Raw genomic sequence first — 72089 nt, forward strand, 5'->3', positions numbered from 1 at the left:
TCTACCAATTGGTCTGCCACTGCCTTTTCTAGAGCGTTCAGCAGGGCAGGAAGAATACTGATCGATCGGTAGTTGGTCATTTCTTGTTAATCTCCACTTTATGTATGCGAGTTACAATAACAAATTTAACGCGAATGGCAGATTGTTTCCCTCTGCTCATACTGTCTGAGAGATGTGACGTTTGGCTGGCATCGTGGTGAAAAGTTGTTCTCTCGTGGGTGCAGCGGTAGATGGAACACAGCGTGAGGATAAGGATAATGATTTAATAATATTACAAAACAAGCTACAAACAAAGAACACTTGCACAAGGCACTAAAGACAAAACAAACAGAACTAGCATGGAAGCTAGAATGAACAGAAAGCGCTATTATGTAAACTAGGGACAAGTAAACAAACAAAATAGCATGGAAGCTAATAGGGTGAAAAAAGATAGCTACCACAATGCGGGAAGAGCGATGTCACCTGTTGCGTGTAGCAAACTACAGTCCGAGAACGAATGTCAAACAAGGGCGGTCTTAAATAAGGAGATAATTAATCAAATCAGGTGCGTGACGACAAACAAGAAACAGGTGACACTAAATGAGTAACCATGACAACAGAAACCAAACAGGAAATGCCACCGGGAACCAAAGACAACACAGGATGATAACAAAACAGAAACAAAACCAGAATATGACACGGTCCAAGATGTGGACCATGACAAGAGATTTCTGGCTACTTTTAAAAATTGTTTAATGTCCTCACCACGAGTGGTAGCATGAGGCGCTGCAGCTCACATAAGAATCAGGTCCTCCAGAATGGCACACCCAAACATTTCTGGCACAGTGTCAAGAGCATGAAAGAGATACCGTACCAGGAGATAGAGCAGCAACACAAATGTTGAGGTAAATAAGGATGTGGGGGGGACACAAACCATAACGCTTTTTACTCCTTTTGTACAAAACTGATGTCTGCAGATCTACGGCCCAGCATCCCGCAGCACGATTGGCATTTCCTTAAAAACAGAAATACTTTACTGGTTCCCTGTTTTCTTCACGGATGAGAGCAGGTTTACACTGAACACAAGTGACAGACATGAGGGAGTCTGGAGGCGTTGTAGAGAATGTTCACATCAACCAGCATGATCAGTCTGGTATCGGGTCAGTCACGGTTTGGGCAGGTAATGCTCCCTGACTGTTGAGCAGATCCTCATACCCTGTAGGCTCTAGGTTGCTTCTGGTGCACGACGATGCCCACACTCATGGCAAAGTCAAGTATAACGAGAGTGTGGTCAACTAAACGAGAAGTGCCATGACTGCTTCCAAGGATGTGTGCAGCTGTGCATGCATTTGCTGTCGTTTTGACGAAATAAACTAGAATAATATTTTTGTATATTAGTGTTGTCCCGATACCAATATTTTGGTACGGTACCAAAATGATTTCGATATTTTTCTAAATAAAGGGGACCACAAAAATTTGCTTTATTGGCTGTATTTAAAAAAAAAAATCTTACACTACATCAAACATATGTTTCTTATTGCAATTTTGTCCTTAAATAAAATAGTGAACATACAAGACAACTCATTTTTTAGTAGTAAGGAAGCAAACAAAGGCTCCTAATTAAGTCTGCTGATGTATGCTGTAACATATTGTGTCATTTATCATTCTATTATTTTTTCAACATTATTACGGACAAAAGGTAGAAAATTAATTATTAATCTGCTTGTTCATTTACTGTTAATATCCGCTTACTTTCTCTTTTAACATGTTAAAAAGTAATAATCACTTATTTTTCTGTTGTTAGATACCATACATTAGTTTTGGATGATACCACAAATTTGGGTATGAATCCGATACCAAGTAGTTACAGGATCATACATTGGTCATATTCAAAGTCCTCATATTTCCTCAGTTTGTAAACATAACATAAATTTAAAAAAAGCAAAATAAGATGTCTTGATGACAAAAAAATAGATGTAATCATAGTAGTATTGACTGTATATATGTGCTTGTACTTGGTATCATTACACTTGATGTTAGGTGTGGATCCACCAATGGCGGTTGTTTACATTTTGATAAGCTGGTAAACTACGGTGTGTAGTGAAACATGTTTAGCTAATCTTCGTCCTGCAGGGATGATACTTGTAAGAAACGTAGTTTATTTGTCGCCATGGAGGCGAGGATTAGTGATTTAGAAGTAGCTAAAACACTGCCGACGGCAGATGGACATTGGCTGCTAACTCGCTAAAGGCATTGAAACTTAGGGATGGCTATGCAAAACGAAACTAAAAGTGAACTGGCTGGAAAGTAAAAAAAAACAAAATGCTGGACTACAGCAAGGCCTTACAGCGTGTGGTACAGTAGACAGAGTCCACAAAGTACATCCGTACAAGACATGACAATCAACAACAAAATAGGAAACACTGCACACAGGAAAACACCAACAAACTCAAAATAAGTCACAGCAACAAAGGTCTTAACTCATTCTCCTTCTATGCCACATCAATATGAAATGCACTCCCAACAGGTGTAAAAGAAAGTGCATCTCTATCCTCCTTCAAAACATCACTAAAATAACATCTCCAAGGCAGCTACACCCTAGCCCAGGGGTCGGCAAACTTTACCACTCAAAGAGCCAATTTGACCCATTTCACGAAATAAAGAAGATAATGGGAGCCGCAACCATTCTCGCTGATATCTGCTGATGGTCACGCAGATAACAATAATACGGGCGGACTATGAAGCTATTGCCTCTGACGCCATCTACTACATGTACTTGAATATTAAATACTGAATACGAAAATACTACATGTTACATGAGCTTGTCGGCTCAGTAACATGCTGTACGTGGTTTCCGCTGATGCACGTACACGACTGCAAGGCATATAGTCAACAGCCATACAGGTTACACTGACGGTTGTGATATAAACAACTTTAACACTCTTACTAATATGCGCCACACTGTGAACCCACACCAAACAAGAATGACAAACATTTCGGGAGAACATCCTCACGGTATCAGAACATAAACGCAACATAACAATTACCCAGAATCCCAAGCATTCATGATGATTCCAGGCTATATTTTACACCCCGCTAGCACCAACACCCCCCGCCCCCCCTCTGTGCGTCGGTTGAGGTGGGCGGGGTTGGGGGCCCGGGGGTGTATAATATAGCCTGGAATCATCATGGATGCTTGGGATTCTGAGTAATTGATATGTTGCGTTTATGTTCGCATATTAGTAAGAGTTTATGTGGCGCATATTAGTAAGAGTGTTAAAGTTGTTTATTTCACAACCGTCAGTGTAAGCTGTATGGCTGTTGACTATATGCCTTGCAATCTCGTACGTGTGAGAATAGAAGCAGCGAGATGCATGCGCCTGGCCGGCACGCAGATAGCATAGCGTAAAGGCGGGCGACGATATGTTGTAGAGCAGTTGTCCCCAACCACCGGGCCGCGGCCGTGGCCCGATTGGTACCGGGCCGCAGAAGAATTTTTTATTTAAAAAAAAAATATATATATATATATATATGCATATATATATATATATATATATATATTATTTTATTAAATCAACATAAAAAACACAATATACACTTACAATCAGTGCACCAACCACAAACAACTCCCTTTCTCATGATAAAGAAGAAAAAAAAAGAAAAAAAAGGACATAACTTCCATAACTTGAGTTGATTCATTTTGGAAAACCTTGTTACATTGTTTAATGCATCCAGCGGGGCATGACAACAAAATTAGGCATAATAATGTGTTAATTCCACGACTGTGTATGTTGATATCGGTATCAGTAATTAAGAGTTGGACAATATCGAATATCGGCAAAAAAGCCATTATCGGACATCTCTAAGTTACATGTATCCATCCATCCATTTTCTAACGCTTATTCCCTTTTGGGGTCGCGGGGGGCGCTGGTGCCTATCTCAGCTACAATCGGGCGGAAGGCGGGGTACACCCTGGACAAGTATGTTTTGGACAATTATAATACAGTTTTCACATTTTTAAATATTTCAATCATTTTACAAATTGAATGCAACTCTTATCAATTGCTAATTGTGAATGGAACTCAGCCATTAAATGTTTGCCTATTTTCTCTTTCTGCACATTAAGTACTTTAACACTTTTCAAACACATTATTTTTCAATAAAATCAATCCACCACACTAGCAGGTTTAGTTGTGCAGGCCAAGAGAGTCTGGTGCGAGAACAACCTGGAGGAAAGTACCGGCGTCTCTCAGCGACACACCTGCAGCTGATAAAGGGTGGCCCGCAATCAGCCTCAGTTGCGTCCACAAGCTTCGCCTCCAGTCAAAGCGATGGCGACCAAGGAGGACAAAAAAAAACACAAACGAGAAGAAAGGAGAAGGAAGACTGAAAAGCAGTGAGGCAAGAAGAAGGAATGTTACACACTCATTGCATAAGTAAACAAATATTATTAATTTACTCCCCGAACAGAAATATACCCTTGAGAAAGTCACTTCATTACTTTGTACTATGCTTGGAATGAAGGTTAATTATGGGCCCGCTGCAATGCCAGCGCCCATTCACATGCTGCAAGCGGCAGTTATTCACAGAGTTTTAATAACTGCTCCGGTTTTGATTTTACGTGCTTTTAAATAACCCCTCCGCAAAATGTCATTTTTGTCTCTTTGAGCTGTAATTTGACCCCCTTAAAATGCTTCAAAGTGCAAGTTAAACCTCTACTATCCAAAACGAAAGCCTTTTATCAACAACATCCAAAAACGCCAATCTGTAATTTGACCCCCTTAACATGCTTCAAAACTCACCAAATTTTACACACACATCATGACTGGCGAAAATTGCCATCTAATAAAAAACAAACCCCCAAAAAATCTAAATTGCGCTCTAGCGCCCCCTAGGAAAAAAACCCAGAGAAAACTGCTTGTAACTTCTGTTAGGAATGTTGTATAGACATGAAACAAAAACCTCTATGTAGGTCTGACTAAGGCCAGGGCATGGGTCGCGGGGGCAGCAGCCAAAGGCGGGCCCGACCAACGCTGCTTGCAGCTTTAATTATTCTTGTTCCGCACGTTTTGTCTTACACTTAATACGAGATGGACCGGCCAAGGAGCCCCCCACATATGTTATAACGTCGGAAAGAGCGACGGAGGTACTTTAAATTGGGACCATTTTGTGTTACCATCGAAACGCTATTCACGAATAAACGAAAAAAAATGGGCCACTAGAATGTGTACGCACCTTTTTAATTTAAAGTAAAAGTACCAATGATTGTCACACACACACTGGGTGAGGCGAAATTATTCTGTGCATGTGACCCATCACCCTTGATCACCTCCTGGGAGTGAGGGGAGCAGTGGGCAGCAGCAGTGGCTGCACCCGGGAATTATTTTTGGTGATTTAATCCCCATTTCCAACCCTTGATGCTAAGTTCCAATGGCAGACATTTCCAGCAGAACGCTCCAAAAAGGCAAGATTACCTCCTTTTGTAGCTCAGCCATATTTTCCCGTAGTACTCTATGTGACACTTGTTAACTGTCCGCATGTTAATGTTAGCATGCTAGCATGTTGTTAGCTTGCTAAAGTTTTGAGCTACTTTTGCTACTGCTTAGCACAGTCTCATATAACTTGGTATGTGACAGTTGTTAACTGTTAGCATGCAAACAATAGCATGCTAGCAAGTTAACTTAGGCTTGCTAAGTTTTTCATCTATTTTTACACGTTTTTTTGTGTTTCCGCAGCCATACATCTTTGAGTCGTATAAATTGGTATATGAAACCTGCTGACTGTTATTATGTGTTAACATTTTTATTTAAACATGCTACTGTTTTAGGCTAGCTCTGTGGCTCTTTTTGTACAGTTACACCTAAAAAACTCATGGATTGAGACACTGAGCACCATCTAATAAGCATGGCGGCTTCCGGCAACCCCCGGCCAGAGGTCCAGGGCACAGGTAGCAGGCCCATCAAAATTTCCGCGGGAATTTTCTAGTTTCTATTAGTCTCTGCAGTTCAGCGATTGACTGAGACGTGGCTTCATTTAAAAAAAATAGATACAAAAAGTGTTACGCATAAGCATACAGTGGGGCAAAAAGTATTTAATCACTTAAATTGATGTCAGAGGTCTGTAATTTTCATCATAGGTACACTTCAACTGTGAGAGACAGGATGTGAAAAAAAAAATCCAGGAATTCACATTGTAGAAATTTTAAAGAACTTATTTGTAAATTATGGTAGAAAATAAGTATTTGGTCAACCATTCAAAGTTCTCACTGATGGAAGGAGGTTTTGGCTCAAAATCTCACGATACATGGCCCCATTCATTCTTTCCTTAAGACGGATCAATCGTCCTGTCCCCTTAGCAGAAAAACAGCCCCAAAGCGTCGTGATGTTTCCATCTCCATGCTTCAAAGTAGGTGTGGTGTTCTTGGGATGCAACTCAGTATTCTTCAACCTCCAAACACGACGAGTTGAATTTATACCAAAAAGTTCTATTTTGGTTTCATCTGACCACATGACATTCTCCCAATCCTCTGCTGTATCATCCATGTATCCATTTTAGTACAAACTCAACTCGTCGTGTTTGGAGGAAGAAGAATACTGAGTTGCATCCCAAGAACACCATACCTACTGTGAAGCATGGAGGTGGAAAAATCATGCTTTGGGGCTGTTTTTCTGCTAAGGGGACAGGACGATTGATCCGTGTTAAGGAAAGAATGAATGGGGCCATGTATTGTGAGATTTTGAGCCAAAACCTCCTTCCATCAGTGAAAGCTTTGAATGGTTGACCAAATACTTATTTTCCACCATAATTTACAAATAAATTCTTTAAAAATCCTACAATGTGAATTCCTGGATTTTTTTTTCACATTCTGTCTCTCACAGTTGAAGTGTACCTATGATGAAAATTACAGACCTCTGTCATCATTTTACGTGGGAGAACTTGCACAATCGGTGGCTGACTAAATACTTTTTTGCCCCACTGTATAATAAGAAGGCCCTGCGATGAGGTGGCGACTTGTCCAGGATGTACCCCGCCTTCCGCCCGATTGTAGCTGAGATAGGCGCCAGCGCCCCCCGCGACCCCAAAAAGGTAATAAGCGGTAGAAAATGGATGGATGGATGGATGTATAATAAGAAAACCACTTATAAGGTGAGCATTTTAGCTGAGCTGTGGAATTATAAGGGTCGCTTCAATGACTTAAACATGTTTGATTCATGGTTGTAAAATTCCAATGACTGATCAGCTGATGAGCTGTCAGGCAACAGACTGAGCAGCTGGTGATGCATATGCCTTCAGAGTTCCACCTGATGTTATCTGTCAGACTTATTGGATGGTGTCACAAACCAGTGTGGAGTTTCTGTACGTCATTACTTCACTGTCACATAAACAGCCTTGGAGGCCGCACGGCAACTGGTAACAGGCCGTGTTGTGTGTAAATAAAAGTCCAATATACATTTCTTGGCTGTCATCTTTTCACTTTGCATCGATTGTCACGACAGACTGCCTGTCAGTGCTGACACCTCTACATGGAGATGCAAACAGTTACACTTTGATTTATTTACCAGCAAACTTTCCGAGAATATATTCTAGGAAATTATTAACATGTTTGTGAATCAAATCCAATGATCTTAATCAAGTCGCGTTATCTACCAATTAAACCGTCCAGCCTTTTTTGAGGACTGAAACTTTTGCCTTTTAATTGTGGGTTCAAACATGACATTCATCCATTCAGGCAAAAACACAGTGGTTGGGAAGTTCAAGCAAAGGGTCAGAACACAAGGACGATACACAAGGGAAAAAGTGCTGGAATGAATCAGTCTAATCAATGACCTGGCAAGGAACCGAGGAGAACTTGCTGTAAAGGGAAGAGGAGCGTGAGAACAACTGGACACAGATGAAATATTTATTCGTCTTCTGTTTTTTTTTATTGATTGTTAGGAAGTAACTTTTGGCATGTATTACCTTGGACCATCTCCTGAACTGGAGGGTGGATTGAAATGATTGTACTATAACCCATAAATTGTGTTTAAAGGCCTACTGAAACCCACTACTACCCACCACGCAGTCTGACAGTTTATATATCAATGATGAAATATTAACATTGCAACACATGCCTATACGGCCGGTTTAGTTTACTAAATTATAATTTTAAATTTCCCGCGGAGTTTCTTGTTGACGCGTGGCATCCCGGGTTGCAGGGGACATTCTAGCGCAGCACCATTTGCGGCTAAAAGTCGTCTCTTTTCATCGCGCAATTAAACAGTATTCTGGATATCTGTGTTGCTGAATCTTTTGCAATTTGTTCAATTAATAATGGAGAAGTCAAAGTAGAAAGATGGAGGTAGGAAGCTTTACCCTTTAGCCACACAAACACACGGTGTTTCATTGTCTAAAATTCCCGGAAGTGAAGCTTTACTATGGATCAGAGCAGTCAAGCGAACATGGTTCCCGACCACTTGTCAACCGGCAGGTTTCGGTGAGAAAATTGTGTTAAAACGTCGCCTCTTACCGGAGATCAGCTGAGCTTGCGCCGTCCATGCAGCTGCCGTCGACTTCCCTCAGAGACTGGCGTCAAGACACCCGTGGACACACCCCTCCGACTATCAGGTACTATTTAATCTCACTAAAACACTAGCAACACAATAGAAAGATAAGGGATTTCCCAGAATTATCCTAGTAAATATGTATAAAAACATCTGAATCCGTCCCAATGCGATCGCCTTTTTAAAAAAAAACTTTTTTTCAATTTTATTTTTCTAGTCCTTTGCTATCAATATCATCATCCACAAATCTTTCATCTTCGCTCAAATTAATGGGGACATTGTCGAGTAGCTCTTGCTGCTGGTGGCTCCCATTATAAACAACGTGAGGACGTGAGGAGCCCTCACCCTTGTGAGGTCCTCATCTCCGACTTCCGGTAAAGGCAAGGCTTTTTCATTAGCGACCAAAAGTTGCAAACTTTTTTGTGGATGTTCTCTACTAAATCCTTTCAGCAAAAATATGGCAATATCGCAAAATTATCAAGTATGACACATAGAATGGACCTGCTATCCCCGTTTAAATAACAAAATCTCATTTCAGTAGGCCTTTAATAGTTTTACCTCTTCAAGGTAAGGTAGTGGACTTAAAGGGGATCTGCACTTTTTGTGGAATGTTGCCTATCGTTCACAATGATTATAAGAGACATGCTAATAGATTTTTTGGTTTTGCATTCTAACTTTTGAATAAATGCGATCAAAAGCTCACTTTCAATGGAGCTTATTGGAGCTGCACAATTCCCCCTTCAAAGCACTTAAAAACAAACGTCTCCATTAAGATTTTATATACATGATGTATGTATGTGATCTAGTAACGGCCACATTTAAAATAACATTTAAAATAACATTTAATATTTACTTAATTTGATTGTTTCAAGCATACGCATAAACAACTTATCATGTTAGTTTTTTTTTTCATCACTAATTATTACTCACTGCAGACTTTATGAAAGCCAACACATAACAAAACATCACTTACTGTACAACATCTGCTGTCATTCAAATGCCAAAGCTCGGTTGGTAGAGCGGCCGTGCCAGCAACTTGAGGGTTCTGGGTTCAATTCCCCGCTTTTTCCATCCTAGTCACTGCTTTTGTGTCCTTGGGCAAGGCACTTAACCCACCTACTCCCAGTGCCACCCACACTGGTTTAAATCCTTCCATTTTCTAAATGTAACTTAGATATAGATTCACTATGTAAAGCGCTTTGAGTCACTAGAGAAAAGCGCTATATGAATATAATTCACTTCACAGACTGCTAGGATGTTGATATATTCCTATTTAGGTGAAGAATGGCTCATAATCCTCACATGTCGTTCCGGCCATTTCCGTGTCTTAAATGGCTGTCAAAGTGTACCAACTTGTCCGAATACCTATTTAAACTTCTTCTGTCCAGGTGAGATGTATGATTTATGATCTACAATAAACTTACAGGGAGCAAGAAAGCAGCAAACCGCTCGATGATGTAAAAACAGGGACACACGGTAGTGATCACGTCGCCGCTATAAATATTTTGTTTGCGTTAGCGCTTTTAATAACAGTATCACTAATACCTGGTTAATATTCAAGTCAGGAAATGTAAATTGAGTTTTGTTGGTGGTTTTCGAATGGTTGTTTATTGAATTATATGTGCTAAATAGAAGTGCTCCTATTGGGTCCACTGTATGCAGACTTTTATTTACCTTTATTTAAAATTTAGAATGCAATTTAAACAAATCCGTCCGTCGTCATGTCTTTCATAATGATTTGTCAAATATACATAATATACATATATATATATATATATATATATATATATATATATATATATATATATATATATATATATATATATATATAAACTCTTATTTTTTTTTGTCATAGAGTGATTGGAGCACATGGTTACAAAAAAACCTCATAAAGTTTGGTTCTTGTATGAATTTATTATGGGTCTACTAAAAATGTGACCAAATCTGCTGGGTCAAAAGTATACATACAGTAACATACATGATCAATTTTGGTGATATAGAAAAGTAAAAATCAAATCAAATTAGCTTCATGGCATGGCCTCTTAACTTCATGTGAGTGATTATGATTGACGACACCTGTTGACTCCTCTGAGCCCATTTAAATAGGGCTCATGTGATGCAGTCATTAGACTCGGTTACAAACACGACAATGGGAAAGTCAAAAGAACCCAGCACAGATCTGAAAAAACGAATCATTGACTTGAACAAATCAGGAAAGTCCCTCGGAGCCATTTCAAAGCAACTTAAGGTCCCAAGAACAACGGTGCAGACGATTGTTTCTAAGTATAAAGTAGATTGCACAGTTTTGTCACTGCTACAATCAGGAAGAAAACGCAAGCTATCACCTGCTGCTGAGAGAAAATTGGTCAGGATGATCAAGAGTCAACTGCGAACCACCAAAAAGCAGGTCTGCAATGAATTGGAAGTTGCTGGAACACAGGTTTCAGTGTCCACAGTCAAGCGTGTTATGCATCGCCATTGACTGAGAGGCTACCATGCAACAAGGAAGCCCTTGCTTGAGAAGCAACACCTTAAGACTTTTCTAAAGTTTGCTGCTGATCACATGGGCAAAGATAAGACCTTCTGGGGTGGGGGGTTTGGGGCGTGGTCGGGGGTAAGGAGGAGGCGTGGTTGGGTGCGTGGTTTGGGCGGGGCCGTGGTTAAGAGGGGACGAGTATAATTCACCAACTCGAGTATTTCATATATATATATATATATATATATATATAAAACATATATGAAATACTTGACTTTCAGTGAATTCTAGCTATATATATTTATTTTAATATATATATAAATAAAATAAATAGTTGAATTTCAGACGGCACCTATCAAATACACAGTAATAAAAACACAGTTGTTCTACGAACTGTACTGCGCTTGCTGGTTACCCAAAAAAACAACAACAACACTTACCTTTCAGTATTTGAGTAACCTCTGTTCTGCCATTTGCGTACTGGCGAGAGTCACGTGCCGTCAGTTGCACAACACCATGTAAACCGTTGGCCAATCAAAAAGCAACCCCATAACGCTATAGCCAACATTCACCAGGAGATGGCAACAGACATCATAGAATCACTCTATTACAGACGGCGTCGACATGGCTGTAACTTCCTCGTTCTTCTGCTTCGTCTCCTTGTGTGTGCAGTTTTTTATTAAAATCCGTAGATATTGTAACGTGATTGGGCAGGCAAGCTGTTTATATAATAGGAAAGCGGACGTGAAAACAGGCTGTCCCCACTCATGTCCGCATGGAGCTGGAGGGGGCATGGCCTCCAGCTCCGGCTGGATTTCGGGAGACTTTCGGGAGAAAATTTCTTCCGGGAGGTTTTCGGGAGAGGCGCTGAATTTCGGGAGTCTCCAGGAAAATCCGGGAGGGTTGGCAAGTATGTGTTAAGCACAACACTTTCGTCTTTTTCCCACGCTGTAAAGCTGATTGCTGACAGAATGGGCGGCCCGCCACCGGCACTAAGTCCCGTCAAACAGCGACCAAAGCAGGGGTGCCCTAAATACAGACGGCCGTAAAATCAACCGTGCATCAAGGGACCTCTTAACCATCTACCTCTAAAAGGCTTGCAAAAAACGTTTTATTTGGCCTGAGACATATATCCTATACTGTGAGCAGTACAATTAATGTGTTCCTCTGTATGTGCCTTTTGTGTATAATCACATTATTTCACTTTCTTGCACTTTATGATCGCATTTTGCATCAAAATATGTAATTCAGTTTGCCCCTTTTCTTATGTACCTTTTATTTGATCATATAAAGACATGCACCTGGGGATAGGTTGATTGGCAACACTAAATTGGCCCTAGTGTGTGAATGTGAGTGTGAATGTTGTCTGTCTATATGTGTTGGCCCTGCGATGAGGTGGCGACTTGTCCAGGGTGTACCCCGCCTTCCGCCCGATTGTAGCTGAGATAGGCGCCAGCCCCCCCCCCGTGACCCCGAAAGGGAATAAGCGGTAGAAAATGGATGGATGGATGGATTAATAAATTATTTTTTTAGTCTTATTTTGAAATGAAAGCCAAGTCCACATACTGTTAGTTTAAAATAGAACGTGCAATAAACTATATTTTAGTTAACAGTAAATCATTGTGATTAATCATGGTGATTTCAATATTGATGAAAATAATCCTGATCATTATTTCGGCCATAATCGTGCAGCCCAAATGGGAATGCACCACAAATGAAAAAACCAAGGCCGAAAACTGCAACCTATATACATTTGTGTTCACCTGACTAAAATCAAGGCATTTCCATCGCACACATTAATATTCAAACTAAAGAATGAAAAAAAAAAAACTTATGAAAATACTTGGACCAGCAACTTTATAAAACTAAATACCAATATTGAGTCAACACATTCTGTTATGATCCGTTGCCCGTATCATGTTTTATTTAGTTTTTGACTACCTTAGTTCTGTTTCAGCACCCATGGGTTTGTGTTTTGGTTACAATGGGTGCTGATTAGTTTCACCTTCCTCTGATTAGTGTTCAGGATGCGCACCTGTTTTTCGGCACAGTCAGTCTGGCTGTCTTGTTTGCTCCTGCAACATGTTACGTGGATTATTTGTATGTTCCTTGATTCCTGTTCATGTGCGAAGCTTCGCCATAGCTCCCAAGCTATCGACACGCTTTTCTGTATTTTTCATGATTTTCGGACAATAAATAGTTTTCTTACCTGCACATTGCATCCGGAGTTCCATCTGCATCTTGGGAGAACGATACGCGCAGTTGAAATGCGACCACGACGTAACACATTCGGGGGTACTTTCTTTTTTTGAGTGGTGTTGTTCACATAATAATAATAATAATGGATTAGATTCATATCGCGCTTTTCTATTGTTTGATACTCAAAGCACTCACAGAGAAGTGGGAACCCATCATTCATTCACACCTGGTGGTGGTAAGCTACATTTGTAGCCACAGCTGCCCTGGGATAGACTGACGGAAGCGTGGCTGCCAATTTTCGCCTACGGCCCCTCCGACCACCACCAGTCATTCATTCATCATTCATTCACCAGTGTGAGCGGCACCGGGGGCAAAGGTGAAGTGTCCAGCCCAAGGACACAACGGCAGCGATTTGGATGTCATTAGGTGGGAAGCGAACCTGCAACCCTCAGGTTTCTGGCACGGCCGCTCTACCTACTACGCCATGCCGCCCCACCCAGAATGTTTGGATTTTAGGTGATTAAAATTGACATGGAGAACGTCTTCGAAGAAGATTCCCTCCTCTTGATATTTCCACACGTTTTACAGGTTGCTGTTTGCGGGTCTTTCTTGGATTTATTGAAGTGAAAAATGCTGCTTTGTGCTTACTGCTTGCATCATCACAACATCCTGTTTCGACAGTGCTATTTCAGTGATAAAAGTAATTTTTCGGCCGAAAATGGCTCAAAGTTGTCATTTTCGGCTTAAGAACCGGGGAATCGTTAGTCAGGAGTTATCAGCACAACATTCTAACTCAAAATGTTTACCCCCAGTGGCATAGTGTTATTGTAAATTTATGGCTTCAGTTCCCAGCCAAGGTTGCGTAAGGAAAGTCATCCGGCATTAAAAACTCAACTTAGCTGTTGCTTTACTTTTGTCCGAAAAAGATGACAACTAACAAAAAGTATTGGCTTTAACACCACCAGTGATGAATTTAATATGTGCGCCATAAGACTTGTTAACAACTCTATAACAGTTCCATTTGTTCTTCCCTGAGCAATATAACCCGGGTGTTGCTATGTCCATTGTAATAGAGTTCTCCATCAAAGCCTGATGGATGCCGTAGACTGGGTTGGAGGTGAACAATGATGGAGTCTGACAGGTCTTCTTGTAATTCATGTTCACACCAGTGCCTTAATCAAGGTCATTCAATAATCTTTGGCCCTTACTGTCAGAAATCTGGTCAAGAGAAAACCTGTAATGAATACTGATTTATGAATGCTTCTGACTGACTGACCTGTGTTCTGTGTTAATTTCTGACCGTATTAGTGTCCTGAAAGCTTAAGGATACACACGAAAACGTAATACAAGCGGACAATGTGTGCGTGTGTTGAGATTTCAAGTAAAGTCTTTAAACACTGAAAAAGATTTGTAGGTCGGTAAGGAACTATCGACATTTTTATGTTGTTACATCGACACAGCACTTAGGAAAAGCAACTTTCATGGCTTAGCAACAGTTAGGGCAGTGCTTCTCAATCTTCTTTCGGTGATGTACCCCCTGTGAAAATGTTTTGTATTTCAAGAACCCCCTAATCAGAGCAAAGCATTTTTGGTTGAAAAAAGGAGATAAAGAAGTAAAATACAGCACTATGTCATCAGTTTTTGATTTATTAAGTTGTATAACAGTGCAAAATATTGCTCATTTGTAGTGGTCTTTCTTGAACTATTTGAAAGAAAATATATAAAAATAACTAAAAACTTGTTGAAAAATAAACAAGTGATTCAATTATAAATAAAGATTTCTACACATAGAAGTAGTCATCAACTTAAAGTGCCCTCTTTGGGGATTGTAATAGAGATCCATCTGGAACTTAATTCTAAACATTTCTTCACAAAAAAAGAAATCTTTAACATCAATATTTATGGAACATGTCCACAAAAAATCTAGCTCTCAACACTGAATATTGCATTGTTGCATTCTTTTCACAGTTTATGAACTAACATTCATATTTTGTTTAAGTATTATTCAATAAATATATTTATAAAGGATTTTTGAATTGTTGCTATTTTTAGAATACTTTTAAAAACATCTCACATACCCCTTGGCATACGTTCAAGTACCCCCAGGGGTACGCGTACCCCCATTTGAGAACCACCGAGTAAGGGGATTGTACTAAAAGTGAGGATGGATGGCAAATGGGCAACCCCCCCCTAGAGGGGGGGGGGGTTGCCCACATCTGAGGTCCTCTCCAAGGTTTCTCATAGTCAGCATTGTCACTGGTGTCCCACTGGATGTGAATTCTCCCTGCCCACTGGGTGTGAGTTTTCCTTGCCCTTTTGTGGGTTCTTCCGAGGATGTTGTAGTCGTAATGATTTGTGCAGTCCTTTGAGACATTTGTGATTTGGGGCTATATAAATAAACATTGATTGATTGATTGAAATGGGGGTCCGTGCGAAACGGGTACGTGTGAGCCCACAAGATGTGAATAACCAGCCAATTCTCTGGGCTAGGGATGTTATATCATTCTCCATTCAAGAAAGTGACTGCACTCGGAATGTCATCAGAGTTTCTATAACTATGTGCAGTTTCCTGTGAAATTCTGTGTACCAATAAACTTCTCAGAATGCGCTTTGTTTACATTTCTTGTCATGTCGTCTTACACTGAGAACGTTATTTCTATTTGCTGTTACTATCTGTGGTAAATAATTATGTGCTATGCTTTTAAGAGTTTACACGGATGTTCAGCATTTTAATTGCAAGTTTTTTCAATTTCAGTTTTAGGTATTGAGCGCAACCATTTCTTGGTTTGAACGTTTTTGGCCGCTCGAAAATTGACACAGCTGAACACTATAGAGACAGTGATTGTAAAACAATACAATAAAACACAATTCAATGCACTTTATTGTCCCACTTAGAGAAATGTGTCTTGGACTCAACAACTGTGCCATAAATGCTTTAATAGCACATCAACAGGCATCAAATCTGAACAATTACAAACAGTACTGCACAAATCCTATAACATTGCAAATTACACACCGCACTGGGGCCAATTAACTGCCGCAGGCTGGCCACACCAACCAATGGTAACTTTGGGGAGGGTTCCTCCATCTACATAAAAGGGGCATGTTAATTCTGCTGGTTCAGTAATTACTGATTACTCTCAAATCAAATAATTTGAATTACTTATAGTTGCTTAGTTGTAGTAGCTCTATTTCAGCCACCCTTGCTTCTCTACAAAAGTTGCTCCATAAATGTCACACACGTAATCTGTGTATGTAAATATAGTGTATACTCTTGGCATTCTCTCAATGAGCATCAAGAGGAAGCCACCTGAAATGTTTTTTCACTTCACAGGTGTGCTTGAAGCTCATCGAGAGAATGCCAAGAGAGTGCAAAGCAGTAATCAAAGCACAGGGTGGTTGAAGAAACTAGAGCATAAACATGTTTTCAGTTCTTTCACATTTTTTTTTAGGTACGTAATTCCACATGTGTTCATTCATAGTTTTAATGCCTTCAGTGACAATCTACAATGTAAATAGTCATGAAAATAAAGAAAACACATTGAATGAGAAGGTGTGTCGCTCCATTTTGTCCACAAACAACCCTGTGATCATTATCCATGCGTTTGTTACGTCTCATCTCGATTACTGTAACGTATTATTTTCGGGTCTCTCCATGTCTAGCATTAAAAGATTACAGTTGGTACAAAATGCGGCTGCTAGACTTTTGACAAGAACAAGAAAGTTTGATCACATTACGCCTGTACTGGCTCACCTGCACTGGCTTCCTGTGCACTTAAGATGTGATTTTAAGGTTTTTCTACTTACGTATAAAATACTACATGGTCTAGCAACAGCCTATCTTGCTGATTGTATTTTACCATATGTCCCAGGAAGAAATCTGCGTTAAAAGGACTCCGGCTTATTAGTGATTCCCAGAGCCCCCAAAAAAGTCTGCGGGCTATAGAGCTTTTTTACATTCGGGCTCCAGTACTCTGGAATGCCCTCCCGGTAACAGTTCGAAATGCCACCTCAGTAGAAGCATTTAAGTCTCACCTTAAAACTCATTTGTATACTCTAGCCTTTAAATAGACACCCTTTTTAGACCAGTTGATCTGCCGTTTCTTTTCTTTTTCTCTTCTGTCCCACTCCCCCTTGTGGATGGGGTTTGGTCCGGTGGCCATGGATGAAGTACTGGCTCTCTTGAGTCGGGACATATGTGGTCCTCTCCAAGGTTTCCCACATATGCAGTCCTCTCCAAGGTTTCTCATAGTCATCATTGTCACCGACATCCCACTGGGTGTGAGTTTTCCTGGCCCTTATGTGGGCTCTACCGAGGATGTCGTTGTGGTTTGTGTCGTGGTTTGTGCAGCCCTTTGAGACACTAGTGATTTAGGGCTATATAAATATTGATTGATTGATTGATTGATTGATTGATGTGTGTGTGTGTATATATGTGTATGTGTATATATATATATGTGTAGATAAATAGAGAGTACTTTATTGATTCCTTTATGTATGTATATATATATATATATATATATATATATATATATATATATATATACATTAGAGATGTGCGGATAAGCAATTATATCACCCGAAACCGCATAACAAAAGTCTTCATCCACCCGCCACCCACCCGAACCAACATTTCATCAAAGCCACACCCACCCGCCAACCGCCCGTTGTTATGTATCTAATATAGACGATGCAAGGCATTAGTGAGGTTAGAACGTGTAACTCCCTCCAAATAGCACAGACACAATGGCTTTCTTGAACTGATTTATTTGAAGGCTTACTTTCCCTTCAAATTCACCATGAAAACTGTAATAAATAAAGCACGTTACAAACGTAAAAATAATAACATGCACAGCATGTGGATCAAACATTTTACCAAGTAAAATACCAACAAATGACAAATACCTCGTTGGCCATACCCGGAAGTAGCTTCCTTACATCCGTCGACAGACCAAACGAGACACTTCAAAATAAAAGAATCCCACATACTGTTTCAAAGAGTGCTGCTCGTTTTTCGTCTGTGGGTAACAACATTTAACTATTTATAAATGGTTGATTTCTATAGGCTAGTAAAGTGTTGTACCTGACAAGTTTGGGCTACCTTGCTTCTGCAGCCTTCATCAATGGTGTCACGTGATGTTAGCGTGACGTCTGTGACGTGATAAATGGATTGTACCATCAAGAGTTGTCAGGTACAACACTTTACATACTAACCTATATAAATCAACCATTTATAAATACACGTCAGTAGGCTAAATGAACCTCTTCAACATAACATTTAACTATGTATAATGTAGCGGCTGGCTACGGGGTGTTAGCCAATGACTTTGGCTGGGGGGCGGGACTTCCGGGAGAGATAGGGAAGTGACGTTCTCGACAGGAAGTGAGAGTTCGAGTTGTCCCGGGAAAAGTGTTAGAGACACGAGAGCTGTTGTGTGGTAGTATTACATCTTGTGCAATAAAGACAAGACAAACAAAGAAGTTTTATGAGCCTACATTCCTGGGATTATTACAATATATATTTCCGAATTGGTTCAACCGCCACCCGCCCGAATCTATTTAAACTCTATTTTTTCGTCATGTCACCCACCCGACCCGCAGTTTATCCGCGGACTCCGCAGTTATGACCGCAAACCGCCCATCTCTAATACATTATATATATATATATATATATATATATATATATATATATATATATATATATATATATATAAATATGTGTGTGTGTGTGTGTGTGTGTATATATATGTATATATGTGTAGATAGATAGATAGTACTTTATTGATTTCTTCAGGAGAGTTCCCACAGGGAAAAAAAAGTATATATATATATATATATATATATATATATATATATGTATATATATATATATATATATATATATATGTATATATATATATATATATATATATATTCGGTGACCACAGATGAGACGCGAGCTGTCCAAATTCAGGACCCAGGGTGGACCACTCATCTGTGTATCAGCTGGGGACGTCTCTGCGCTGCTGACCTGTCACCGCTCAAGATGATGTCCTGTTGGCCCCACCATGGACTGGACTCTCACTTTTATGTTGGATCCACTATGGACTGGACTCTCACAATATTATGCTAGATCCACTCGGCGTCCATTGCACCGGTCGCCCAGGGGGGTCCCCATATCTGCGGTCCCCTCTAAGGTTTCTCATTGTTATCCCAGTGGGTTGAGTTTTTTTTCGCCCTGATGTGGGATCTGAGCCGAGGATGTCGTTGCGGCTTTTGCAGCCCTTTGAGACACTCGTGATTTAGGGCAATATAAGTAAACATTTATTGATTGATTGATTGATGACATGGCAGGATCGTGAGGACGGCGTGGCGCTGTTGAGAAAGTGGCTGTGCCAGCAACCTGAGGGTTCCTGGTTCAATCCCAACCTTCTACCAACCTTGTCCCGTCCGTTCTGTCCTTGAGCAAGACACTTCACCCTTGCTTCTAATGGGTCGTGGTTAGCAAAATTTGCATGGCAGCTCCCGCCATCAGTGTGTGAATGTGTGTGTGAATGGGTGAATGTGGAAATAGTGTCAAAGCGCTTTGAGTACCTTGAAGGTAGAAAAGCGCTATACAAGTACAACCTATTCACCCATTTACCATTCATCGTGTTCCACACTCTGATCCATCAGAAAGTCAGCTGCGGGAGCTTAGAGGCCATTATCATGCTTTGATGGCTCGGCCATGTCATCAGAATGCCAGCCAACCACGCAAAATTCTGTCCAAAAAATGGTGCAGTTTCAAAACACCATGAAGTACTTAGACTTTCTCTCAGTGTACTACCAGAGCCAATCAACTTTAAGCACTTCCTGTTTAGCATTCTCATGTTGGCAGTTTACCATTAAAGACATGTTTGGGAAAGCAACAAAGTCTTTCTTCGAACCACCGCCTGGGTGACATCCACTACAGCTACAACACATTCATTTATCATCATTCTAATATCGCAATATAATCAAAACAATTGTCAAATTGACCCCATTATAGCCAAATTAAAGGAAACATAACTACGAACTTAACCAATGTGAACATGGTAGATTTAAGCATAAAATAAAAATCACAAAACAACAAATGTGGAAACACACATTTTTACAATGGAGATAAGGGTGCGCACAATGCCGTCAACAAATTGCAAGCACTGCATGGAATTCTAACTGCTTCAACAATGATGGTCATTTTGCCATTTTGTTATTATATCTGTCGAGTGAATAATTTACATTAAAAAAAGGTATTGTGCATCGCTACAGCATGAGTCTGCCGCCAGCCACAACAGGAGCAGATGATTGCTTCCACCTTTGCTGACTGGAGTAGTGGCAGCCAATCCAGAGGGCGCATAAAGTCAGCTAACAGTTCCTCTTTAAACAGTTTGATGTGTAATGTACTCTAATTGCCATTGCAACATCTAGTGGACACAGTTAAAAAGCAGTTGGTTTTATTAAAAAATTGTAGTTCATTTTAATACTTAGCATACTAATTTTGCAGCTGTGTGCCTGTTCGCCGTATGTTTGACACCCCTGACCTAAAGCAAAGATACACACACATACAAACGCCATACGTACGCATGGCATGAAAGACATAAAGAGGTGCGACTTCCACATCACGACATGGGAACACAGTTCTGGCGACTGATTAACCTGGTGTCAAGCTGTGACAAAAGGAGTGCAAAAGTCTAAGATCTCTCGGAGTGTTCAACAATCCGAAAAAATAGACCGAAGACAATCAGCACAAAATCAACCTCAACGTGCGTCCCAATTCGTCATCGCAATCGCAATTGCCACTCTCGGATGGGACCGCTCAGTCATTCACGTCAATATTTCATTTCATTCCTGTTTGGAGACACACCACCATCATCTCCCGAGACGGAAGAATGCCAGAGACACACACACACACACACATACCTATATACACCCTATATATAGGGTACACCCTATATGTATATATATATACATATATATATATATATATATATATATATATATATATATAGGGTGTACCCTGCCCTCTGCCCGAATGCAGCTGGGATAGGCTCCAGCGCCCCCGAAAGGGACAAGCAGTAGAAAATGGATATATATTTACATAGCGGTGATGAGCCGTCAGGGCAAGCAAGGCCTTCTCTGCTGGCCAAACATAATCAGTAATCATGTTCATAATTAAAGATAAAAGTAATTTTTGATTTACTTTCCCTAAATATCTAAAAGTATTCATATTCTCTTCATGTCATATTATCCTCCTTCCAGTGATGTTGTTTTTAGGTTAGAGTTTTATCCAATCAGAATTAAGTTAGCTAATGTTGCCATGCTGTACGAAATCTGCTGGGGACATTCAGAATCAACAATGCGGTCATCTGTACACTGTAAGTGAACAGGCACATACAGTTGATAGATAATTGCGATAGCCAATCAGATCACTAGTTGGTGTCAATAAGGCCTTCCAGCTGGCCTCATGTTGAACGTGACATTTACACGTCCTGTGATTGGATACTCACTGGTTTGAGCCGCGGAGGTGCTATGCAGATCATCAGAGCTACATACGGGACCGTTAGCGGATGAATTTAATTATCAAATTCATCCGATGATCATAAATTAATCAAAGTGAATTTTATTTTTTAACTTCCTTTCCATAGATATATAAAACTATTCATCATGTTCTCTTCATGTCATACTCCAGTGTTGCTTGTTTTTACCTTAGAGCTTTTATTCAATCAGAAGTCAGCTGGCTTGTTGCCACAGCTTTATGAATTTAGCCGTAGCTGTCAGAGCCCGGTCTCGAACCCACAATCCATCCACAGCAAGATCCAGCACTGTGTTTGGCAGCATGCCAGGACACGCCCCGCACGCGCCGTGCGCTTCACGCCCAAATTCGCCACAGCTGCAGGCTGTCAGAAATAATCGCACCTGGCAGCAATCAGGAGGACAGCATAAATATTAGCCACTCCTTGGAACCTGCGCCGGAACGTCGTTAACTCTTTGTATGCCCGCTTTGTCCCGTGTGCTCGAGCGCTGTACCTCGACCTACCTCCGGATATTGGACTGCCTCCCTCGATCCTTGACCCCCTTGCCTTGATTCGGACTGTTTCTCTTCTCGTCTGCCCTCGACCTCCTGCCCAGACTTCTCTCGTGCCTACCCTCTTGAAAACAAAGGTTTCATTCATCACGCATGTACAACATCATCTTGTCTTATTTACATTGTTAATTTCACACTTAGTCCTGCAACCGACACATTGAGGAGCATACACATCCCACACAATAATTAAAGGTTGCAATAAACCTGGTAACCTCAGTTCCTTCGTACTGTCGTCTTTGTCCACCCCTCACGTACACAACAGTAGCCTTCTGAAACAACATGGCGTAAACGAACAGATCACATACAGTTGATAGACAGTTCCAATAGTCAATCAGATCACAAGTTGTTGACAGTGGCCTATATAGGTAGCCTGACATTAACGAGACTGTGATTAGATTCTGACCTGTCCAAAGTGAGTATCCTAATTTAGCTGCTGATGTTTACAGTATACAGTAAGATGGACGGTTTTTCTTAAAGGGGAACATTATCACCAGACTTATGTAAGCGTCAATATATACCTTGATGTTGCAGGAAAAAAGACCATATGTTTTTTTAACCGATTTCCGAACTCTAAAAGGGTGAATTTGGCGATTCAAACTCCTTTCAATTGTTCGCTGTCGGAGCAATGACCTTTCACCCGTGACGTTACAACGGGAAGCAAGCCGCCATTTTCTCAAACACATTACACACACCAAGTCAAATCAGCTCTGTTATTTTCCGTTTTTTCGAGTGTTTTCCGTACATTGGAGACATCATGCCTCGTCGGTGTGTGTTGTCGGAGGGTGTAACAACACGATCAGGGACGGAATCAAGTTGACTTACGTGGAGTGTGCATTGATTAGCACGGCATGCTAATCGATGCTAACATGCAATTTAGACTAGCTGTATGTACATATTGCATCATTATGCCTCATTTGTAGCTATATTTGCATCTAGCCTTTCCCTCCACCCACATTTTTTTTTTTTTCCAAGATGGCGCTGCTGTAGTGGCTGCTGTTGGCAGGAGTTCTGTGCTTTTGTGTCATCCTTTTGTGTTTCCCTCTTGTTTTCATGTGTTATTATATTTTCTTGCCTTTTGGTCCGGGACCCTTTGGCACTGTGTGACAAGGGGTGGCACTTTCGTGACCTCTGTGGTGCTTTTTTTGTGGACTTCTAGATCTGCCTCCCGGGAGCCTTTTGGCCATGGAGACCACCTGCTAGGTGTCTGCCACACCGGAGTCGGTTTGGAGGGACTGGAGGAGATGCGGATGAGGGGACAGGGCTGCGGAGCTAGCACTGAGCGCTGAGACGGAGAGGCTTCGCTGTGTCTTGGCTGGGTGAGCAGGTGTCGGACACCTCAGTCACCTTGGACGTATCCTCACTCATCCATTCGGACTGGACACTGGCCGAGAGTGGAGTCGGCTGTCTTGGTTGCTTTGTTGGGTCTGCTCCTGTCTCTGGCCATGCTCCCTCCAGCCCAGCGGACGATGGCGTGGAACACCGCAGAGGCCACCACAGTGGATATTTTTTTTTTTACTTTTTATTCATAGCTGTATGTAGAATTGTCTGGTTGTATCTGCTGCTTTAATGTCTTTAATGTCCTTTGTGTTCTTTGATGTTTGATATTTCCCTCTTACACACATGCGAGAGGGATGTGTTCTATGGCTATGAGTTGTTTTTTTCCCTTGGCCTCAGTGTGCACCCCCTCTCCAGGGCCCAGGCTAAGACCGATTTTTTTATTTTATTTTAATCTTTTATTTTTTTCTCCCCCCTGTTTACCTGTATCTCATCTTTTTTGTAAGGGGCGCTGGAAGCCGGCAGACCCGTCAGCGATCCTGTTCTGTCTCCCTGTAATGTTTGTCTGATCTTGAATGGGATTGTGCTGAAAATTTTAATTTTCCTGAAGGAACTCTCCTGACAAATAAATAAAGTACTTTCTAATTTAATGCTAAACAAACGCATACCAATCGACGGTTTCAAGTTGCACCAGTGTCAAAAGATACGAAAGTCCCTCGTTTGTTCTGCATATTTTACCGATGATAGCAATGCTACGACAGAGATGTGTGGATATCCTGCGAAACTCAAAGCATATGCATTTCCAACGATAAAGTCAACAAAATCACGAAGGTGAGTTTTTTTGATGTTATTGACTTATGTGCTAATCAGACATATTTGGTTACGGCATGACTCCCAGCTAATCGATGCTAACATGCTATTTAGGCAAGCTGTATGTACATTTGTAGCTATATTTGCATCCAGCCTTTCCCTCTACCCACATTTAATGCCAAACAAACACTTACCAATCGGCGGATTTAAGTTGCTCCAGTGGTCAAAAGATGCAATCTTTGGTTAGAAGGCGATCGCCGAATTCGTCCGTGTTGCCTTTGTCCGTCGTGATATGGCTCAATAGCTTCAGTTTCTTCTTCGATTTCATTTTTGCTATATGCCTCCACACTTCAATCATCCGTTTCAATACATGCGTAATCTGTTGAATCGCTTAAGCCGCTGAAATCCGAGTCTGAATCCAAGCTAATGTCGCTATATCTTTCTGTTCTATCTGCCATGTTTGTTTGTATTGGCGTCACGCAGTGACGTCACAGGAAACTGGACGGGTGGATATAGCGATGATGAAAATCAGGCACTTTGAAGCAGTTTTTCGGGATATTTCGTGATGGGTAAAATTTTGAAAAAAACTTCGAAAAATAAAATAAGCCACTGGGAAGTGATTTTTATTGGTTTTAACCCTTCTGAAATTGTGATAATGTTCCCCTTTAATGGTGATGATGTGGAATACAGGGCACTGGTGGAGGACTTTGTCACATGGTGTGGAAAGAACTACCTCCAGCTCAATGTGACGAAGACCAAGGAACTGGTTTTGGACCTGGGAAGGAGGATGAGTACTTCAGCGACCCCTGTTTCCATCAGGGGGGTGGATGTGGACATGGTAGAGGATTATAAATACCTCGGTGTACACATCGACAACAATCTGAATGGGTCAAAACGCGCTGAGGCCCTCTACAAGAAGGGACAGAGCCGCCTCTACTTCCTCAGGAGGTTAGGATCCTTCAATGTTGTACGAGTCGGTGGTGGCGGGCGCCTTCTTGTACGCCGTGGTTTGCTGAGGCGGCGGGCTAAGAGTGAGGGACACAAACAGACTGGACAAGCTGGTAAATAAGTTCCAGTAACGTGGTGGGAATGGAGCTGGACTCTCTGGCGGTGATGTCAGAGAGAAGAAGTCTAGCAAAACTCCTAACCATTATGGACAACACCTCCCACCATCTACACTCGGACCTTCCAGAGAGAATGAGCACGTTCAGTGGAAGGCTCAGGCTCTCAAAATGTAACATGGAACGACACAGGAGGTCCTTCATACCAACAGCCATCAGACTGTATAATGCATATGTTCTTTCTTGACTGCACTTAAGTGTATAATATATGTAGAATATATTTATATTATTCATATACTATATATATTATTATTTATTATTATTGTCTATTGTGGGCGAACTGTGGTGCTGAATTTCCCCCAGGGATCAATACTTTCTATTCTATTCTACTCTATTAAGTTGTTTTAGAGGCCTACAATGGTGACTCCCATTATCTTCCAAGCGTATTTTATCATCTTTAAAATCCCCTCCAAAAAGACGTGTGTTCTTGTCTCTCATGATTGTGAATAAGCAAAATTCCCCAAAAAGTTTAGTTCCCCTTTAAAGGGGGAACATTATCACCAGACCTATGTAAGCGTCAATATATACCTTGATGTTGCAGAAAAAAGACCATATATTTTTTTAACCGATTTCCGAACTCTAAATGGGTGAATTTTGGCGAATAAACGCATTTCTGTGTATGCCTCTCTGAGCGACGACGTCAAAACGTGACATCACATGTGTACTCAACGCCATTTTTCCCTACACATCAGACGCATCAAGTCAAATCAGCTCTGTTATTTTCCGTTTTTTCGACCGTTTTCCGATACCTTGGAGACATCATGCCTCGTCGGTGTGTTGTCGGAGGGTGTAACAACACGATCAGGGACGGACTCAAGTTGATTTATGTTGAATGTGCATCGATTAGCACGGCATGCTAATCGATGGTAACATGCTATTTAGGCTAACTGTGTGTACATATTGCAGCATTATGCCTCATTTGTAGCTATATTTACATCTAGCCTTTCCCTCCATCCACATTTAATGCCAAACAAACACTTAGCAATCGACAGATCTAAGTTGCTCCGGTGTCAAGATATGCAAATGTCCCCCGTTTGGTTTTTACCGGCGATGCTACAACAGAGATGGCACAGAGATGACAAAAATGTCTGGATATCCTGCGACACTCAAAGCAGATGCATTCCCAACGAAATCACAAAGGTGAGTGTTGTTGTTGTTATTGACTTATGTGCTAATCAGACATATTTGGTCGCGGCATGACTGCCAGCTAATGAATGCTAACATGCTATTTAGGCTACCTGTATGTACATTTGAAACTATATTTACATCCAGCGTTTCCTTCCACCCACATTTAATGCGAAACAAACACTTACCAATCGACGGATTTAAGTTGATCCAGTGTCAATGCGAAAGTCCTGATCGGTTGGTCTGCACATTTAACCGGCGATGCTAACGCAAACATGGCCAAATAGCATCAATAACTATTTGCTCAATAGCTTGAGTTTCTTCTTTAATTTCGTTTTCGCTATCTGCCTCCACACTCTAACCATCTGTTTCAATACATGCGTAATCTGTTGAATCGCTAAAGCCGCTGAAATCCGAGTCTGAATCCGAGCTAAGGTCGCTATATCTTGCTGTGTTATTCGCCATTGTTTGTTTTGGAATCGCTTTGTGACGTCACAGGGAAATGGACAGTGGCTTAAGCAAATAGCGAAAATCAAGCACTTTAAAGCTTTTTTTAGGGATATTCCGGGACGGGTAAAATTTTGAAAAAAAATTTGAAAAATAAAATAAGCCACTGGGAACTGATTTTTATTGGTTTTAACCCTTCTGAAATTGTGATAATGTACCCCTTCAAACGCAAGGGTGCCCAAACGTTTTGCCTCCAAGGGCCAAAGACAAAAATGTGACATGGGCCACAGGCCAAACACATTGATTTTAAGCATCCAGTAGCACCATAAGAGAGAAGTTTAGACACATTCCTGTCAGGAACTGGCAGCGTTGAATGCAGCGTGAGCCCAAGATGCAGAGACGGCAGGCAGAATACAGGTAAAAAAGTCCATTTCATCAAAAGCTAATGCAGCACTGAAGTGCACAATCTCAGAACAGTGATCCAGACCCGTCCAGAAAATAGGGCTAGCATGTGAAGCATCCTGATTGTCATCCAGGAACAGATGTGTTCTGATTGCCGACCAGGGACAGGTGAGAGAGGCAGCGTTTTCATTAGCGGCTTTATATAATGTCGAAGCAAGATATCTGCCACTTTCAGAACAAATCCTACTGCTCGCATTTGGTCCTCCTGAAGCATTTTCAATAACATTCCCTTCCACCTCAGCATTAAAGCTCTAACAATGCTAGTTAATTTGGTTCAGCGCGGAATAGTTTGTGCTCACAATTGGCTTCCTTGTTGCCGCGGCGCGCCAGTGAGAGACCGCATGATGAAATGAGCATAAAAGTGGATGGGACTGCAGCATTCACGGGCTTATTGTATTGTAACAGGATAGATGAGGCAGACAGTGATGCAGGGAAGAAGAGACAGAATCTGAGAGAGATGGCGAGTGCAATGATTCAGACTGATGGAGGTTGGGAGAGTTGCCCAGCTATGGGACTAATTAAACTGCCATTGTTGGCTTTGATACAGTGGTATGAAGAATAGTATAGAAACTCCTTCAGTGGGAAGGGAATTTGCAAAGAAAGTAGCACTGCGAGGAAGGGGTTTGGATATTTTGATAAATCATCCACCTGCAGTCTATCCTGCGGTATTATTGGTGTCATGATAGCTGTTAAATATTATTACCCTTATTTCCATTTTGAAGAATCATTGTCAGCTCCGTGCACCTCAAAGAGTAATAATGTCTCATGGGAATCATTCAGATAAATCCTCAAACTTGTCTTTATATTGTTTTACCTGCATAGTGAAGGTCAAATTACATCTCTTATGTGCTGTGAAAACCTAAATGGTTTCCAGTCTAGTAAGAAAGAAAAAAACCCTGTAATTAAAATGATTCTCTTACATGCCACAGTGGCCCACTTGAGCACATGGTAAGTCAAATATGAAGTAAATCATCATTACGCTTTAGAAACATTTCATTTTCAAAAAGACTTCCACTGAATCTGATATCTAATTACCATGGTGTCTTTACGGCTCATTAGCTAACCACATTTAATCTGTGAACACTATTATCTGGAAATTGATGTCATTAAATAGCTGAAAAAGAACTGACAATTGTTAGAGCAACAGTGGGTGCCAACCATTGGACTTGAGTGAGAGTGAATCAGTTCAGATTAGGTTATCTAATACAATTACTAATAAGTGAAAATACTGTAATTATGGTTATGGTGTTAGTTTATTTTGGACATGCATGTGTGGTACACATAAACACGTGGAAAGAGGGAGATCAGCAGGTATTTCCATGCTCAATTGACAAACTTACCCAATCCCCAGTACTGGCGTACCCAGACTTCAGTCGCCCTTTCACAATACACCAGTGGTTCTTAACCTTGTTGGAGGCACGAAACCCCATTAGTTTCATATCCGCATTCTTAGTGAAAAATAAAATGTTTTTTTTTTTTTAATTCAAGACAAAGTTATGTGTTTTTGGTAACACTTTAGTATGTAGAACATATTCTAAGTAACAAAGAGTTAATTTAGAGGTTTTTGGACACCAGGGGAACATATTCTAAGTAAAAAAGACTTAATTTGGAGTTATTTGGTTAGGGTCAGGGTTAGAGGGTTAGGGTTATAATGAGGCCATGCCAAATTAGGCATTAATAATGACTAGTTAAGAGCCAATATGTTACTAATTTGCATGTTAATAAGCAACAATAGTTAACGGTGAATATGTTCCCCATACTAAAGTGTTACCATGTTTTTTTACTGGTGCACAACATGAACCGTGCATGAACATCACCTTGTTCAAAGAACCAAACCAACACACCTGCAAATCAGTGTTACTTCTACTGTTGCTGTATCCGTAATACGCCAATGGGGAGAAGTTTTTATTGAGACGATGGGTCGGGTGTGTTTTGACCTCCGCCGAACCCCTGAGGCTGACTCACCGAACCCCTAGGGTTCGATCGAACCCAGGTTAAGAACCACTGCACTACACACAGACATGGCCGTACCGACCATTGAGAACACCGAGGTCATGTCCTCTGTATTTTTTTTAGGTGACAAAGGGATGTTGAAATGACTGACTGTAAATTTACTTTGTGTAAGACATCATGTGCACTGTACATCACCATGCGGTAGATCATCCTCTCTCAATATATGATCTTTGGTCAAGCATATCCTGCTACAACTCCAACAACATAACACAAAAAAAGTCCACTTTTACTTGAAACATTAACCGATCCGAAATGTGCTGTCGACATAAAGTTAACATTATATCATCCTGATGTAACTATAATTCACTTCACATGTAACTAATGTTGCTTTCACCTGAATGAAATTAATGTGAAATGCTACCAGTATAATGCTGTTGTCGTGCCAATCAGTGCCGTCGTGCCAATCAGGTGCCGCCCCGCCCTAAACGCAGAACACGCGCTCTGCGTGGGCTGATTATCAAAGATGTTAGATGAGTGATACTGTAGATCAGGGTTCTCAGACATGCTGCCCGCGGGCCAATTGCTGCCCGCGAGACGTTATTTTGCAGCACCCACCTTAATATAAATAAATGATAAATGGGTTGTACTTGTATAGCGCTTTTCTACCTTCAAGGTACTCAAAGCGCTTTGACACTACTTCCACATTTACCCATTCACACACACATTCACACACTGATGGAGGGAGCTGCCATGCAAGGCGCCAACCAGCACCCATCAGGAGCAAGGGTGAAGTGTCTTGCTCAGGACACAACGGACGTGACGAGGTTGGTATTAGGTGGGATTTGAACCAGTGACCCTCGGGTTGCGCACGGCCACTCTTCCATTGCGCCACGCCGTCCCTTAATATGAAAGTTTAATGTTAGTGCGGTCCGCAAGTTTTATATGAATGGCTCAGGTGTGATTCACTACAATCGGGCTAGTCTAACTGCTGATGATGGTGAGGCAAGCAAGGTTTACTGTTAAAAGAAATGTGGCAATAGGCCTCATTGAAACACAGAGCAAGGATACACTTCCAGGTCAGAGGTGACTATGACGTAATATATATGCGCGTCTGCCATTTTCCGTGCATGCGTACTAGGTTGCGTTGCGCCGGAGGGGACGGGGTCTTAAACAATGGCATTATGTGTGTGTGTGTGTGTGTGTGTGTGTGTGTGTGTGTGTGTGTGTGTGGACAGGGATAGGGTTAGGTGGGATATATACTATAACCTTAGTGTAGAAGCAGCCTGAATTGCACCTTCTTACAAATACTACGGACACAAGGGGAATATTAAAAGGAAAGTTGAAAGGATGCACCCACCTTACGTAACACATGTACAGCCCCACAAAGCACAAGGGCTTTTGTTGGTATTTATTATATGGCCGCCATCTTCGCCCCCCCGTTGAGCTCCTCTAATAGCAGAGGAAGAAGCTGAAACAACATTAAAATATGATGAAAAATGGGCAGAAAAGATGATCGAGGCTTACAACATAGCAAACGCAGGAAAATTGCCAACAGTCATGTGCTAATTGACAAAAGGAGAATAGATGTGACTCTTCAAGTTTGGGACCGAGTCCGGTACGCAACCTCAATAAAAGGGGTAGGCCGGGAAAAAAAAGTATCTACATTCTGAAAGAGCAGGTTGGAGATAACCTTGTCCACGGAGTAAGAGACAGGAAGTCGCCATGTCCGCACCTTGCATCAAAATCTGTTGCTCCAAGTAAACAATCTACCGGTGAAGCCCCTTCCAAACACAAACGCAAATCGATCCAAATCCAGGAAGACCTCAGTGCCCCTTAACCCCACAGAACAGAGACAGTGCCCTGACACATAGCACCGCCCCTTCTGAAGTCTTGTGCGCTCTTGCAGCAGGGGATAGAAAGAATTGCTATAGCGGCATCCTGTGGACACATTTAGAACAGCAGTTTCTTTCATTCAAATATTTCAGCTCCTTTCTATACTCTGCAAACTCGTCTCACGGCACAGATAAAACCTGTTTGCAGGCCAGATTTGGCCCACAGGCTGTACGTCTGACGCCCTTGATCAAGTGCATTGGAAATGTTCTTCGTAATTTTTGTTAAAGCCGTCAATTTGACCAATTATATTTAAGATACATTTTTCAATTTTCATTCTATTACCTTGGGTGCCACATTAAAACAAGGAATACACAACTTACAGATTGGCACAGGTTATTAGTGACCTGTGCAACACAAATAAAAAAACTTCCCATAACTTTGCTTTAATTTTACAACTATCCATCCTTAATAGCAGTGTTTTACAAACCTCTTTTCCATTAGAGTTGGGAAATTGTGTTAGATGTAAACATAAATGGAACACAATGATTTGCAAATCCTTTTAAAACCATATTCAATTGAATGCACTACAAAGACAAGATATTTGATGTTCAAACTCATAAACTTTATTTTTTTTGCAAATAATAATTAACTTAGAATTTCATGGCTGCAACATGTGCCAAAAGAGTTGGGAAAGGGCATGTTCACCACTGTGTTACATCACCTTTTATTTTAACAACACTCAACAAACGTTTGGGAACTGAGGAAACAAATTTTTGAAGCTTTGAAAGTGGAATTCTTTCTCATTCTTGATTTATGTAGAGCTTTAGTCGTTCAACAGCCCGGGTCTCCGCTGTCGTATTTTACGCTTCATAATGCGCCACACATTATCGATGGGTGACAGGTCTGTACTGCAGGCGGGCCAGGAAAGTACCCACACGCTTTTACTACGAAACCATGTTGTTGTAACACGTGGCTTAGCCTTGACTTGCTGAAATAAGTGATTATTTGCAATTTTTTTTTTTTTATCAGTTTGAACATCAGATATGTTGTCTTTGTAGCATATTAAACTGAATATAGGTTGAAAATGATTTGCAAATCATAGTATTCCGTTTATATTTACATCTAACAAAATTTCCCAACTCATGAAAACGGGGTTTGTAGTTGATTTTGGTGGGCATACAAGTACTTGATTCTGCATGGGGTTGTCCCGAAAATTTCAATGGAAGTTGTGTTTTTTTTTATAGGTGTTTGTTTAGATAAAATTACAGGAGAAGGTGAACTAATAGTAGCAATATTTTGTCTGTGTTATTTTAATTGGAAAACAAACAAAAAATAATCCACAGCGATTATTATAATTAGTAAAATATTCCCTTTGCCCACACTCTCTTGTCTCACGACTGTATGGAACGGCCTCCAATAATGTTCACTCATCCCTGAGTTGCAGCAAGTCTCTTTGTGTGTTGCCATTGAAAAGTGTCAATTGTCAAATTTCTGTGCACATTCTAACATTGCACATAGTTTACCAAGGTCTTTCTTTGGTATATGCGAGTCGTTATCTCAGTCAGTGTATACAACTAAACAAGATGTGGGGTGAATTTGTGTGAATTAGTGCTACCTACTTTGGGTGTGCAACGATTCGTCGACATTCTCGGCAAAAATCTACTATACATTGTTCACCTACTTTGTCGATTATAATCGGTGACGTCATTGCCCGTGTTTTTCTGGACGGGAACAAACATGCGCAAGTTAACATGACCGAGGACCAGCACAAGTGGAAGAGAACATGGCTTCGGCCACAATTGAAAGTATTAGAACATTTTTACTTCAACACTCCAAAGGATGCCTTGATTTTCATGGAAGTACGTTTGTGATGTGGGAGTATTCAAAGTGGAGACATGTAGGACATCTGGAGAATGTGGTCTGCGACTCACCTCGGACAGAGAGACAAAGTTGTGTAGAAAACAGCTTTAACCAACATTTTAGCCGAAGTCTGCCAGCTAAACAATGTCTATATAGCTTTCCAAACAAATTATCATCGTCTTTACAAAATGCTCTTCTTTTTGAGGAAGTTAGATAGCTTTGGTGTTGTTTTGTACGTTTTTATTGCTGCTATTTGGACATTCCTTTATTCACATACAATTTGATATTCCGTTTTTATTGGCGTTTTGTCCGTATTTTAAACTGAATATAAAAGCCGAAGACTAAATAAGGACAACTGAATAGTTGTACACTTCATAACCGGATTAGTTGACTAATCGTTAAGCTAGTTAATGACTAGTAGACTATCAAAATAGTCCTTAGTTGCAGCCCCAGTGCGTTCACAACAACACACAATCCTGGGGGACCGGTTAATACACACCAGTTTGTGTGTATTAATCGAACCGATATGTTCTCAGAGTGATCTTAGAACTTTGACAGATGACACAATCAATAGTGGTTTCATATGTGCAAACTGAGGTTTGTCTGAAAGGAAGTCTGTGATGCAGGAGCTGTTAACATTTAACAGACAAAGTGAAGAGTCTAGTTGTGATCAATGCCCTGAGAGTACAATGACCTGGATGAACGAAAACCTCCATAAACACCAAGCTATAACGATCATTTCAGCCAAAATTATCATTCCACTCAACTCTCAATCTCGGACACTGGCCGAGAGTTGGTGGGCGGCCGAGGATGGAGTCGGCTATCTAGGTTGCTTTGTTCCGTCTGCTCCTGTCTCTTGGCCATGCTCCCCCCACCCCAGCAGACAATGGCATGGAACACCGCAGAGGCCACCACATTTTATATTTTTTGTTGTTGTTGTTGTTTTACTTGTGTGGCTGTGTGTAGAAGAGGCTGGTTGCACCAGCTCTGCTCTTTTAACGTATTTAATGTTCTTTGATGTTTCCCTTTTACACACATGTTTATGTTTGCTATGGCTATGCGTTTTTTTCCCCTTGGCCTCAGTCTGGACCAACTCTCCAAGGGGCCCAGGCATAGACTGAAAATGTTTTTTCTCAACCCCTCTTCCCCAGCGTTTACCTGTTTCTCACCGTTTTTGTAAGGGGTATCTGAAGTTGGCAGACCCGTCAGCGATCCTGTTCTGTCTCCCTGTAATGTTTGTTTGATCTTGAATGGGATTGTACTGAAAACCTTAATTATTAAAATATTTCTGATTCTGTTTGTGATTCAAAAGGTTGGACGATTTTGAAAGCACATGAGATGGACACCATCCAGGTGTGAGTGATCACAATGGGAAAATGAAGACGACAGCATCATACCACACTGGTAGGCGAATTGCCAAAAGTTCAGAGTTGGTTTCACCTGTAGCTGTATGCGGGACGCAACCAGCCTCTGGAGCACCTGACATTAGCACAATTGGTCTGTTATCGTTCAGACCAGCTGGGGTTTCGTGGGTGCCAGTGCCAGACAAGAGGTTTTCCATAGCACCAACTCCTTTTCCTGCATCAGGTTATGGATGCGATACACAATGCCAGGCAGATGGCTGGCACAAGACTTCAGGCCCTGGGGGGACTGATGTGATCAGATCTGGCCGTGTTCTTTTGTTGAGTTTCTCCAGCTGTCTCCTCACCTGGTCAGCTGTCACTGACGTGGGGTAATGATGGTCACAAGGAGGGTTTAAAGCAGTGTTATCAAGGTAGCTCGTAAAGGGGCTGGCGATTGATGGAAATAGAGAAAATTGTGGTGGTTGCCATGGAGACTGAGGCGGTGGGTTCAGGGGTGGTGGGCTGAAGCTATTAAAATAAAGCCATTCAGCTCATTTACACTGTCCAGCGTGTCCCAGTGCTAGCAATGCACCTTTGAAGCAAAACCAGTAATTTCCCCTCAATTATCTCCTCACCTCTAGTTGTTATGCTAGACTTTAACAGTCCTGCTTTCTGCAATGAGTCATTAGCCTTTCTCAGTCTCACAATGTCACAAGAACTAAAGGCCCCAACTTTTTGTTGAGTTCTTATGCTATCATGTTAGATTCACTATGGACTGGACTCTCACTAGTAATTCTCATCGACGTCCCACTGGGTTGGGAGTTTTTCCTTGCCCTTATGTGGGCGCTGAACCACGGATGTCGTTGTGGCTTGTGCAGCCCTTTGATACACTTTTGATTTAGTGCTATTGACTGATTGATTGTTCTTTTGGTCAGCTAAATGAGGCTTTGTTGTAGGTGGTACAGCGCACAGTCCTGGATGGAGTCATGATGTCCTCATAGAAGTTGATCTTTCTGATGCAGAAGATGAAATGTACTTAAATAATTATTTAGTTAGATTAGCATGCTAATGTTGAATATAACATACACAGTAGAATGCAGATATAGCTACATATAGCGTATGCACGTGGATATAAACACATGCATGTGTGTGTATATGTATACATACATATGTAATACAATGATTGTGTATGTGTATGGTGCATGTTTGTAGTACTACTAAATAGTAGAGACATAGATGCTATAGAAATAATAACATACATTTAATGTCCTCCTTAGAGCCCTCATCATTCCTTTTAAAGGTGTTTCTTTGAAATGTAATTAGCCTCATGATAAACTTTAGATCACAGTTGTAAACTCATGGCTGGCAGGAAGGTTGAGCCAATACACAAGCCAACCAGAACATTCAAAGATCAATTAATATCCTACTTGGAGATACCATGTGAGTCTGAGGAAGTTCTACAAGATGAAGATAAATACCTACATTAAAGGTGAGTAGACAGAGAGACGGGCACCGACAGGCCAAGCGGTGTGCGGCTTCAGCAGTGGCGGAGGCAAAAACTCGGACATAGGAGGAGTTCGGGGAAGCCATGGAAAAAGGCTTCCAGGCAGCTTCGAAGCGATTCTGTAACACCACCCGCCTCCTCAGGAAGGGGAAGCAGTGCAATGTCAACACCGTGTATGGTGAGGATGATGTTCTGCTGACCTCGACTGCAGATGTTGTGGATCGGTGGAGGGAATACTTCGAAGACCTCCTTAATCCCACCAACACATCTTCCTACAACGAAGGAATTCCTGGGAAATCAGTGGTGGGCTCTCGTATTTCTGGGGCTGAGGTTGCTGAGGTAGTTAAAAAGCTCCTCAGTCGCAAGGCCCTGGGGGTGGATGAAATCCGCCCGGAGTTCCTCAAGGCTCTGGATGCTGTGGGGCTGTCTTGGTTGACAAGTCTCTGCAACATCGCGTGGACATCGGTGGCAGTACCTTTTGATTGGCAGACCGGGGTGGTGGTTTCTCGCTTTAAAAAGGGGAACCGAAGGGTGTGTTCCACCAATCGTGGGATCATACTCCTTAGCCTTCTCGGTTAAGGTCTAATCAGGTGTACTGGAGAGGAGGTTACGCCGGATAGTTAAACCTCGGATTCAGGAGGAACAGTGCGGTTTTTGTCCTGGTCGTGGAACTGTGGACCAGCTCTATACTGCCGGCAGGGTCCTTGAGGGTGCATGGGAGTTTGCCCAACCAGTCTACATGTGCTTTGTGGACTTGGAGAAGGCATTTGACCGTGCTCCTCGGGAAGTCCTATGGGGAGTGCTCAGATAGTATGGCATATCGGATTGTCTGATTGGGGCGGTCCGCTCCCTGTACGATCAGTGTCAGAGCTTGGTCCGCATTGCCGGCAGTAAGTCAGGCACGTTTCTAGTGAGGGTTGGACTCCGCCAAGGCTGTCCTTTGTCACCGATTCTGTTCATAACTTTTATGGTCAGAATTTGTAGGTGACGTCTGTGAGTTGAGGGGATCTGGTTTGGTGGCTGAAGGATTACGTCCCTGCTTTTTGCAGATGATGTGGTCCTGATGGCTTAATCTGGCAAGGATCTTCAGCCCTCACTGGATCGGTTTGCAGCCGAGTGTGAAGCGACTGGGATGAGAAATCAGCCGTGGTGCTAGCCCGGAAAAGGGTGGAGTGCCATCTCCGGATTGGGGAGGAGACCCTGCCCCAAGTGGAGGAGTTCAAGTACCTCTGAGTCTTGTTCACGAGTGAGGAAAGAGTGCATCGTGAGATTGACAGGCCGACGCAGTAATGCTGACGCTGTATCGATCCGTTGTGGTGAAGAAAGAGCTGAGCCGGAAGGCAAAGCTCTCAATTTACTGGTTGATCTACGTTTCCATTCCCACCTAAGGTCATGAGATTTGGGTTATGACCGAAAGGACACGATCACGGGTACAAGCGGCCAAACTGAGTTTCCTCCGCCGGGTGGTGGGGCTCTCTCTTAGAGATAGGGTGAGAAGCTCTGCCATCCGGGAGGAGCTCAGAGTAAAGCCACTGCTCCTCCACATCGAGAGGAGCCAAATGAGGTGGTTCAGGCATCTGGTCAGGATGCCACCTGAACGCCTCCTGAGAGAGGTGTTTAGGGCACGTCCGACTGGTAGGAGGCCACGGGGAAGACCCAGGACACGTTGGGAAGAATATGTCTCCCGGCTGGCCTGGGGACACCTCGGGATCCCCCGGGAAGAACTGGACGAAGTGGCTGGGGAGAGGGAAGAATAATAGCCTATTGATTTCATGTAAACCAGTTATTTTTCTAAATTTTACAAGTATGCCTACAATAACAGCTCTTAGCAGTAGCGAGTAGATTTGGAACAAAAGAGCAAAATTTTGACTATAATGTTTTTCAAAACACCACTAAAACACAAAAATATATTTGGAATGGCCATTAATAGTTTAGATGTGTCTTGTACAAGGTAAAAATTTTCCCATCATATAAGACAGGTGCAACGATTGAAAACGCAGAGAGAAAACAAGTTACCGCAAAAGGAAGGAAGTGGAAATGACACTGTTAAACAAAATGCTTCAAATTAAAAGTTGACAAAATGTACACAAACGTGAAGACTTCTTAACTTAGTCACAAGTTATAACAAATGTACCTTAACTACTGAAGTTAAGTAATTAACTCATACTATGTTCTGCATATGGTGAATGTTCATATTCATCTTTGAGAAAGCAAACCTTCAACTTTAAGTAAACAGTGGTATTTCAGTTTGAGCACATACTAAGATAAGGCCCCTTAGTTCGATATTCGCAGGTGGATTGGATCACTTCCCGTAGGAACGAGGCCCTAATTGGGACTTCGGAATGCAAAAGTGATAACCATATCCTTGAAAGGACACTACCTGTCTCGCTCAACGCCAACATTTAAGTTATGACTTAAGGCAGTTGTTTTCCTGACATTTAGTGAATTGTGTGAATTATATTTATATAGCGCTTTTTCTCAAGTGACTCAAAGCGCTTTACATAGTGACACCCAATATCTAAGTTACATTTAAACCAGTGTGGGTGGCACTGGGAGCAGGTGGGTAAAGTGTCTTGCCCAAGGACACAACGGTAGTAACTAGGATGGCACAAGGGGGAATCGAACCTGCAACCCTCAAGTTGCTCGCATGGCCACTCTACCAACCGAGCTATGCCGCCCTACACACGGACATCTCCTTTTATGGTCAGGATGTGGTCTCCCGACTCAGCACACACGCACAGACTGAAGGTAGTAATATAAGACTGGTGGTTTGGCCTCTTCGAGTTAGGAGTCCTCCATATTTGACCTGACCTCCTCCCAGGAACTGCAGTCCTGTGTAATGACACTCGATTGTAATAAAGCAACTTTTGGTTCAGTAAAGCGTCTCCGACGTCTCTTTTGATCCAGCCACACTGGATCAAAAGAGACTTCCATCTTCCATCTTATTGTCATATGACCACTAAAACTGTGTGGCAAACGGATCAGATCAATTAAATGCCCAATCTGTGAAATTTCATCATTCAGGTACAAATTAATTCTTTGGATAACTTGCGTTTTTCTTGCACTGCGGTATAAATATTTCTTGCACTAATACAATCACTGTCAGTAAGTCACTGTCGCATTATAAACATAAATGAACAGATATGTACTAAGCAAATTAGGTATAATGCTTGCAGATGTGACTCTGGGAACCCTGGAAATGACCGAGAGTAATCCCATTGCATCATCTGGCCTAAAACTAACTTTTTTCCAAAGACTACACGCTTCTTATAACGATAGAAAGGAATGAGATCTCCTCCTGTCCTGCACCTTAAAGCCAGCTTTGGATCCTCATTGGCGTGTTGTTTGTCTTCTCTGAATCTCACAGTGACTCAGGCGTGTATCCAGTGTCGCCTACATATTTGAGGGCCTGGTCAAGAGTTGTGAAATCATCCTTTGGGTGGTAGAGTTGCCCAAATACAGTTTTGGCAGGAAACTTACGATGTAGCGATCACGCCGATTCAAGCAAATTCAACCAAACTCCACATTGCACATTTTGGCCTATCGGCGTCATTTTTGTCATTCGAATTAATCCCGGAGCGGCGCTCATAAGCGCACTTAAACTGTCTAATCAAAACTTAAATTTGGTTCTTGTATAGATGTAAAGCAGGGGTGTCAAACTCAAATACAGAGTGGGCCAAAATTTTAAACTGAACAAATGTTGAACAAATTAACCTTTTAATAGGGACCCAAACAAGTTTTGCAATGAATATTGAACAAGCAAGGCTTAAATAGGGCAGCACGGTGAAACAGTGGTTAGTGCATCTGCCTCACAATACAAAGGTCCTGAGTAATCTTGGATCAATCCCGGGCTCGGGATCTTTCTGTGTGGAGTATGCATGTTCTCTCCGTGACTGCGTGTGTTCCCTCCGGGTACTCGGGCTTCCTCCCATGGAACAGGCAGAGCTTATATAACGTAAAAACATCAGTAGAATATTAAATAAAATTTTATTTAAAAAATTAATGCCTCTTTCCTATTTGCAGCCTTCTGGGGTAAATATCAACATTAACTTTTTCCACAGGCTAATAAATTCAAAAATAAAATAAAAATGAGGTGGGCGGGGTTTGGTGGTAGCGGGAGGTGTATATTGTAGCGTTCCGAAAGAGTTAGTGCTGCAAGGGGTTTTGTGTATTTGTTCTGTTATGTTACGGTGCGGGTGTTCTCCCGAAATGTGTTTTGTCATTCTTGTTTGGTGTGGGTTCACAGTGTGGCGCATATTTGTAACAATGTTAAAGTTGTTTATACGGCCACCCTCAGTGTGACCTGTATGGCTATTGACCAAGTATGTGTGTGTGAAAGCCGCATATATTATGTGACTTGGCCAGCACGCTGTTTATATGGCGGAAAAGAGGACGTGACGACATGTTGTAGAGGACGCTAAAGGCAGTGCCTTTAAGGCACGCTCCTAATATTGTTGTCCGGGTGGAAATCGGGAGAATGGTTGCCCAGGGAGATTTTCGGGAAGGACACTAAACTTCGGGAGACTCTCGGGAAAATTGGGAGGGTTGGCAAGTATGAGTATTAGCGGTGAATGTGGTGTTACCGGCGGGCCAGCTCCAATGTTAATTTGATATTGCCTCAAGGGCCAAATGAAATTAAAGCTGCAAGCAGCGTTGGTCGGGTCCGCCGTTGGCCGCCGCCGCCGTGTCCCGAGTCCCGATCTTAGTCAGACCTCCATAGAAGTTTTTGTTTCATCACTCTACGACATTCCTAACAGAATTTACAAGCAGTTTTATCAGTTTATTTTCCTAGGGGGCGCTAGAATACAATTTTCATTTTTGGGGTTTGGTTTTTTCATTGGATGGCAATTTTCACCAGTCCTGATGTGTGTGTAAAATTTGGTGAGTTTTGAAGCATGTTAAGGGGGTCAAATTACAGATTTAGGTTTCTGGATGTTGTTGATAAATGGCTTTCGCCTGGCATTGTATAGCTTTAACTTGCACTTTGAAGCATTTTAAGGGGGTCAAATTGCAGCTCAAAGAGGCAAAAATAGCATTTTTTGGCGAAAATTTTGCTTTGAATGAGTTTTTGCAAAATTTCTGTTGATTTTGGGTATAGACATTTTTTATTGGAAATGTAGGTCTAAGTCAGACCTACACAGAGGTTTTTGTTTCATGTCTCTACGACATTCCTAACGGAAGTTACAAGCAGTTTTGTCTGGGTTTTTTCCTAGGGGGCGCTAAACGCAATTTAGATTTTTGGGGTTTGGTTTTTTATTAGATGGCAGTTTTTGCCAGTCCTGATATGTGTGTAAAATTTGGTGAGTTTTGAAGCATGTTAAGGGGGTGAAATTACAGATCGGCGATTCTGGATGTTGTTGATAAATGGCTTTCGGTCTGCATAACAGAGCTTTAACTTGCACTTTGAAGCATTTTAAATGGGTCAAATTACAGCTCAAAGAGGCAAAAACGTCATTTTTTAGGAAAATTTGCACAGGGGTTTTTCGAAGGCGTGTAAAATCCAAACCGGAGCAGTAATCAAAACTCCTTCGACAACTTTTAATCAGAAGGGTTCAAACTCTCTCCTGTGCGAGTTTGAAGCCAAAACGACAAACGGGCTCAGAGGAGATAATGTTTGAAAAAAGGCGACGGGTGTTTACAAAACTTTTATTTTGAAGGGGTAATTTTTAACTTCCTGTTGATTTTTCTGCAGGATTTCAAATATCAAATTGTAGGTCTAAGTGAGACCTACATAGCGGTTTCTGTTTCATGTCTTTCCGACATTCCTACTGGAAGTTACAAGCAGTTTTGTCCGTTTTCTCTTCCTAGGAGCAGTTTTTTCTGTGTTTTATTTAAAAATTGCGCTAGAGCGCAATTTTGAGTTTTATTTTTATTTTTTTTCATTAGATCGCAATTTCTGCCAGTCCTGAGGTGTGTGCCAAGTTTGGTGAGTTTTGAAGCATTTTAAGGGGCTCAAATTACAGCTCAAAGAGGCAAAAATAGCATTTTTTGCGAAAATTTTGCTTTGAAGGGGTTTTTGCCAACTTGCTGTTGATTTTAGGTATAGACCTTTTTTATTGGAAATGTACATCTAAGTCAGACCTACATATAGGTTTTTGTTTCAAGTCTCTACGACATTCCTAATGGAAGTTACAAGCAATCCGTTTTTTGTTTCTTCCTAGGGGGCGCTAGCGCGCAATTTTGATTTTTAGTGCTAGGTTTTTTTATTAGATGGCAATTTTCGCAGATCCTGATGTGTGTGTCAAATATGGTGAGTTTTGAAGCATGTTAAGTGTGTCAAATTTCAGCTGGAAACGGCGGCGGAATAATAAAGAATAATAATAATTAAAGCTGCAAGCAGCGTTGGTCGGGTCCGCCGTTGGCCGCCGCCGCCGTGTCCCGAGTCCCGATCTTAGTCAGACCTCCATAGAAGTTTTTGTTTCATCACTCTACGACATTCCTAACAGAATTTACAAGCAGTTTTATCAGTTTATTTTCCTAGGGGGCGCTAGAGCACAATTTTCATTTTTGGGGTTTGCTTTTTTTATTGGATGGCAATTTTCACCAGTCCTGATGTGTGTGTAAAATTTGGTGAGTTTTGAAGCATGTTAAGGGGGTCAAATTACAGATCTGCGTTTCTGGATGTTGTTGATAAATGGCTTTCACTTGGCATAGTATAGCTTTAACTTGCACTTTGAAGCATTTTAAGGGGGTCAAATATCAGTTCAAAGAGGCAAAAAAGGCATTTTTTACCAAAAATTTGTTTTGAAGGGGTTTTTGTCAACTTCCTGTTGATTTTAGGTATAGAAGTGTTTAACGGAAATGTAGGTCTAAGTCAGACCTACATAGAGGTTTTTGTTTCATGTCTCTACGACATTCCTAACGGAAGTTACAAGCAGTCTGTTTTTTGTCTCTTCCTAGGTGGCGCTAGCGCGCAATTTTCATTTTTGGTATTTGGTTGCTTAATAAGTTGGTCTGCCGCTCCATACCAATGTGTGTATCAATTTTGGTGAGTTTTGAAGCATGTTAAGGGGGTTAAATTAGGGTGCGAAAGTGCGAGCGCGCCTTGGGTTGCTGCCCCCGAGCCCCACGGCAGGAGAAGCCTTGGTGACACTATTTAATGCATTGTGAAAGTAATGCAGTTGTTGTATTGAAGTGAAAATATCAAGCTTCCTGTTAATTTTTGCCAAAGTATGTTAATTATTCGAATGTAGGTCTAAGTCAGACCTACATAGTGGTTTTTGTTTCATGTCTCTCTGACATTCCTACCGGAAGTTACAAGCAGTTTTGTCTGTGTTTCTTCCTAGGAGCAGTTTGTCTGTGTTGTATTCCTAGGGGGCGCTAGAGCACAATTTTGAGTTTTGGGGTTTGGTTTTTTTATTAGCTCGCAATTTCTGCCAGTCCTGATGTGTGTACCTAGTTTGGTGAGTTTTGAAGCATTTTAAGGGGGTCAAATTACAGCTCAAAGAGGCAAAAATGACATTTTTTGCAAAAATTTGCGCAGGGGTTCTTTGAAGGCGCGTAAAATCAAAACCTGAAAAGTTATCAAAACTTTGATCTATACTTTTAATCAGAAGGGTTCAAACTCTCTCCTGTGCGAGTTTGAAGCCGAAACGACAAACGCACTGGGAGGAGTTTTTATTTGAAAAAGGTGACGGGTTTTTACAAAACTTTTATTTTGAAGGGGTAATTTTTAACTTCCTGTTGATTTTTCTGCAGGATTTCAAATATCAAATTGTAGGTCTAAGTGAGACCTACATAGAGGTTTTTGTTTCATGTCTGTCCGACATTCCTACTGGAAGTTACAAGCAGTTTTGTCCATTTTCTCTTCCTAGGAGCAGTTTTTTCTGTGTTTTATTCAAAAATTGCCCTAGAGCACATTTTTTAATTTTCGGGTTTGGTTTTTTCATTAGATCAAAAATTCTGCCAGTCCTGATGTGTGTGCCAAGTTTGGTGAGTTTTGAAGCATGTTAAGGGGGTCAAATTGCAGCTCAAAGAGGCAAAAATAGCATTTTTTGCGAAAATTTTGCTTTGAATGAGTTTTTGCTAAATTTCTGTTGATTTTAGGTATAGGCATTTCTAATTGGAAATGTAGATCTAAGTCAGACCTACGTAGAGGTTTTTGTTTCATGTCTCTACGACATTCCTAACGGAAGTTACAAGCAGTCCGTTTTTTTTCTCTTCCTAGGGGGCGCTAGCGCGCAATTTTCATTTTTGGGGTTTGGTTGCTTAATAGGTTGGGAAGGTCCACCGCACCGATGTGTGTGTCAAATTTGGTGAGTTTTGGAGCTTGTTGAGGGGGTGAAATTGGGGTGCGACGGTGCGGTATAATAAAGAATAATAATAATTAAAGCTGCAAGCAGCGTTGGTCGGGTCCGCCGTTGGCCGCCGCCGCCGCTGCCGTGTCCCGAGTCCCGATCTTAGTCAGACCTACATAGAAGTTTTTGTTTCATCACTCTACGACATTCCTAACAGAAGTTACAAGCAGTTTTGTCTGGAAAAAGGAGACGGCTTTTTACAAAACTTTTATTTTGAAGGGGTAATTGGCAACTTCCTGTTGATTTTAACTGAAAGATGCCAATTATCAAAATGTAGGTCTAAGTCAGACCTACACAGAGGTTTTTGTTTCATGTCTCTACGACATTCCTAACGGAAGTTACAAGCAGTCTGTTTTTTGTATCTTCCTAGGGGGCGCTAGCGCGCAATTTTCATTTTTGGGGTTTGGTTACCTAATATGTTGGTCTGCCGCTCCATACCGATGTGTGTGTCAAATTTGGTGAGTTTTGAAGCATGTTAAGGGGGTCAAATTAGGGTATTGTCTGTGTTGTATTCATAGGGGGCGCTAGAGCACAATTTTGAGTTTTGGGGTTTGGTTTTTTCACTAGATCGCAATTTTTGCCAGTCCTGATGTGTGTGCCAAGTTTGGTGAGTTTTGAAGCATTTTAAGGGGGTCAAATTACAGCTCAAAGAGGTAAAAATGATATTTTTTTGGAAAATTTGCGCAGGGGTTCTTTGAAGGCGCGTAAAATCAAAACCTTAAAACTTATCACAACTTTGATCTATACTTTTAATCAGAAGGGTCCAAACTCTCTCCTGTGCGAGTTTGAAGCCGAAACGACAAACGCGCTCAGAGGAGATAACTTTTGAAGAAAGGTGACGGGTTTTCACAAAACTTTTATTTTGAAGGGGTAATTGCCAACTTCCTGTTGATTTTTTCTGCTAGCTGTCAATTATTAAAATGTAGGTCTAAGTGAGACCTACATAGAAGTTTTTGTTTCATGTCTTTCCGGCATTCCTACCCGAAGTTACAAGCAGTTTTGTCTGTGTTTTCTTCCTGGAAGCAGTTTTTTCTGTGTTTTATTGAAAAATTGCGTTAAAGCGCAATTTTGAGTTTTTTTTTTTTTTTTTTTCATTAGATTGCAATTTCTGCCAGTCCTGATGTGTCTTCCAAGTTTGGTGAGTTTTGAAGCATGTTAAGGGGGTCAAATTACAGCTCAAAGGGGCAAAAATAGCATTTTTTAGCGAAAATTTTGCTTTGAATGGGTTTTTGCCAAATTTCTGTTGATTTTAGGTATAGGCATTTCTAATGGGGAATTTAGGTCTAAGTCAGACCTACATAGAGGTTTTTGTTCGATGTCTTTACGACATTCCTAACGGAAGTTACAAGCAGTCTGGTTTTTTTTTTTCGTAGGGGGCGCTAGCGCGCATTTTTCATTTTTGGGGTTTGGTTGCTTAATATGTGTTTTTGCCAAGCCTTACCGATGTGTGTGCCAAATTTGGTGAGTTTTGGAGCATGGTCAGTGGGTCAAATTAGGGTTCAAAGTTGCGGAAGAATAATAATAATAATTAAAGCTGCAAGCAGCGTTGGTCGGGTCCGCCGTTGGCCGCCGCCGCCGCCGCCGTGTCCCGAGTCCCGATCTTAGTCAGACCAACATAGAGGTCTTTGTTTCATGTCTCTACGACATTCCTAACAGAAGTTACAAGCAGTTTTGTCTGGAAAAAGGTGACGGCTTTTTACAAAACTTTTATTTTGAAGGGGTAATTGCCAACTTCCTGTTGATTTCAACTGAAAGATGCCAATCATCAAAATGTAGGTGTAAGTGAGACCTACATAGAGTTTTTTGTTTCATGTCTGTCCGACGTTCCTACCAGAAGTTACAAGCAGTTTTATCCGTTTCCTCTTCCTAGGAGCAGTTTTTCTGTGTTTTTTTCAAAAATTGCAATAGAGCGCAATTTTGAGTTTTAAGGTTTGGTTTTTTCACTAGATCGCAATTTCTGCCAGTCCTGATGTGTGTGCCAAGTTTGGTGAGTTTTGAAGCATTTTAAGGGGGTCAAATTGCAGCTCAAAGAGGCAGAAATAGCATTTTTTTGCGAAAATTTTGCTTTGAATGAGTTTTTGCAAGATTTCTGTTGATTTTGGGTATAGACATTTTTTATTGGAAATGTAGGTCTTAGTCAGACCTACACAGAGGTTTTTGTTTCATGTCTCTACGACATTCCTGACGGAAGTTACAAGCGATTTGTTTTTGTTTTTTGCTAGGGGGCGCTAGCGCGCAATTTTCATTTTTGGGGTTTGGTTGCTTAATATGTTGGGGAGGGACACCGTACCGACGTGTGTGTCAACTTTGGTGAGTTTTGAAGCATGTTAAGGGGGTCAAATTAGGGTATTGTTTGTGTTGTATTCCTAGGGGGCGCTAGAGCACAATTTTGAGTTTTTGGGTTTGGTTTTTTCATTAACTCGCAATTGTTGCCAGTCCTGATGTGTGTGCCAAGTTTGGTGAGTTTTGAAGCATTTTAAGGGGGTCAAATTACAGCTCAAAGAGGTAAAAATGATATTTTTTAGGAAAATTTGCGCAGGGGTTCTTTGAAGGCGCGTAAAATCAAAACCTGAAAACTTATCACAACTTTGATCTATACTTTTAATCAGAAGGGTCCAAACTCTCTCCTGAGCGAGTTTGAAGCCGAAACGACAAACGCGCTCAGAGGAGATAACTTTTGAAGAAAGGTGACGGGTTTTCACAAAACTTTTATTTTGAAGGGGTAATTGCCAACTTCCTGTAGATTTTTTCTGCTAGCTGTCAATTATTAAAATGTAGGTCTAAGTGAGACCTACATAGAAGTTTTTGTTTCATGTCTTTCCGGCATTCCTACCCGAAGTTACAAGCAGTTTTGTCTGTGTTTTCTTCCTGGAAGCAGTTTTTTCTGTGTTTTATTGAAAAATTGCGCTAAAGCGCAATTTTGAGTTTTTTTTTTTTTTTTTTTCATTAGATTGCAATTTCTGCCAGTCCTGATGTGTCTTCCAAGTTTGGTGAGTTTTGAAGCATGTTAAGGGGGTCAAATTACAGCTCAAAGGGGCAAAAATAGCATTTTTTAGCGAAAATTTTGCTTTGAATGGGTTTTTGCCAAATTTTTGTTGATTTTAGGTATAGGCATTTCTAATGGGGAATCTAGGTCTAAGTCAGACCTACATAGAGGTTTTTGTTCGATGTCTTTACGACATTCCTAACGGAAGTTACAAGCAGTCTGTTTTTTTTTTTTCGTAGGGGGCGCTAGCGCGCATTTTTCATTTTTGGGGTTTGGTTGCTTAATATGTGTTTTTGCCAAGCCTTACCGATGTGTGTGCCAAATTTGGTGAGTTTTGGAGCATGGTCAGTGGGTCAAATTAGGGTTCAAAGTTGCGGAAGAATAATAATAATTAAAGCTGCAAGCAGCGTTGGTCGGGTCCGCCGTTGGCCGCCGCCGCCGCCGCCGTGTCCCGAGTCCCGATCTTAGTCAGACCAACATAGAGGTCTTTGTTTCATGTCTCTACGACATTCCTAACAGAAGTTACAAGCAGTTTTGTCTGGAAAAAGGTGACGGCTTTTTACAAAACTTTTATTTTGAAGGGGTAATTGCCAACTTCCTGTTGATTTCAACTGAAAGATGCCAATCATCAAAATGTAGGTGTAAGTGAGACCTACATAGAGTTTTTTGTTTCATGTCTGTCCGACGTTCCTACCAGAAGTTACAAGCAGTTTTATCCGTTTCCTCTTCCTAGGAGCAGTTTTTCTGTGTTTTTTTCAAAAATTGCAATAGAGCGCAATTTTGAGTTTTAAGGTTTGGTTTTTTCACTAGATCGCAATTTCTGCCAGTCCTGATGTGTGTGCCAAGTTTGGTGAGTTTTGAAGCATTTTAAGGGGGTCAAATTGCAGCTCAAAGAGGCAGAAATAGCATTTTTTTGCGAAAATTTTGCTTTGAATGAGTTTTTGCAAGATTTCTGTTGATTTTGGGTATAGACATTTTTTATTGGAAATGTAGGTCTTAGTCAGACCTACACAGAGGTTTTTGTTTCATGTCTCTACGACATTCCTGACGGAAGTTACAAGCGATTTGTTTTTGTTTTTTGCTAGGGGGCGCTAGCGCGCAATTTTCATTTTTGGGGTTTGGTTGCTTAATATGTTGGGGAGGGACACCGTACCGACGTGTGTGTCAACTTTGGTGAGTTTTGAAGCATGTTAAGGGGGTCAAATTAGGGTATTGTTTGTGTTGTATTCCTAGGGGGCGCTAGAGCACAATTTTGAGTTTTTGGGTTTGGTTTTTTCATTAACTCGCAATTGTTGCCAGTCCTGATGTGTGTGCCAAGTTTGGTGAGTTTTGAAGCATTTTAAGGGGGTCAAATTACAGCTCAAAGAGGTAAAAATGATATTTTTTAGGAAAATTTGCGCAGGGGTTCTTTGAAGGCGCGTAAAATCAAAACCTGAAAACTTATCACAACTTTGATCTATACTTTTAATCAGAAGGGTCCAAACTCTCTCCTGAGCGAGTTTGAAGCCGAAACGACAAACGCGCTCAGAGGAGATAACTTTTGAAGAAAGGTGACGGGTTTTCACAAAACTTTTATTTTGAAGGGGTAATTGCCAACTTCCTGTAGATTTTTTCTGCTAGCTGTCAATTATTAAAATGTAGGTCTAAGTGAGACCTACATAGAAGTTTTTGTTTCATGTCTTTCCGGCATTCCTACCCGAAGTTACAAGCAGTTTTGTCTGTGTTTTCTTCCTGGAAGCAGTTTTTTCTGTGTTTTATTGAAAAATTGCGCTAAAGCGCAATTTTGAGTTTTTTTTTTTTTTTTTTTCATTAGATTGCAATTTCTGCCAGTCCTGATGTGTCTTCCAAGTTTGGTGAGTTTTGAAGCATGTTAAGGGGGTCAAATTACAGCTCAAAGGGGCAAAAATAGCATTTTTTAGCGAAAATTTTGCTTTGAATGGGTTTTTGCCAAATTTTTGTTGATTTTAGGTATAGGCATTTCTAATGGGGAATCTAGGTCTAAGTCAGACCTACATAGAGGTTTTTGTTCGATGTCTTTACGACATTCCTAACGGAAGTTACAAGCAGTCTGTTTTTTTTTTTTCGTAGGGGGCGCTAGCGCGCATTTTTCATTTTTGGGGTTTGGTTGCTTAATATGTGTTTTTGCCAAGCCTTACCGATGTGTGTGCCAAATTTGGTGAGTTTTGGAGCATGGTCAGTGGGTCAAATTAGGGTTCAAAGTTGCGGAAGAATAATAATAATTAAAGCTGCAAGCAGCGTTGGTCGGGTCCGCCGCCGCCGCCGCCGCCGTGTCCCGAGTCCCGATATTAGTCAAACCAACATAGAGGTTTTTATTCCATGTCTATACGACATTTCTAACAGAAGTTACATGCAGTTTTGTCTGGGTTTTTTCCTAGGGGGCGCTAAGCGCAATTTCGATTTTTGGGGTTTGGTTTTTTGTTAGTTGGCAGTTATTGCCAGTCCTGATGTGTGTGCAAAATTTGGTGAGTTTTGAAGCATGTTAAGGGGGTGAAATTACAGATCGGCGATTCTGGATGTTGTTGATAAATGGCTTTCGGTCTGCATAACAGAGCTTTAACTTGCACTTTGAAGCATTTTAAGTAGGTCAAATTACAGCTCAAAGAGGCAAAAACGACATTTTTTAGGAAAATTTGCGCAGGGGTTCTTTGAAGGCGCGTAAAATCAAAACCTGAGAACTTATCAAAACTTTGATCTATACTTTTAATCAGAAGGGTTCAAACTCTCTCCTGTGCGAGTTTGAAGCCGAAACGACAAACGCACTGGGAGGAGTGTCGATTTGAAAAAGCTGACGGGTTTTCACAAAACTTTTATTTTGAAGGGGCAATTTTTAACTTCCTGTTGACTTTTGCCGAAGGATGTCGATTATCGAAATGTAGGTCTAAGTCAGACCTACCTAGAAGTTTTTGTTTCATGTCTTTCCGGCATTCCTACCGGAAGTTACAAGCAGTTTTGTCTGTGTTTTCTTCCTGGAAGCAGTTTTTTCTGTGTTTTATTAAAAAATTGCGCTAGAGCGCAATTTTGAGTTTTTTATTTTTTTTTTTTCATTAGATTGCAATTTCTGCCAGTCCTGATGTGTGTGCCAAGTTTGGTGAGTTTTGAAGCATTTTAAGGGGGTCAAATTGCAGCTCAAAGAGGCAAAAATAGCATTTTTTGCTAAAATTTTGCTTTGAATGAGTTTTTGCTAAATTTCTGTTGATTTTGGGTATAGACATTTTTTATTGGAAATGTAGATCTCAGTCAGACCTACACAGAGGTTTTTGTTTCATGTCTCTACGACATTCCTAACGGAAGTTACGAGCAATCTGTTTTTTGATTTTCGTAGGGGGCGCTAGAGCGCATTTTTCATTTTTCGGGTTTGGTTTTTTTATTAGATGGCAATTTTCGCCAGTTCTGATGAGTGTGTGAAATTTGGTGAGTTTTGGAGCATGGTCAGTGGGTCAAATTAAGGTTCAAAGAGGCGGCGGAATAATAATAATAATAATAATTAAAGCTGCAAGCAGCGTTGGTCGGGTCCGCCGTTGGCCGCCGCCGCCGCCGCCGTGTCCCGAGTCCCGATCTTAGTCAGACCAACATAGAGGTCTTTGTTTCATGTCTCTACGACATTCCTAACAGAAGTTACAAGCAGTTTTGTCTGGAAAAAGGTGACGGCTTTTTACAAAACTTTTATTTTGAAGGGGTAATTGCCAACTTCCTGTTGATTTCAACTGAAAGATGCCAATCATCAAAATGTAGGTGTAAGTGAGACCTACATAGAGTTTTTTGTTTCATGTCTGTCCGACGTTCCTACCAGAAGTTACAAGCAGTTTTATCCGTTTCCTCTTCCTAGGAGCAGTTTTTCTGTGTTTTTTTCAAAAATTGCAATAGAGCGTAATTTTGAGTTTTAAGGTTTGGTTTTTTCACTAGATCGCAATTTCTGCCAGTCCTGATGTGTGTGCCAAGTTTGGTGAGTTTTGAAGCATTTTAAGGGGGTCAAATTGCAGCTCAAAGAGGCAAAAATAGCATTTTTTTGCGAAAATTTTGCTTTGAATGAGTTTTTGCAAGATTTCTGTTGATTTTGGGTATAGACATTTTTTATTGGAAATGTAGGTCTAAGTCAGACCTACACAGAGGTTTTTGTTTCATGTCTCTACGACATTCCTGACGGAAGTTACAAGCGATTTGTTTTTGTTTTTTGCTAGGGGGCGCTAGCGCGCAATTTTCATTTTTGGGGTTTGGTTGCTTAATATGTTGGGGAGGGACACCGTACCGACGTGTGTGTCAACTTTGGTGAGTTTTGAAGCATGTTAAGGGGGTCAAATTAGGGTATTGTTTGTGTTGTATTCCTAGGGGGCGCTAGAGCACAATTTTGAGTTTTTGGGTTTGGTTTTTTCATTAGCTCGCAATTGTTGCCAGTCCTGATGTGTGTGCCAAGTTTGGTGAGTTTTGAAGCATTTTAAGGGGGTCAAATTACAGCTCAAAGAGGTAAAAATGATATTTTTTTGGAAAATTTGCGCAGGGGTTCTTTGAAGGCGCGTAAAATCAAAACCTGAAAACTTATCACAACTTTGATCTATACTTTTAATCAGAAGGGTCCAAACTCTCTCCTGAGCGAGTTTGAAGCCGAAACGACAAACGCGCTCAGAGGAGATAACTTTTGAAGAAAGGTGACGGGTTTTCACAAAACTTTTATTTTGAAGGGGTAATTGCCAACTTCCTGTTGATTATTTCTGCTAGCTGTCAATTACTAAAATGTAGGTCTTAATGAGACCTACATAGAAGTTTTTGTTTCATGTCTTTCCGGCATTCCTACCCGAAGTTACAAGCAGTTTTGTCTGTGGTTTCTTCCTGGAAGCAGTTTTTTCTGTGTATTATTGAAAAATTGCGCTAAAGCGCAATTTTGAGTTTTTTTGTTTTTTTTTTTCATTAGATTGCAATTTCTGCCAGTCCTGATGTGTCTGCCAAGTTTGGTGAGTTTTGAAGCATGTTAAGGGGGTCAAATTACAGCTCAAAGGGGCAAATATAGCATTTTTTAGCGAAAATTTTGCTTTGAATGGGTTTTTGCCAAATTTCTGTTGATTTTAGGTATAGGCATTTCTAATGGGGAATCTAGGTCTAAGTCAGACCTACATAGAGGTTTTTGTTCCATGTCTTTACGACATTCCTACCGGAAGTTACAAGCAGTCTGTTTTTTTTTTTTCGTAGGGGGCGCTAGCGCGCATTTTTCATTTTTGGGGTTTGGTTGCTTAATATGTGTTTTTGCCAAGCCTTACCGATGTGTGTGCCAAATTTGGTGAGTTTTGGAGCATGGTCAGTGGGTCAAATTAGGGTTCAAAGTTGCGGAAGAATAATAATAATAATTAAAGCTGCAAGCAGCGTTGGTCGGGTCCGCCGTTGGCCGCCGCCGCCGTGTCCCGGGTCCCGATCTTAGTCAAACCAACATAGAGGTTTTTATTTCATGTCTCTACGACATTTCTAACAGAAGTTACATGCAGTTTTGTCTGGGTTTTTTCCTAGGGGGCGCTAAGCGCAATTTAGATTTTTGGGGTTTGGTTTTTTATTAGATGGCAGTTTTTGCCAGTCCTGATATGTGTGCAAAATTTGGTGAGTTTTGAAGCATGTTAAGGGGGTGAAATTACAGATCGGCGATTCTGGATGTTGTTGATAAATGGCTTTCGGTCTGCATAACAGAGCTTTAACTAGCACTTACAAGCATTTTAAGTGGGTCAAATTACAGCTCAAAGAGGCAAAAACGTCATTTTTTAGGAAAAGTTGCGAAGGGGTTTTTTGAAGGCGCGTAAAATCAAAACCTGAAAACTTATCAAAACTTTGATCTATACTTTTAATCAGAAGGGTTCAAAGTCTCCCCTGTGCGAGTTTGAAGCCGAAACGACAAACGGGCTCAGAGGAGATAACTTTTGAAGAAAGGTGACGGGTTTTCACAAAACTTTTATTTTGAAGGGGTAATTGCCAACTTCCTGTTGATTTTTTCTGCTAGCTGTCAATTACTAAAATGTAGGTTTAAGTCAGACCTACATAGAAGTTTTTGTTTCATGTCTTTCCGACATTCCTACCCGAAGTTACAAGCAGTTTTATCTGTGTTTTCTACCTGGAAGCAGTTTTTTCTGTGTTTTATTGAAAAATTGCGCTAAAGCGCAATTTTGAGTTTTTTTTTTTTTTTTTTTCATTAGATTGCAATTTCTGCCAGTCCTGATGTGTCTTCCAAGTTTGGTGAGTTTTGAAGCATGTTAAGGGGGTCAAATTACAGCTCAAAGGGGCAAAAATAGCATTTTTTAGCGAAAATTTTGCTTTGAATGGGTTTTTGCCAAATTTATGTTGATTTTAGGTATAGGCATTTCTAATGGGGAATCTAGGTCTAAGTCAGACCTACATAGAGGTTTTTGTTCCATGTCTTTACGACATTCCTAACGGAAGTTACAAGCAGTCTGTTTTTTTTTTTTCGTAGGGGGCGCTAGCGCGCATTTTTCATTTTTGGGGTTTGGTTGCTTAATATGTGTTTTTGCCAAGCCTTACCGATGTGTGTGCCAAATTTGGTGAGTTTTGAAGCATGGTCAGTGGGTCAAATTAGGGTTCAAAGCTGCGGAAGAATAATAATAATTAAAGCTGCAAGCAGCGTTGGTCGGGTCCGCCGTTGGCCGCCGCCGCCGCCGCCGCCGTGTCCCGAGTCCCGATCTTAATCAGACCTCCATAGAAGTTTTTGTTTCATCACTCTATGACATTCCTAACAGAATTTACAAGCAGTTTTGTCAGTTATTTTTCCTAGGGGGAGCTAGAGCACAATTTTCATTTTTGGGGTTTGTTTTTTTATTGGATGGCAATTTTCACCAGTCCTGATGTGTGTGTAAAATTTGGTGAGTTTTGAAGCATGTTAAGGGGGTCAAATTACAGATTGGTGTTTCTGGATGTTGTTGATACATGGCTTTCGCTTGGCATAGTATACCTTTAACTGGCACTTTGAAGCATTTTAAGGGGGTCAAATATCAGTTCAAAGAGGCAAAAAAGGCATTTTTTGCAAATATTTTGTTTTGAAGGGGTTTTTGTCAACTTCCTGTTGATTTTAGGTATAGAAGTGTTTAATGGAAATGTAGATCTAAGTCAGACCTACATAGAGGTTTTTGTTTCATGTCCCTACGACATTCCTAACGGAAGTTACAAGCAGTTTTGTCTGGAAAAAGGTGACGGCTTTTTACAAAACTTTTATTTTGAAGGGGTAATTGCCAACTTCCTGTTGATTTTAACTGAAAGATGCCAATTATCAAAATGTAGGTCCAAGTGAGACCTACATTGAGGTTTTTGTTTCATGTCTGTCCGACATTCCTACCAGAAGTTACAAGCAGTTTGATCTGTTTCCTCTTCCTAGGAGCAGTTTTTTCTGTGTTTTATTCAAAAATTGCAATAGAGCGCAATTTTGAGTTTAAAGGTTTGTTTTTTTCACTAGATCGCAATGTTTGCCAGTCCTGATGTGTGTGGCAAGTTTGGTGAGTTTTGAAGCATTTTAAGGGGGTCAAACTTCAGTTCAAAGAGGCAGAAATTGACTTTTTTGCGAAAATTTTGTTTTGAAGGGGTTTTTGCCAACTTCCTGTTGATTTTTGCTATAGAAGTGCTTCATTGGAAATGTAGGTCTAAGTCTGATCTACATAGAGGTTTTCGTTCCATGTCTCTACGACATTCCCAACGGAAGTTACAAGCAGTCTGTTTTTTGTCTCTTCCTAGGGGGCGCTAGCGCGCAATTTTAATTTTTGGGGTTTGGTTACCTAATAAGTTGGTCTGCCGCTCCATACCGATGTGTGTGTCAAATTTGGTGAGTTTTGAAGCATGTTAAGGGGGTCAAATTAGGGTATTGTTTGTGTTGTTTTCCTAGGGGGCGCTAGAGCACAATTTTGAGTTTTTGGGTTTGGTTTTTTCATTAACTCGCAATTGTTGCCAGTCCTGATGTGTGTGCCAAGTTTGGTGAGTTTTGAAGCATTTTAAGGGGGTCAAATTACAGCTCAAAGAGGCAAAAATGAAATTTTTTAGGCAAATTTGCGCAGGGGTTCTTTGAAGGCGCGTAAAATCAAAACCTGAAAACTTATCAAAACTTTGATCTATACTTTTAATCAGAAGGGTTCAAACTCCCTCCTGTGCGAGTTTGAAGCCGAAACGACAAACGCACTGGGAGAAGTGTCGATTTGAAAAAGGTGACGGGTTTTTACAAAACTTTTATTTTGAAGGGGTAATTGCCAACTTCCTGTTTATTTTTTCTGCTAGCTGTCAATTATTAAAATGTAGGTCTAAGTGAGACCTACATAGAAGTTTTTGTTTCATGTCTTTCCGGCATTCCTACCGGAAGTTACAAGCAGTTTTGTCCGTGGTTTCTTCCTGGAAGCAGTTTTTTCTGTGTTTTATTGAAAAATTGCGCTAGAGCGCAATTTTGAGTTTTATTATTTTTTTTTTTCATTAGATTGCAATTTCTGCAAGTCCTGATGTGTCTGCCAAGTTTGGTGAGTTTTGAAGCATTTTAAGGGGGTGAAATTACAGCTCAAAGAGGCAAAAATAGCATTTTTTTGCCAAAATTTTGCTTTGAATGGGTTTTTGCAATATTTCTGTTGATTTTTGCCCCAGAACATACTATTATGAATTGTAGGTCTAAGTCAGATTTACATAGAGGTTTTCGTTTCATGTCTCTACGACATTCCTAACGGAAGTTACAATCAGTATGTTTTTTTTTTTTCATAGGGGGCGCTAGCGCGCAATTTTGTATTTTGGGGTTTGGTTGCTTAATATGTGTTTTTGCCAAGCCTTACCGATGTGTGTTTGAAATTTGGTGAGTTTTGGAGCATGGTCAGTGGGTCAAATTAGGGTTCGAAGCTGCGGAATAATAATAATAATAATAATTAAAGCTGCAAGCAGCGTTGGTCGGGTCCGCCGCCGCCGCCGCCGTGTCCCGAGTCCCGATCTTAGTCAGACCTCCATAAAAGTTTTTGTTTCATCACTCTACGACATTCCTAACAGAATTTACAAGCAGTTTTATCAGTTTATTTTCCTAGGGGGCGCTAGAGCACAATTTTCATTTTTGGGGTTTGGTTTTTTTATTGGATGGCAATTTTCACCAGTCCTGATGTGTGTGTAAAATTTGGTGAGTTTTGAAGCATGTTAAGGGGGTCAAATTATAGATTTGCGTTTCTGGATGTTGTTGATAAATGGCTTTCGCTTGGCATTGTATAGCTTTAACTTGCACTTTGAAGCATTTTAAGGGGGTCAAATTTCAGTTCAAAGAGGCAAAAAAGGCATTTTTTGCAAAAATTTTGTTTTGAAGGGGTTTTGCCAACTTCCTGTTGATTTTAGGTACAGAAGTGTTTATTGGAAATGTAGGTCTAAGTCAGACCTACACAGAGGTTTTTGTTTCATGTCTCTACGACATTCCTAACGGAAGTTACAAGCAGTCTGTTTTTTGTCTCTTCCAAGGGAGCGCTAGCGGGCAATTTTCATTTTTGGGGTTTGGTTGCTTAATAAGTTGGTCTGCCGCTCCATACCGACCTGTTTGTCAAATTTGGGGAGTTTTGAAGCATGTTAAGGGGGTCAAATTACAGATTGGTGTTTCTGGATGTTGTTGACAAATGGCTTTCGCTTGGCATAGTATAGCTTTAACTTGCACTTTGAAGCATTTTAAGGGGGTCAAATATCAGTTCAAAGAGGCAAAAAAGGCATTTTTTGCACAAATTTAGTTTTGAAGGGGTTTTTGCCAACTTCCTGTTGATTTTCGGTATAGAAGTATTTCATTGGAAATGTAGGTCTAAGTCAGACCTACATAGAGGTTTTTGTTTCATGTCTCTACGACATTCCTAACGGAAGTTACACGCAGTCTGTTTTTTGTCTCTTCCTAGGGGGCGCTAGCGCGCAATTTTCATTTTTGGGGTTTGGTTGCTTAATAAGTTGGTCTGCCGCTCCATACCGATGTGTGTGTCAAATTTGGTGAGTTTTGAAGCATGTTAAGGGGGTCAAATTAGGGTGCGAAGGTGCGAGCGCGCCTTGGGTTGCTGTCCCCGAGCCCCACGGCAGGAGAAGCTTTGCTGCCACTATTTAATGCATTGTGAAAGTAATGCAGTTGTTGTATTGAAGTGAAAATATCAAGCTTCCTGTTGATTTTGGCCAAAGTATGTTAATTATTCAAATGTAGGTCTAAGTCAGACCTACATAGTGGTTTTTGTTTCATGTCTCTCTGACATTCCTACCGGAAGTTACACGCAGTTTTGTCTTTGTTTTCTTCCTAGGAGTAGTTTGTCTGTGTTGTATTCCTAGGGGGCGCTAGAGCACAATTTTGAGTTTTGGGGTTTGGTTTTTTCATTAGCTCGCAATTGTTGCCAGTCCTGATGTGTGTGCCAAGTTTGGTGAGTTTTGAAGCATTTTAAGGGGGTCAAATTACAGCTCAAAGAGGTAAAAATTATCTTTTTTAGGAAAATTTGCGCAGGGGATCTTTGAAGGCGCGTAAAATCAAAACCTTAAAACTTATCAAAATTTTGATCTATACTTTTAATCAGAAGGGTTCAAACTCTCTCCTGTGCGAGTTTGAAGCCGAAACGACAAACGCGCTCAGAGGAGATAACTTTTGAAGAAAGGTGACGGGTTTCCACAAAACTTTTATTTTGAAGGGGTAATTGACAACTTCCTGTTGATTTTTTCTGCAGGCTGTCAATTATTAAAATGTAGGTCTAAGTGAGACCTTCATAGAAGTTTTTGTTTCATGTCTTTCCGGCATTCCTACTGGAAGTTACAAGCAATTTTGTTTGTGTATTCTTCCTCGGAGCAGTTTTTTCTGTGTTTTATTAAAAAATTGCGCTAGAGCGCATTTTTTGATTTTTTTTTTTTTTTTTTTTCATTAGAACGCAATTTCTGCCAGTCCAGATGTGTGTGCCAAGTTTGGTGAGTTTTGAAGCATTTTAAGGGGGTCAAATTACAGCTCAAAGAGGCAAAAATAGCATTTTTTTGCGAAAAATTTGCTTTGAATGGGTTTTTGCAAAATTTTTGTTGATTTTTGCCCCAGAAGGTACAATTATGAAATCTAGGTCTAAGTCAGCCCTACATAGAGGTTTTTGTTTCATGTCTCTACGACATTGCTAGCGGAAGTTACAAGCTGTCTGTTTTTTTTTTCTTCCTAGGGGGCGCTAGCGCGCAATTTTTATTTTTGGGGTTTGGTTGCTTAATAAGTTGGGAAGGCCCACCGTACCAACGTGTGTGTCAAATTTGGTGAGTTTTGAAGCATGTTCAGGGGGTCAAATTAGGGTGCGAAGGAGCGGAATAAACAATAATAATAATAAAACGCTACAGATTCAATAGGGTCCTTGCCATGGCAAAGGACATGGAGTCCTTTGCTGGCAGGGCGGACCCTAATTAAAGCTGCAAGCAGCGTTGGTCGGGTCCGCCGCCGCCGCCGCCGTGTCCCGAGTCCCGATCTTAGTCAAACCAACATAGAAGTTTTTGTTTCATGTCTCTACGACATTCCTAAGAGAATTTACAAGCAGTTTTATCAGTTTATTTTCCTAGGGGGCGCTAGAGCACAATTTTCATTTTTGGGGTTTGGTTTTTTTATTGGATGGCAATTTTCACCAGTCCTGATGTGTGTGTAAAATTTGGTGAGTTTTGAAGCATGTTAAGGGGGTCAAATTATAGTTTTGCCTTTCTGGATGTTGTTGATAAATGGCTTTCGCTTGGCATTGTATAGCTTTAACTTGCACTTTGAAGCATTTTAAGGGAGTCAAATTTCAGTTCAAAGAGGCAAAAAAGGCATATTTTGCGAAGATTTTGTTTTGAAGGGGTTTTTGCTAACTTCCTGTTGATTGTAGGTATAGAAGTGTTTATTGGAAATGTAGGTCTAAGTCAGACCTACACAGAGGTTTTTGTTTCATGTCTCTACGACATTCCTAACGGAAGTTACAAGCAGTCTGTTTTTTGTCTCTTCCTAGGGGGCGCTAGCTTGCAATTTTAATTTTTGGGGTTTGGTTGCTTAATAAGTTGGTCTACCGCTCCATACCGATGTGTGTGTCAATTTTGGTGAGTTTTGAAGCATGTTAAGGGGGTCAAATTAGGGTGCGAAGGTGCGAGCGCGCCTTGGGTTGCTGTCCCCGAGCCCCACGGCAGGAGAAGCCTTGGTGCCACTATTTAATGCATTGTGAAAGTAATGCAGTTGTTGTATTGAAGTGAAAATATCAAGCTCCCTGTTGATTTTTGCCAAAGTATGTTAATTATTCAAATGTAGGTCTAAGTCAGACCTACATAGTGGTTTTTGTTTCATGTCTCTACGACATTCCTACCGGAAGTTACAAGCAGTTTTGTCTTTGTTTTCTTCCTAGGAGTAGTTTGTCTGTGTTGTATTCCTAGGGGGCGCTAGAGCACAATTTTGAGTTTTGGGGTTTGGTTTTTTCATCAGCTCGCAATTGTTGCCAGTCGTGATGTGTGTGCCAAGTTTGGTTTGTTTTGAAGCATTTTAAGGGGGTCAAATTACAGCTCAAAGAGGTAAAAATTATCTTTTTTAGGAAAATTTGCTCAGGGGATCTTTGAAGGCGCGTAAAATCCAACCCTTAAAACTTATCAAAATTTTGATCTATACTTTTAATCAGAAGGGTTCGAACTCTCTCCTGTGCGAGTTTGAAGCCGAAACGACAAACTCGCTCAGAGGAGATAACTTTTGAAAAAAGGTGACGGGTTTTCACAAAACTTTTATTTTGAAGGGGTAATTGCCAACTTCCTGTTGATTTTTTCTGCTAGCTGTCAATTATTAAAATGTAGGTCTAAGCGAGACCTACATAGAAGTTTTTGTTTCATGTCTTTCCGACATTCCTACCGGAAGTTACAAGCAGTTTTGTCTGTGTTTTCTTCCTAGAAGCAGTTTTTTCTGTGTTTCATTCCAAAAATTTTGTAGAGCCCAATTTTGAGTTTTAGAATTTTTTTTTTTCATTAGATCACAATTTCTGCCAGTCCTGATGTGTGTGCCAAGTTTGGTGAGTTTTGAAGCATGTTAAGGGGGTCAAATTACAGCTCAAAGAGGCAAAAATAGCATTTTTGGTGAAAATTTTGCTTTGAAAGGGTTTTGCAAAATTTCTTTTGATTTTAGGTATAGGACTTTCTAATGGGGAATTTAGGTCTAGGTCAGGTCTACATAGCGGATTTTGTTTCATGTCTCTACGACATTCCTACGGGAAGTTACAAGCAATCCATTTTTTGTCTTTTCCTAGGGGGCGCTATCGCGCAATTTTGATTTTTCTGGTTTGGCTCCCTAATATGTTGGGGAGAAACTCCTCACCGACGCGTGTGTAAAATTTGGTGTGTTTTGAGGCATGGTCAGTGGGTCAAAATACAGCGCATATGCGAGTATCGGTGCGGAAGAAAGAAAGAATAATAATAAGAATAATAATAATTAAAGCTGCAAGCAGCGTTGGTCGGGTCCGCCGCCGCCGCCGCCGCCGTGTCCCGAGTCCCGATCTTAGTCAGACCTACATAGAAGTTTTTGTTTCATCACTCTACGACATTCCTAACAGAAGTTACAAGCAGTTTTGTCTGGAAAAAGGTGACGGCTTTTTACAAAACTTTTATTTTGAAGGGGTAATTGGCAACTTCCTGTTGATTTTAACTGAAAGATGCCAATTATCAAAATGTAGGTCTAAGTCAGACCTACACAGAGGTTTTTGTTTCATGTCTCTACGACATTCCTAACGGAAGTTACAAGCAGTCTGTTTTTTGTATCTTCCTAGGGGGCGCTAGCGCGCAATTTTCATTTTTGGGGTTTGGTTACCTAATATGTTGGTCTGCCGCTCCATACCGATGTGTGTGTCAAATTTGGTGAGTTTTGAAGCATGTTAAGGGGGTCAAATTAGGGTATTGTCTGTGTTGTATTCATAGGGGGCGCTAGAGCACAATTTTGAGTTTTGGGGTTTGGTTTTTTCATTAGCTCGCAATTGTTGCCAGTCCTGATGTGTGTGCCAAGTTTGGTGAGTTTTGAAGCATTTTAAGGGGGTCAAATTACAGCTCAAAGAGGAAAAAAGTAAATTTTTTAGGAAAATTTGCGCAGGGGTTCTTTGAAGGCGCGTAAAATCAAAACCTGAAAACTTATCACAACTTTGATCTATACTTTTAATCAGAAGGGTCCAAACTCTCTCCTGAGCGAGTTTGAAGCCGAAACGACAAACGCGCTCAGAGGAGATAACTTTTGAAGAAAGGTGACGGGTATTCACAAAACTTTTATTTTGAAGGGGTAATTGCCAACTTCCTGTTGATTTTTTCTGCTAGCTGTCAATTATTAAAATGTAGGTCTCAGTGAGACCTACATAGAAGTTTTTGTTTCATGTCTTTCCGGCATTCCTACCCGAAGTTACAAGCAGTTTTGTCTGTGTTTTCTTCCTGGAAGCAGTTCTTTCTGTGTTTTATTGAAAAATTGCGCTAAAGTGCAATTTTGAGTTTTTTTTTTTTTTTTTTTCATTAGATTGCAATTTCTGCCAGTCCTGATGTGTCTTCCAAGTTTGGTGAGTTTTGAAGCATGTTAAGGGGGTCAAATTACAGCTCAAAGGGGCAAAAATAGCATTTTTTTGCGAAAATTTTGCTTTGAATGGGTTTTTGCCAAATTTCTGTTGATTTTAGGTATAGGCATTTCTAATGGGGAATCTAGGTCTAACTCAGACCTACATAGAGGTTTTTGTTCCATGTCTTTACGACATTCCTAACGGAAGTTACAAGCAGTCTGTTTTTTTTTTTTCGTAGGGGGCGCTAGCGCGCATTTTTCATTTTTGGGGTTTGGTTGCTTAATATGTGTTTTTGCCAAGCCTTACCGATGTGTGTGCCAAATTTGGTGAGTTTTGGAGCATGGTCAGTGGGTCAAATTAGGGTTCAAAGTTGCGGAAGAATAATAATAATTAAAGCTGCAAGCAGCGTTGGTCGGGTCCGCCGTTGGCCGCCGCCGCCGCCGCCGTGTCCCGAGTCCCGATCTTAGTCAGACCAACATAGAGGTCTTTGTTTCATGTCTCTACGACATTCCTAACAGAAGTTACAAGCAGTTTTGTCTGGAAAAAGGTGACGGCTTTTTACAAAACTTTTATTTTGAAGGGGTAATTGCCAACTTCCTGTTGATTTCAACTGAAAGATGCCAATCATCAAAATGTAGGTGTAAGTGAGACCTACGTAGAGTTTTTTGTTTCATGTCTGTCCGACGTTCCTACCAGAAGTTACAAGCAGTTTTATCCGTTTCCTCTTCCTAGGAGCAGTTTTTCTGTGTTTTTTTCAAAAATTGCAATAGAGCGCAATATTGAGTTTTAAGGTTTGGTTTTTTCACTAGATCGCAATTTCTGCCAGTCCTGATGTGTGTGCCAAGTTTGGTGAGTTTTGAAGCATTTTAAGGGGGTCAAATTGCAGCTCAAAGAGGCAAAAATAGCATTTTTTTGCGAAAATTTTGCTTTGAATGAGTTTTTGCAAGATTTCTGTTGATTTTGGGTATAGACATTTTTTATTGGAAATGTAGGTCTAAGTCAGACCTACACAGAGGTTTTTGTTTCATGTCTCTACGACATTCCTGACGGAAGTTACAAGCGATTTGTTTTTGTTTTTTGCTAGGGGGCGCTAGCGCGCAATTTTCATTTTTGGGGTTTGGTTGCTTAATATGTTGGGGAGGGACACCGTACCGACGTGTGTGTCAACTTTGGTGAGTTTTGAAGCATGTTAAGGGGGTCAAATTAGGGTATTGTTTGTGTTGTATTCCTAGGGGGCGCTAGAGCACAATTTTGAGTTTTTGGGTTTGGTTTTTTCATTAGCTCGCAATTGTTGCCAGTCCTGATGTGTGTGCCAAGTTTGGTGAGTTTTGAAGCATTTTAAGGGGGTCAAATTACAGCTCAAAGAGGTAAAAATGATATTTTTTTGGAAAATTTGCGCAGGGGTTCTTTGAAGGCGCGTAAAATCAAAACCTGAAAACTTATCACAACTTTGATCTATACTTTTAATCAGAAGGGTCCAAACTCTCTCCTGAGCGAGTTTGAAGCCGAAACGACAAACGCGCTCAGAGGAGATAACTTTTGAAGAAAGGTGACGGGTTTTCACAAAACTTTTATTTTGAAGGGGTAATTGCCAACTTCCTGTTGATTTTTTCTGCTAGCTGTCAATTATTAAAATGTAGGTCTAAGTGAGACCTACATAGAAGTTTTTGTTTCATGTCTTTCCGGCATTCCTACCCGAAGTTACAAGCAGTTTTGTCTGTGTTTTCTTCCTGGAAGCAGTTTTTTCTGTGTTTTATTGAAAAATTGCGCTAAAGCGCAATTTTGAGTTTTTTTTTTTTTTTTTTTTCATTAGATTGCAATTTCTGCCAGTCCTGATGTGTCTTCCAAGTTTGGTGAGTTTTGAAGCATGTTAAGGGGGTCAAATTACAGCTCAAAGGGGCAAAAATAGCATTTTTTTGCGAAAATTTTGCTTTGAATGGGTTTTTGCAAAATTTCTGTTGATTTTAGGTATAGGCATTTCTAATGGGGAATCTAGGTCTAAGTCAGACCTACATAGAGGTTTTTGTTCCATGTCTTTACGACATTCCTAACGGAAGTTACAAGCAGTCTTTTTTTTTTTTTTCGTAGGGGGCGCTAGCGCGCATTTTTCATTTTTGGGGTTTGGTTGCTTAATATGTGTTTTTGCCAAGCCTTACCGATGTGTGTGCCAAATTTGGTGAGTTTTGGAGCATGGTCAGTGGGTCAAATTAGGGTTCAAAGTTGCGGAAGAATAATAATAATAATAATAAGAAAACGTTACAGATTCAATAGGGTCCTTGCATGGCAAAGGACATGGATGTCCTTTGCCATTGCAGGGCGGACCCTAATAATAAAACGCAGCAGATTCAATAGGGTCCTTGCATGGCAAAGGACATGGATGTCCTTTGCCATTGCAGGGCGGACCCTAATTAAAGCTGCAAGCAGCGTTGGTCGGGTCCGCCGTTGGCCGCCGCCGCCGCCGCCGTGTCCCGAGTACCGATTTTAGTCAGACCTACATAGACGTTTTTATTTCATCACTCTACGACATTCCTAACAGAATTTACAAGCAGTTATGTCAGTTTTTTTTCCTAGGGGGAGCTAGAGCACAATTTTCATTTTTGGGGTTTGGTTTTTTATTGGATCGCAATTTTCACCATTCCTGATGTGTGTGTAAAATTTGGTGAGTTTTGAAGCATGTTAAGGGGGTCAAATTATAGATTTGCGTTTCTGGATGTTGTTGATAAATGGCTTTCGCTTAGCATTGTATAGCTTTAACTTGCACTTTGAAGCATTTTAAGGGGGTCAAATTTCAGTTCAAAGAGGCAAAAAAGCAATATTTTGCAAAAAAATTGTTTTGAAGGGGTTTTTGCCAACTTCCTGTTGATTGTAGGTATAGAAGTGTTTATTGGAAATGTAGGTCTAAGTCAGACCTACACAGAGGTTTTTGTTTCATGTCTCTACGACATTCCTAACGGAAGTTACAAGCAGTCTGTTTTTTGTGTCTTCCTAGGGGGCGCTAGCGCGCAATTTTCATTTTCGGGGTTTGGTTGCTCAATAAGTTGGTCTGCCGCTCCATACCGATGTGTGTGTCAATTTTGGTGAGTTTTGAAGCATGTTAAGGGGGTCAAATTAGGGTGCGAACGTGCGAGCGCGCCTCTGTTTCCTCTTCCTAGGAGCAGTTATTTCTGTGTTTTATTCAAAAATTGCAATAGAGCGCAATTTTGAGTTTTAAGGTTTGGTTTTTTCACTAGATCGCAATTTCTGCCAGTCCTGATGTGTGTGCCAAGTTTGGTGAGTTTTGAAGCATTTTAAGGGGGTCAAATTAAAGCTCAAAGAGGCAAAAATAGCGTTTTTTGCGAAAATGTTGCTTTGAATGATTTTTTGCAAAATTTCTGTTGATTTTGTGCATAGACCATTTTTATTGGAAATGTAGGTCTTAGTCAGACCTACACAGAGGTTTTTGTTTCATGTCTCTACGACATTCCTAACGGAAGTTACAAGCAGTCTGTTTTTTGTCTCTTCCTAGGGGGCGCTAGCGCGCAATTTTCATTTTTGGGGTTTGGTTGCTTAATAAGTTGGTCTGCCGCTCCATACCGATGTGTGTGTCAATTTTGGTGAGTTTTGAAGCATGTTAAGGGGGTCAAATTAGGGTGCGAAGGTGCGAGCGCACCTTGGGTTGCTGTCCCCGAGCCCCACGGCAGGAGAAGCCTTGGTGACACTATTTAATGCATTGTGAAAGTAATGCAGTTGTTGTATTGAAGTGAAAATATCAAGCTCCCTGTTGATTTTTGCCAAAGTATGTTAATTATTCAAATGTAGGTCTAAGTCAGACCTACATAGTGGTTTTTGTTTCATGTCTCTACGACATTCCTACCGGAAGGTACAAGCAGTTTTGTCTTTGTTTTCTTCCTAGGAGTAGTTTGTCTGTGTTGTATTCCTAGGGGGCGCTAGAGCACAATTTTGAGTTTTGGGGTTTGGTTTTTTTATCAGCTCGCAATTGTTGCCAGTCCTGATGTGTGTGCCAAGTTTGGTGAGTTTTGAAGCATTTTAAGGGGGTCAAATTACAGCTCAAAGAGGCAAAAATTATCTTTTTTAGGAAAATGTGCGCAGGGGATCTTTGAAGGCGCGTAAAATCAAAACCTTAAAACTTATCACAATTTTGATCTATACTTTTAATCAGAAGGGTTCAAACTCTCTCCTGTGCGAGTTTGAAGCCGAAACGACAAACGCGCTCAGAGGAGATAACTTTTGAAGAATGGTGACGGGTTTTCACAAAACTTTTATTTTGAAGGGGTAATTGCCAACTTCCTGTTGATTTTTTCTGCTAGCTGTCAATTATTAAAATGTAGGTCTAAGTGAGACCTACATAGAAGTTTTTGTTTCATGTCTTTCCGGCATTCCTACCCGAAGTTACAAGCAGTTTTGTCTGTGGTTTCTTCCTGGAAGCAGTATTTTCCGTGTTTTATTGAAAAATTGCGCTAGAGCGCAATTTTGAGGTTTTTTTTTTTTTTTTTTCATTAGATTGCAATTTCTGCCAGTCCTGATGTGTCTGCCAAGTTTGGTGAGTTTTGAAGCATGTTAAGGGGGTCAAATTACAGCTCAAAGAGGCAAAAATAGCATTTTTTTGTAAAAATTTTGCTTTGAATGAGTTTTTGCAAAATTTCTGTTGATTTTGGGTATAGACATTTTTTATTGGAAATGTAGGTCTAAGTCAGACCTACACAGAGGTTTTCGTTTCATGTCTCTACGACATTCCTGACGGAAGTTACAAGCAGTCTGTTTTTTTTTTTTTCCTAGGGGGCGCTAGTGCGCAATTTTAATTTTTGGGGTATGGTTGCTTAATATGTTGGGGTGTCCCGGTAGACCGACGTGTGTGTCAACTTTGGTGAGTTTTGAAGCATGTTAAGGGGGTCAAATTAGGGTGAGAAGGTGCGGAATAAACAATAATAATAATAAAACGCAGCAGATTCAATAGGGTCCTTGCATGGCAAAGGACATGGATGTCCTTTGCCATTGCAGGGCGGACCCTAATAATAAGAAAACGTTACAGATTCAATAGGGTCCTTGCATGGCAAAGGACATGGATGTCCTTTGCCATTGCAGGGCGGACCCTAATTAAAGCTGCAAGCAGCGTTGGTCGGGTCCGCCGTTGGCCGCCGCCGCCGCCGCCGCCGCCGCCGCCGTGTCCCGAGTCCCGATTTTAGTCAGACCTCCATAGACGTTTTTATTTCATCACTCTACGACATTCCTAACAGAATTTACAAGCAGTTATGTCAGTTTTTTTTCCTAGGGGGAGCTAGAGCACAATTTTCCTTTTTGGGGTTTGGTTTTTTATTGGATCGCAATTTTCACCATTCCAGATGTGTGTGTAAAATTTGGTGAGTTTTGAAGCATGTTAAGGGGGTCAAATTATAGATTTGCGTTTCTGGATGTTGTTGATAGATGGCTTTCGCTTGGCATTGTATAGCTTTAACTTGCACTTTGAAGCATTTTAAGGGGGTCAAATTTCAGTTCAAAGAGGCAAAAAAGGCATATTTTGCAAAAAATTTGTTTTGAAGGGGTTTTTGCCAACTTCCTGTTGATTGTAGGTATAGAAGTGTTTATTGGAAATGTAGGTCTAAGTCAGACCTACACAGAGGTTTTTGTTTCATGTCTCTACGACATTCCTAACGGAAGTTACAAGCAGTCTGTTTTTGTCTCTTCCTAGGGGGCGCTAGCGCGCAATTTTCATTTTCGGGGTTTGGTTGCTCAATAAGTTGGTCTGCCGCTCCATACCGATGTCTGTGTCAACTTTGGTGAGTTTTGAAGCATGTTAAGGGGGTCAAATTAGGGTGCGAAGGTGCGAGCGCGCCTCTGTTTCCTCTTCCTAGGAGCAGTTTTTTCTGTGTTTTATTCAAAAATTGCAATAGAGCGCAATTTTGAGTTTTAAGGTTTGGTTTTTTCACTAGATCACAATTTCTGTCAGTCCTGATGTGTGTGCCAAGTTTGGTGAGTTTTGAAGCATTTTAAGGGGGTCAAATTAAAGCTCAAAGAGGCAAAAATAGCGTTTTTTGCGAAAATGTTGCTTTGAATGAGTTTTTGCAAAATTTCTGTTGATTTTGGGTATAGACATTTTTTATTGGAAATGTAGGTCTAAGTCAGACCTACACAGAGGTTTTTGTTTCATGTCTCTACGACATTCCTAACGGAAGTTACAAGCAGTCTGTTTTTTGTCTCTTCCTAGGGGGCGCTAGCGCGCAATTTTAATTTTTGGGGTTTGGTTGCTTAATAAGTTGGTCTGCCGCTCCATACCGACGTGTGTGTCAATTTTGGTGAGTTTTGAAGCATGTTAAGGGGGTCAAATTAGGGTGCGAAGGTGCGAGCGCGCCTTGGGTTGCTGTCCCCGAGCCCCACGGCAGGAGAAGCCTTGCTGCCACTATTTAATGCATTGTGAAAGTAATGCAGTTGTTGTATTGAAGTGAAAATATCAAGCTCCCTGTTGATTTTTGCCAAAGTATGTTAATTATTCAAATGTAGGTCTAAGTCAGACCTACATAGTGGTTTTTGTTTCATGTCTCTACGACATTCCTACCGGAAGTTACAAGCAGTTTTGTCTTTGTTTTCTTCCTAGGAGTAGTTTGTCTGTGTTGTATTCCTAGGGGGCGCTAGCGCACAATTTTGAGTTTTGGGGTTTGGTTTTTTCATCAGCTCGCAATTTCTGCCAGTCCTGATGTGTGTGCCAAGTTTGGTGTGTTTTGAAGCATTTTAAGGGGGTCAAATTACAGCTCAAAGAGGTAAAAATTATCTTTTTTAGGAAAATTTGCGCAGGGGATCTTTGAAGGTGCGTAAAATCAAACCCTTACAACTTATCAAAATTTTGATCTATACTTTTAATCAGAAGGGTTCAAACTCTCTCCTGTGCGAGTTTGAAGCCGAAACGACAAACTCGCTCAGAGGAGATAACTTTTGAAAAAAGGTGACGGGTTTTCACAAAACTTTTATTTTGAAGGGGTAATTGCCAACTTCCTGTTGATTTTTTCTGCTAGCTGTCAATTATTAAAATGTAGGTCTAAGCGAGACCTACATAGAAGTTTTTGTTTCATGTCTTTCCGACATTCATACCGGAAGTTACAAGCAGTTTTGTCTATGTTTTCTTCCTAGAAGCAGTTTTCTCTGTGTTTCATTCCAAAAATTTTGTAGAGCGCAATTTTGAGTTTTAGAATTTTTTTTTTTCATTAGATCACAATTTCTGCCAGTCCTGATGTGTGTGCCAAGTTTGGTGAGTTTTGAAGCATTTTAAGGGGGTCAAATTACAGCTCAAAGAGGCAAAAGTAGCATTTTTGGTGAAAATTTTGCTTTGAAAGGGTTTTGCAAAATTTCTGTTGATTTTAGGTATAGGACTTTCTAATGGGGAATTTAGGTCTAGGTCAGTTCTACATAGAGGATTTTGTTTCATGTCTCTACGACATTCCTACCGGAAGTTACAAGCAATCCATTTTTTGTCTTTTCCTAGGGGGCGCTAGCGCGCAATTTTGATTTTTCTGGTTCGGCTCCCTAATATGTTGGGGGGAATTTCCTCACCGACGCGTGTGTCAAATTTGGTGTGCTTTGAGGCATGGTCAGTGGGTCAAAATACAGCGCATAGGCGAGTATCCGTGCGGAAGAAAGAAAGAATAATAATAATAAAACGGACCAGATTCAATAGGGTCCTTGCCTATGGCAAAGGACTCCTGTGGAGTCCTTTGCCATAGGCAGGGCGGACCCTAATAAAACGGACCAGATTCAATAGGGTCCTTGCCTATGGCAAAGGACTCCTGTGGAGTCCTTTGCCATAGGCAGGGCGGACCCTAATAAAGCTGCAAGCAGCGTTGGTCGGGTCCGCCGTTGGCCGCCGCCGCCGCCGCCGTGTCCCGAGTCCCGATCTTAGTCAGACCAACATAGAGGTCTTTGTTTCATGTCTCTACGACATTCCTAACAGAAGTTACAAGCAGTTTTGTCTGGAAAAAGGTGACGGCTTTTTACAAAACTTTTATTTTGAAGGGGTAATTGCCAACTTCCTGTTGATTTCAAATGAAAGATGCCAATCATCAAAATGTAGGTGTAAGTGAGACCTACATAGAGTTTTTTGTTTCATGTCTGTCCGACGTTCCTACCAGAAGTTACAAGCAGTTTTATCCGTTTCCTCTTCCTAGGAGCAGTTTTTCTGTGTTTTTTTCAAAAATTGCAATAGAGCGCAATTTTGAGTTTTAAGGTTTGGTTTTTTCACTAGATCGCAATTTCTGCCAGTCCTGATGTGTGTGCCAAGTTTGGTGAGTTTTGAAGCATTTTAAGGGGGTCAAATTGCAGCTCAAAGAGGCAAAAATAGCATTTTTTTGCGAAAATTTTGCTTTGAATGAGTTTTTGCAAGATTTCTGTTGATTTTGGGTATAGACATTTTCTATTGGAAATGTAGGTCTAAGTCAGACCTACACAGAGGTTTTTGTTTCATGTCTCTACGACATTCCTGACGGAAGTTACAAGCGATTTGTTTTTGTTTTTTGCTAGGGGGTGCTAGCGCGCAATTTTCATTTTTGGGGTTTGGTTGCTTAATATGTTGGGGAGGGACACCGTACCGACGTGTGTGTCAACTTTGGTGAGTTTTGAAGCATGTTAAGGGGGTCAAATTAGGGTATTGTTTGTGTTGTATTCCTAGGGGGCGCTAGAGCACAATTTTGAGTTTTTGGGTTTGGTTTATTCATTAGCTCGCAATTGTTGCCAGTCCTGATGTGTGTGCCAAGTTTGGTGAGTTTTGAAGCATTTTAAGGGGGTCAAATTACAGCTCAAAGAGGTAAAAATGATATTTTTTTGGAAAATTTGCGCAGGGGTTCTTTGAAGGCGCGTAAAATCAAAACCTGAAAACTTATCACAACTTTGATCTATACTTTTAATCAGAAGGGTCCAAACTCTCTCCTGAGCGAGTTTGAAGCCGAAACGACAAACGCGCTCAGAGGAGATAACTTTTGAAGAAAGGTGACGGGTTTTCACAAAACTTTTATTTTGAAGGGGTAATTGCCAACTTCCTGTTGATTTTTTCTGCTAGCTGTCAATTATTAAAATGTAGGTCTAAGTGAGACCTACATAGAAGTTTTTGTTTCATGTCTTTCCGGCATTCCTACCCGAAGTTACAAGCAGTTTTGTCTGTGTTTTCTTCCTGGAAGCAGTTTTTTCTGTGTTTTATTGAAAAATTGCGCTAAAGCGCAATTTTGAGTTTTTTTTTTTTTTTTTTTCATTAGATTGCAATTTCTGCCAGTCCTGATGTGTCTTCCAAGTTTGGTGAGTTTTGAAGCATGTTAAGGGGGTCAAATTACAGCTCAAAGGGGCAAAAATAGCATTTTTTTGCGAAAATTTTGCTTTGAATGGGTTTTTGCCAAGTTTATGTTGATTTTAGGTATAGGCATTTCTAATGGGGAATCTAGGTCTAAGTCAGACCTACATAGAGGTGTTTGTTCCATGTCTTTACGACATTCCTAACGGAAGTTACAAGCAGTCTTTTTTTTTTTTTTCGTAGGGGGCGCTAGCGCGCATTTTTCATTTTTGGGGTTTGGTTGCTTAATATGTGTTTTTGCCAAGCCTTACCGATGTGTGTGCCAAATTTGGTGAGTTTTGGAGCATGGTCAGTGGGTCAAATTAGGGTTCAAAGTTATGGAAGAATAATAATAATAATTAAAGCTGCAAGCAGCGTTGGTCGGGTCCGCCGCCGCCGCCGCCGCCGTGTCCCGAGTCCCTATCTTAGTCAGACCTCCATAGAAGTTTTTGTTTCATCACTCTACGACATTCCTAACAGAATTTACAAGCAGTTTTATCAGTTTATTTTCCTAGGGGGCGCTAGAGCACAATTTTCATTTTTGGGGTTTGGTTTTTTTATTGGATGGCAATTTTCACCAGTCCTGATGTGTGTGTAAAATTTGGTGAGTTTTGAAGCATGTTAAGGGGGTCAAATTATAGATTTGCGTTTCTGGATGTTGTTGATAAATGGCTTTCGCTTGGCATTGTATAGCTTTAACTTGCACTTTGAAGCATTTTAAGGGGGTCAAATTTCAGTTCAAAGAGGCAAAAAAGGCATATTTTGCGAAAATTTTGTTTTGAAGGGGTTTTGCCAACTTCCTGTTGATTTTAGGTACAGAAGTGTTTATTGGAAATGTAGGTCTAAGTCAGACCTACACAGAGGTTTTTGTTTCATGTCTCTACGACATTCCTAACAGAAGTTACAAGCAGTCTGTTTTTGTTTTTTCGTAGGGGGCGCTAGCGCGCAATTTTCATTTTTGGGGTTTGGTTGCTTAATAAGTTGGTCTG

The sequence above is a fragment of the Nerophis ophidion genome, linkage group LG03 (genome assembly GCF_033978795.1).
Source record: "Nerophis ophidion isolate RoL-2023_Sa linkage group LG03, RoL_Noph_v1.0, whole genome shotgun sequence".
NCBI lineage: Eukaryota > Metazoa > Chordata > Actinopteri > Syngnathiformes > Syngnathidae > Nerophis > Nerophis ophidion.